General features: G+C 45.0%; 1 protein-coding gene and 1 long non-coding RNA gene across 4 annotated transcripts; one reads left to right on the forward strand and one right to left on the reverse strand.

Moving 5' to 3' along the window:
- Positions 1-30,267: 30,267 nt before the first annotated feature.
- On the forward strand, positions 30,268-58,453 carry LOC138762912 (CD48 antigen-like). Of its 3 annotated transcripts, none has more exons than XM_069936421.1 (6): positions 30,268-30,415; positions 45,448-45,768; positions 48,763-49,050; positions 56,792-56,923; positions 57,339-57,427; positions 57,892-58,453. In XM_069936421.1, exons 1-6 carry the CDS (start codon positions 30,283-30,285, stop codon positions 58,096-58,098), a joined length of 1,170 nt encoding a protein of 389 aa, XP_069792522.1. In that variant the 5' UTR covers positions 30,268-30,282; the 3' UTR covers positions 58,099-58,453. The 3 variants fall into 3 exon arrangements, with proteins under 3 accessions (XP_069792522.1, XP_069792523.1, XP_069792524.1); XM_069936423.1 differs by having other exon boundaries at positions 30,315-30,415; positions 45,452-45,768; XM_069936422.1 differs by lacking the exon at positions 56,792-56,923.
- Positions 48,166-50,460, reverse strand: LOC138762913 (uncharacterized). Its single transcript, XR_011357235.1, has 2 exons — positions 50,322-50,460; positions 48,166-49,081 (listed from the first exon to the last, which is right to left on the reverse strand). It is a non-coding gene; the product is annotated as an uncharacterized lncRNA (long non-coding RNA).
- Positions 58,454-60,948: the final 2,495 nt, after the last annotated feature.

The raw sequence follows: 60,948 nt of genomic DNA on the forward strand, positions 1-60,948 counted from the left end.
CATGCTCTTTTCTCGCTGCTGCCATCAGGAAAGAGGTGTCGGTGCCACAAGACTTGCACCACCAGGTTCAGGGACAGCTTTTCCCAATCCACCATCAGACTCCTCAACGACAAACTCAATCAGACTCTTATTTGTGCACTTTATTGATTTTCTTTGCTCTCCCTGTATTGCACAGTCAGTTTGTTTACATTCGTCATCTGTTTACAGTTCTTTTGATTGTTTACAAGTTTATGCTGTGGACAATTTTATTTGCGTTACTGATTAGTGGTAATTCTGCCATGCCCACAGCAAAAAGGAATCTCAAGGATGTATGTGATGCCATGTATGTACTCTGACAAGAAATCTGAAATTGGAGTGGAACAGAGATTTAAAAGTGCATTGAAGAACTGATTTGCAGGGAATGATTGGACACGTTAGGACTTTATTCCCCGGGGCATAGAAAAATGAGGAGAGATTTGATAGAGGTATACAAAATTATGTTGATAGAGTAAATACAATCAGGTAATTTCGACTGAGGTTAAGTGAAGTAAAAAACTAGAGGAATGGGTTAAAGATAAAAGGAGACAAGTTTCACGGGAATATTATGGGCATAAAGAATATACGGGTGGCATCGTTAGATTAGGGTCAGTGCAACCCTGATGCAGTTCCAGTCATCGGATCTGGGTTTGAATCTCACTCTGTAAGGATTTTGAACATTCTCCTTGTGTCTGTGTGGGTTTCCTCTGGGTACTCCAGGTTCGTCCCACCCTTCAAAATGTACCAGCAGTGCAGGTCAATTGGTTGTAATTGGGCAGGATGCGCTCATGGGCCGAAAGGGCCTTTTACCATTCTGTAAGTCTACAGTAAATTTAAATTTAATCGAAAATTAGGGGGAACTTCATGTAGAGAGTACTAGGAGTGTGGAATGAGCTGCCAGCTGAATTGATGAATGCAGGTTCAATGTGGACATTTAAGAAATATTTTGGAGAGGTTCATGGATGGGAGAGGTAAGGAGGGTTGTGGCCAGGGTGCAGGTCAGTGGGATGAGACAGAATCATAATTTTGTACAGGTTACAAGGGCCAAAAAGCCTATTTCTGTGTTTTCTTTTTCTCTGATTCTCTGATGCGAAGATTGTTGGAGTTGTGGACAGTGGAGAGGGTTATTTAAGAATATAATAGGATATAGACCAGTACATGTCTGGGATTCGATCCAGACAAGTGTGAGGTGTTGCACTTTGGGAGGTCAAACATTAGGAGAATGTATCCAGTTTAATTGCAGGGCTCTGAAAAGCATTGCTGTGCACAGGAATCTGGAGGCCCCGGTGCATAATTCTTTGAAAATGGCCATGCAAATACATCTTCTTCTTCTGACTCTCCATCCCATAGGATGATGATGGTTCCTTTCAGTCAGTTTGAGGGGTTTAATATGTGCGTCCTGGAGGGGCTGCACAGGCTGATCCTTGACAGGCACAGATTGCCATGTGACAATAGATGAGGCCTGAGGGACAGTAGGGGCAGAGCACTATTGTGCAGCTTCCCATGGCTTTCCTCTCTTGCCTCTTTCAGCTTGTTCTAAGCAGTGCCCACAGACCTTTTCTGATGGCATCCCTTCTCTGTGAGCAATCTTGAGCCAGATCCTCCCTTGTTGATGGGGCAATATCAGCTTTCTTGAGGCTCCTGTGCACAATATCCTAATACCATAGTTGCTGGTTTCTTCGTTTTTTGGTACCACTAGACAGTTGGCCACACAAGATGTCCTTGGGGAGTTTTCTGTTAGCCATTCTGACAGCATGTCCTGCCCAGCACAGTGGACTGACCTCACCAAGGTTGAAACTGCTGGCATTTCAGCTCGAAAAAGGACCTCAGAATGGAGACCTTGTCTAACCAGGTGGTCTTCATCAGAGAATTTAGGTGACACTGCTGCAGCTGGTCAAGCTAACGTAAGTGACTTTGATCTGGACATCACACCTCACATCCATAGAGCAAGGCTGATGTGACAACAGCCCTGTATACCTTGCACTTGGTGGCCAACCTGATGTTCTCTGACCAAACCCAATCTTTCAACTGACCAAAAACAAAGCAGGCCTTTTTTGACTTTTGACACATTCTCTGCATCTGGAGAAGCTGAGGAGGTTATTGTGGTTCCCAGGTTGCAAAGCCTGTTGACAGCATTGAGACAAGTGTCTGTCAATCTGAAGGCCTTGGCAGTACAGGCAAAGCAACTGGTGATCTTCTGTAAGTCTTGGAGAGAGCGGGCAACCAGTGCACAGTCTTTAGCAAAGTGTAGCTCATGCATTATAATGTCCCTGACTTTTGTTTTTGCTCTCAGTCTTGCGAGGTTGAAGAGCCCTGGTTTGATTGCCATAGTAGTGGCAGTCAATTCCATTCGAGGTATGGTGACTGGCTTTAATGGAACCACTCTGGCTTTCCCATTACCCATCCACAATGTATTCGCTCTTGGTTATTTTGTCGTACTAAATAACTGACGGTACCAAAACCACCTTCGCTTGTGTCAGCAAAATGGTGGAACTGAGCAAATGTGGCAATTCCAAATTCTGTTGGTTAAAAACATCTGTTGACTTCAAAATTTTTGAACATTTTAAGACTTTCAATCCAATTTATCCAATCTTGTGTGGGATTCTGGTATCGTTTCATCCCATCTAAATTTTCTTCTGCAAAATTCTTGCAGAATTTTCTTGGCTATTAATAGTACCAGAGCCAATATTTTCCTAAAGGATTGTACATTAAACTTACGATGGAAAGAATACCTCTTCCTTTTAAAGGCGTTTCATTTAAAACAATTTTGAATTTGAAAACATCAGATTGAACACACCATTGCACCCCTAGAATTCTTTCGACAGGTAGAACTTCAAAATCCAAATCAAGATGTTTTATCTCCTTTGCTCTTTCTGCCTCAGGAATAACAGCCAACTCATCTCGACTGTTGCTAATACATTTCGTAAGGAAGAAACCTCCTTTATTACAGATCTCCTTTAACTCATGATAAAGATCTATTGCTGCTTTTTCTGCAGCCGCTGAAGTGAGACAATAATCAACATAGGAATTGTTTCTGATGATGTTTATAGCTGGAGAACTAAATCGTTCTTCATCATCTTCAGCACATTTCCTGGGAGCAAAATTTGCACAACTCGGAGATGAAGTCGCTCCTAATAAATTAACTGTCATTCTGTATTCAATCATGTCTTTACTGTAATTGCCATTAGGCCACCATAACAATGGTAGAAAATCATGATCTTCTGATGGTATTTTCACTTGATGAAACATCGCTTCAATATCTGCAACAATTACAATAGGCTCTTTACAAAATCTAATTAAAACATCTATTAAACTACTGGTTAAGTCTGGATCTTATAGAAGTTGAGAATTCAATGAAACTCCTTGAAATGATGCTCCACAATCAAATACTACCTGTAGTTTCTCCTTTTTTGGATGTATAACTCCATGATGAGGTAAATATCATTTTCTACCGTCTTTAGTTCCAAGATATCTTCTGATAACTTTTTTACATAACCATTGTTTATCATGTCCAACAAGACATTGGTATATTCCGAATGAAATGATGAATTTCTCTTCAAATTCAGCATACACTGTTCTGCAATTATTTTATTGTCTGGCATACACATTTCTCTCTTCTTCAAAGGTAATGCAATCCAGTAATGGCCATCAACATGTTTCACAGAATTTGAAACTAAATACAGAAACTGCTTGTTCTTTTTTGAAGGTTCTTGAATATCTGTGAGACATTCAGGAAAATTAATTTTAAACTGTTGTTCCCAAAGATCATTAAGTTTGACAAATGAAATTCAGTTGACATTTACTTTTGATGTCTCCTGATCATCATTCATTTTTCCTTCTAATAGTCTATTAATTGTCCAACCAAGCAATGTTCTCATGGCATAAGGTCCATCATTTTGACTCCTTATTCGAGGTTTGAGAGCCTTTGGTACATCTAATCCAATTAACAACTTGATTTTGGAATCAATCTTGGGTAAGCAAACGATTCCACTGATAATGAATATTCTCTTTACTCACTGGCATTGTCTTCTGAGTACATACACTTGGAAGATCGCAAAATTTATTGCTATTCAATCCAGCAATCTACAGACCTGAAACTCTATTAGTTCTTTTTATCATACATTGACTTCAACAAGATCTGTGATTTTTTTGCCATGAAGATTAAGTTTATTCATTAACTCAACAGTACAAAATTATGCTGTAGTTCCTGGATCAAGAAATGCATAGGTCTTCTGTATGAAGCTTCCTTTTATTTTAGCTTGAACCTGTACAGGAACTATTGAGAGAGCTTCCTTTTTTTTAGCTTGATCCTGCACAGGAACTATTGAGAGGCCCCAGTAAAGTTGCCTTTAAAAAAAAATGATTTAAATTTCAAATTACACACAAAGAAAAAACATGAAATTACTATAACCCCTCCCCCTCCCCATAACATAAAAAAACCACTAAAAATAAAAAAAAAACTTCCCCCAGTCCCCCCTCCCCCCAAAAACTAATATTTCCTGATTGGTGTGCCAAACTTATTACAGTTAATTAATTTCTATAGCCATTCATTTCAAATATAATCCCACATATCAATAAAAAAACAATAATTATTTTTCACATTATATGTTAATTTTTCTAAAAACAAACAAGTCGGTAATTCATTATGCCATCTTCGCAAATTTAATTGTGCATCATTCTTCCATGTAACAGCTATGCATTTTCTTGCTACTGCTAAAGCTAACTTTAAAAAAACTAAATATGGTTTCGGCATTCTTAAATCGACAAGTGGAACCTTATCATAATCCAATAAACATAACTTTGGATCCAATCGAATCTCTCAAAAATTTTATAATTTCCTCCCAAAGATATTTAATTTTCTTACACCACCAAACTGAATGTACAAAAGTACCTTTCTGTTCTCTACATCTAAAACATAAATCTGTTATACTAAATCCATATCTTTTCAATTTCTCGGGAGTTAAATATAATTTATGCAAAAATTATAATTAACCATATTATATCTCACATTAATTAATTTTGTAACTCTATCAACACACATTTGTGACCATTCTTCCTCTACCAATACAATATTTAAATCTTTTTCCCATTTCTCTTTATCTGTACATATTTACTTTTTCCATTTTTTCCTGCAACAATCTATACATATCAGAAATAAAAAAAAACTCTCTCTCTGAAAACCAACAAGAACCTTTCTGAGTGATAACCATTTACCTGTTAAGCACCAAAGTCTGGTGAACTTTATTAATGTTAACTTCTGTGCACAGTACAAGAATTGCTTGCAATTGGACTGTGAACCAAAGAACTTTTCTGAACTTGCACACACATTACACACACGTGCGCTTAGAATTAGAAGGGGGTTAAGTGAGTCAATAGAGGTAAGTTAAAGTTTGATTCTATTTTCATGTTCAAAGATAAAAGCAACTTTTGTTTAATTAACCCTTTGTCATGGTGCAGATCTATTGCTCTGGGTTTTGGGGTCCTCTGGACTCGTAACACTGGCTCCAGCCTCAAGCGTTCTCGGTCCGCCTTGCTGGCTCAACTCAGTTCTTTGGGAGAAGCAGCTTGCTCGAGGTCTTTAGCCTGATGAGACTTTTTCTTCTCCATCTTGGATTCTTCACAATGCAGCCTGTCTTCTCTTCTCTTCTTCTGGTTCCTGGGAACTGTAAACAAATTTGTATCTTGTATGTTCTGCACACAACTTTTCTGATCTCATGTTTTTAACTTTCAAGAAAACATTCTCCTGGCAGATTCTGGCAGTTAACAGTGGCTTTGGCTCTATTTTATCTTTCAAGGTTAACTGGAAGACATCAGCTGGTTTCAAACTGGAATTCAGACAGGCATAGCTGGTAGACATTTTCTCACAGAAAACTGCTTTTCTTTTTATAGTTAAATGCTTCTTGATTTTAAATCTGTTTGTAATAAGTTGAGTTCTTTCTAACAAATTAAGTTCACAATTTAATTACTTTTTAAAAATACTAATATAGACGACGCTTTCCATTTTCTAGTATTTCCTAATTTCAAAACGCAGCTTCACAGAAACTTAAGCGACGATATTCTGAATTGCTATCTTCTTTCTTTTTCAATCTTTTTATTATTATTATAATTTATAAACACATACAGTTCAAAGAGATATAAAAAATACATAGTAAGTAATGAATTAATACAGAGATATTAAACAATAATATTACAGAATAAAAATATATCATACAAAAAAAATTTAGATCAGTTTAGGGTGTGAACTATCTCTAAAAAAAAAGATATAATTAATAACAATATATGAAAAAAGAGAAAAAAAACCCCAAAAAATAAGAAAAAACAAATCTGAATTAAAAAAACTTAAAAAAAAACCTACAGATATAGCTAAACTACGCCGATCACTCCGATCTCATTTTACAACCCAATTATCATACATAATCATAGAAAGAAAACAGAGCCAGATCAACTCACCACAAATGAAAATATTGAATAAATGGTCGCCAGGTTAACTCAAACTTAGAAGGGGATTCATAGACAGAGTTTCTAATTTTCTCTAAATTTAAACATAGTATAGTTTGGGTAAACCATTGGAAAACAGTGGGAGGATTAACCTCTTTCCAATTCAATAGTATAGATCTTCTAGCCATTAGTGTAAGAAAAGCAATCATACGATCCGCAGGAAGAGATAAATAAGTCAAATCTATCATAGGTAATCCAAAAATTGCAGTAATGGGATGTGGTTGTAAATCAATATTCAAAACAGTAGATATAATGGAAAAAATTTCCTTCCAATAATTCTGTAAAGAGGGACAGGACCAAAACATATGTGTAAGGGAAGCTATTTCCAATTGACATTTATCACATATAGGATCGATATGAGAATAAAAGCGATGGAGTTTATCTTTAGACATATGAGCTCTATGAACAACTTTAAACTGTATTAGTGAATGTTTTGCACATAGAGAAGAAGAGTTTACCAGTCGCAGAATTTTATTCCAATTTTCATTGTAAATATGAAGGTTGAGTTCTCTTTCCCAATCATTTTTAAACTTTTCAAAAGTCCCAGAATTTATTTTTGTAATTATATTATATAATTTAGATATCACACCTTTTGGAGGGAATTTTTAATATAGTATATCCTCTAAAACAGTCGTAGTCTCCCGATTGGGAAAAGAGGGTAAAGTCGAAACTAAGAAACTCCTAATCTGCAAATATCAAAAGAAATGAGATCGAGGTAAATCATATTTCATGGATAATTGTTCAAATGACATGAAAGAGTTATCCAAGAATAAATCCGAAAAGCATGTTATACCTTTAACTTTCCAGAGTAAATAAGCTTGATCAATTAGAGAGGGATGAAAAAGGAAATTTAGTACAATAGGAGTTTCCAAGATAAAATGACTTAGGCCAAAAAATCTCCGGAATTGAAACCATATACGTAGTGTATGTTTAGCCATTGGATTATCAATTAGTTTATATAATTTATTAAGAGTAAAAGGGAGAGCAGCTCCCAAAATAGAGCTAATTGAAAAATTTTGTATCGGTTTAATTTCTAAATTTACCCAATTGGGATTTAGAGATAATTCTGAATAATTCAACCAATACCTTAAGTAACTAATATTAATTGCCCAGTAATAAATTCTAAAGTTGGGTAATGCCAACCCTCCCTCTAGTTTAGATTTCTGTAAATATTTTTTCCCCAATCTAGAATTCTTGTTTTGCCAGATATATGAGGACAATTTAGAATCGACCTTATCAAAAAAAGATTTAGGAACAAAAATAGGTATAGCTTGGAATATATATAAAAATTTAGGTAAGATCATCATCTTAATAGCATTAATTCGGCCTATCATGGATAGGGATAATGGTGACCAATTGGTAAGTAAACTGCCGATCAGGTCCAATAGAGGGAAAAAATTAGTCCTAAACAAATCTTTATGTTTTTTAGTAATCTTAATCCCTAAATATATAAAATGGTCTCTAGCTATTTTAAAAGGCAAACTATCATAAATAGGAACCCATCCATTAAAAGGGAATAATTCACTTTTATTTAAGTTCAGTTTATATCTCGAAAAATTACTAAATTTTAAAAATAAAAATCCTTTTTATAAGTTTAGGTGGTGGATCTTATCTTAATATTAGGAGCTGCCGTCTGAAGACATGGGGGTAGGTTTAGTATTATCTCTTCTCTTTTTTCTGATCACTCTCTGGTCAGATGGGGGGCTTTGTGGGTGGGGGGTGGGTTTTGTTTTTCTTTCAGGGGTTTTTATGTTTCATTTTCTTTAGTTTTTTCTTGATTTTTCTTTTAGAACTACAGATATGGCTGACATGTCGTCATTTCCGGTCCTTCCTTATATCTTAATTCTTCTTCCGGGCGCATGGGTCCCTGCTTTGGTTAACCCTTTATATACTGGAGGGTTGACCTAAGTAATGGATCAAAACATTAATTTTGTCTCTTGGAATGCTAATGGTCTAAACAACATGTTTAAAAGGAGGAAGGTCTTTAAAGTATTCCAGAGACTGAAAGCACAGATTATTTTTTTACAGGAGACTCATGTGAGGAAGGAGGATAATCTGCGTTTTTTTAAATCTTGGAAAGGCCCACAATTTCATGCCAACTCATGCTCTAAGACTTGAGGTGTATCTACTTTTATTGATCCCTCTATTACATTTGTTCAACATGACATCACTGTAGACCCTAACGGCAGATTCTTATTGGTTACTGGGTTATTATTCAATATTAAGGTTGTCATGGTTAATGTTTATGCCCCGAATGTAGATCACCCTGAGTTTTTTAGATCTTTGTTTACTATTTTACCCAATCTAAATGAATATCATTTAATAATGGGTGGGGATTCTAACTGTTGTCTGAATCCCCTGCTAGATAGGTCGAAACCTTCACAGCTCCTACCGAATAAATCGGCTACATATATTAACTCTTTCCTTACTAACTCTGGAGCTGTTGATATTTGGAGATTTCTTCACCCAACAGATAAAGAGTTTTCCTTTTTTTCTCATGTATACCATTCATACTCGAGAATTGATCACTTCTTTATTGATTCACGTTTTATTCCACTTGTAACTGCTTGTAAGTATGACATTATAGCCATTTCGGATCACTCTCCATTACAACTCTCTCTTAAATTCAAAGACTCTGTTTCTACTATTAAGCACTGGCGTTTTGATGTTACATTATTGCAAGATTTAGACTTTGTTAAATTTATGAAAGAACAAATTAACTTTTTCTTTTCAACAAATTACACTATGGAAATTTCTTATGGAATATTGTGGGATACATTCAAGGCTTATATTCGTGGTCAAATTATTTCTTACTCAGTAGCTTTGAAGAAATGCATCAAAAACAAGATTCATCTATTGGTTGAGAAGATTAAAGACATTGATAAGAAATATGTGACTGATCCTACTGAAGAACTTTACAAACAAAGAATTGAACTGCAGATGGAATATAATTTGTTACTTACATCTTCGATTGAAAACCAGCTAATTAGATCTAAATCTGATTTTTATGTGCATAGTGAGAAATCGGGTAAACTGTTGGCTAATCACCTGAAGAATATTTCAGCTAGACGCCAAATTGTGGAGATTCGCAAACAGAATGGAGAACTGACTGTTAACCAGGAAGAGATAAATCAATCTTTCCAAAATTTTTATACATCCTTATATAGTACAGAATCCCCTCAAGACCTTAGTAATATGTTTAATTTTTTAGAACATTTGAAACTCCCAAAAGTATTACCTCAAGATAACTTAGAATTAAGTAAACCCATTACAGATTCGGAGATCAATAATACTATTTTCTCACTGAACTCAGGGAAAGCACCAGGTCCTGATGGATATTCTGTGGAATTTTATAAAGCTTTTTCTTCTACTCTCTCTCCCTGGCTGATTAAGATGTTTGATGAATCTATCACATTGGGTAAACTACCACAATCATTTTACAGAGCTACGATTTCTCTAATCTTGAAAAAAAATAAAGACCCGACCGAATGTTCTTCTTATAGACCTATTTCTTTGTTGAATGTTGATTCTAAGATCTTCTTTTAAATTCTAGCGACAAGGCTAGAGAAGATATTACCATATATTATCTCTGAAGACCAGACTGGATTCATTAAAAATCGTTATTCCTCCTTTAATATTAGAAGATTGATGAATATTATTTACACTCCTTCACATAAGTCTTCAGAATGTGTTATTTCACTAGATGCTGAGAAGGCCTTCGATAGAGTAGAATGGCCTTATTTATTTACAGTTCTTGAAAAATTTAATTTTAGTCCGATATTTATATCTTGGATTAAACTTCTTTATAATTCCCCAGTTGCCTCGGTTTTTACTAATACCCAAAGATCGCCATATTTTCGATTATTTCGGGGCCCCAGGCAAGGGTGCCCCCTTAGCCCTTTATTATTTAACTTAGCTTTAGAACCTTTGGCAATTGCTATCAGAGAAGCACCCAATATTACTGGTATTATTCGTTGCAGGGATATTCATAAAGTATCACTATATGCAGATGATTTATTGTTATATATTTCCAATCCTGAAAATTCTATTCCTGCAGATTTATCTTTATTAGCCCAATTTAGTAATTTTTCGGGATATAAACTGAATTTGCTATCTTAATATTCCAAATAAATCAAACTTCGTAGTTGCAGGTTTATGTAGCTTTTAATTGGTTGATAAAAACAGATAAACATTTTGCATAACTTCGCATCAAAATTTTCTTATCGATGAATAAAGGAAGCAAAGACATAATGATATAAGATGATACGATGAATTACAATGATAAGAAATTATTATGACAAATTCAAAGAGAAGTATTTCAAGCTCGTGTATCTTCCATGGTTCTTTGAAGATTGAGAAAAGCAAGCTCTGAGTTTGCATGGATATTAAGACATATGACATCATAGTAACTATGGTATGTTGGCCTTCAGAAAGTATTGAGTGCAGGAATATCACAGTGAAGTTGGTAAAGCCAAATTTGGAGTGTTGTGTGCAGTTTTGGTCACCTAGCTACAGGAACAATATCAAGAAGATTGAAAGAGGGCAGAGAAGATTTACAAGGAATTAAGGAATGGAGTTAAGGGAAAGGTTAAACAGATGAGGACTTTATTCCCTGGAGTGAGATTTGCTCAAGGTTTATAAAATTATGATAGGTACAGATAAGGTAAATGCAAGCAGGCTGTTTCCACTGAGGTTAGGTGAGACAAGAACTAGAGGATATGAGTTAAAGGTGAAAGGTGAGATGTTTAGGGGGACCCTTCACTCAGAGAGTTGCGAGAGTGTGGAATGAGCTGCCAACTGAAGAGGTGAATGCAGGTTTGATTTCAACATTTAATAAAAATGTGGACAGGTACATGGGTGGGAGGGGCATGAAGGAATATGATCAAGGGCAGATTGATGGGACTTGGCAGAATAATAGTTTGGTGCATACTAGATGGCTGAAGGGCTGGCTTCTTAGCTGTAGTTGTTCTGTGGTTCAAGAGGGGAGGTGGCAAGGAATGTGTAGCCTCATGAGGATGTTAGCAAATGGCAAAAATGGCTGCAAGAGATAGAGCCGAGGGATCAGATCAAAGCTCTACGGTCCTTGCACATCTGGTCCCAAATGGGGGATGGGCAACTGAACCGCACGTGAGAGGAAGGCTCTGAGAGCATCCCATACTCACTGACGGTGTGACCCAGCATGAGAGAACTGGAGGCAAGACTGACCATTCACTCCTGTGTTTAGCCGGAAGGTGCTGAGTGGGTGACATGCCTCAGCTTCCTTCTGAGATTCCACCATCACAGAAACCAGTTTCCGGACAATTCCGTTCACCCCTCATGACATATGGGAGCCCCGGAGATGGTGATGGAACTGGGCAACACCCCAGTGTCCCATTGAAGACCTGTCTTCTAGGACTGACTGCCCCTCTGGCAGAGTTGTACCAGTACATTTTCACCTAGTTCCTTAAGTGTTCTTTTCCATTGCACACCACTGGTGCACAATGGCCACAGAACAGGCCATTTATAAAAGGTTACTCACCCAAGCTATCCCAGTGGTAATTCCAAAAACTGAGACATGAACCACCAATGAGGTCCAGAGCAGCAGGCAGGGAGCAACGTATTCACCTGCAGATTCCCCTTCAGGTTTGACATGGTCCCGAGGGTGAAATGTGTTAATGATTTTTCATCACCAGTGAGTGAAAATCCTGGAGCTCCCTTCACACCAGAGGCACACCTTTAACGGGACTGCAGAGGTTTGAGAAGACAGCTCACCGCTTGTTAAGGGCCATTCAGAATGGCTCTGGATTTAATACAGATTGTGATGAAAAGGACGTGGCTTAAGCGCATAGTGGCTGGTTGAAGAATTGTCTTGGTGCTGAGAGGTGACAAAAGGGTAAGGAAGGGAATGGGATGAAGGGGAGGGCTTTGCCCAGCTATTACTCATGACTCCAGATTTAACTGCCTCCAGGGAATACAATGTACAAACCACCTAGTTACTGGGTACGCTACCTTCCTCACACTCACAGTTACTGGGATGCACTGTCTCCACACACCCAATTACTGGGTACAGAGCCCCCTGTCCTCATTAACCCCCTCTTGTCCCAGGCAAATATGCTTTTGGTGTTGGATTTTCCAGCCTCTGAACCCTGCTTTCTCTGCAGGTGTGTAGACCAAGAGGAAATATGCCAGATCCCTCACAGTTCTGATACAGTGAACCATCCAAGGACCCTCTATTTTGCCTCTCTCATGTTGGTGCCAGAGGATGAGTGGGTGACAGTGGAGAGAATGAGGGATTTGCCTGAACCTCTCTATTTCAGAACAATGCATTCCCATGATAATTTGCCTTATTTTATGTCTCTTGTCAACATTAGCAACTTTACACATTGCCTAAACTTCATTTACCAGACATTTGCTCACTCTGCCTTCTTTTTGTACCACCTCATGTCCTCTTAACAATGATCTCTTTCTTTGTCATCAGCATGCCTCTTAGCAACTGTACCTTGGGATCCTTCATCCATGTATATTGAGTAACCAATCCCAATGGTACACCACTCATTGTCATCCCAAGTAGAACCCATTTGTATCCACTTCTGTTTCCTGTTATCCAAAGACATTAATCAATACCACAATGTTACACCATAGCCTCTGGCACGGCACCTCATTAAATCTAGTATTCTCAGTATACAGGTTGACCCAAGGATTTAATTGCTTAAGATGATTTCTCTCTAAAACTAATTTTCTTTTGCAAGCCATATTCACGTACATTTGCAATGATTCTTTCATTTCATTGAATTACTGAATTAGCACCCATAGTTAAGCTCATGGCATATATACTGCATGAAGTCATTAATCAATAGCACAAAATATTTATGTTGAAAATTGCTTTAAAAATATGTGGGAGAAGTTGCATTGTCTGATTGCCATCACACCAGATATTACTTCTTCAAGGCACTCCACTAAGTTGGTTCAAATGTGATTTCCCTTTCACAAAACCACATTCGCTTTCAATGGCAATACATAAATGTGCTGGAAATGCCATATGGCTGGAGAGTGCCCAGACAGAATATAGGTTGTTGCACCTCCAATTTGAGGGTAGCCTTGTTTTGGCAGTACATGAGGCCGATGATAGATAGACTGTCAGTTTGGAGGAACACCTTATATTCTGTCTCAGGCATTCTTTGACCAGATGGCATTAACATTGACCTCCAATTTCCATTTACCCTTGCCCTCTGTCACTTTTCCTCTAGCTCCCCAACCCCTCCCCTTCCTTCTCCTATCAGAAAGCCATTCCTTCTTTTAGACCTCTGCCTTCTCCCCATCAGATTTTTTCTCTTCTATCCTCCCATCTGTATTCACCTATTACTTCTTATCTGTTAGCCTGTGCTCCTCCCCTTTTCTCCATCCTCTCCTCCGCCTTTTCCATCAGATGCTTGCCTGATTTTGCTTATATCAAACAAAGGGCCTAGGCTTGAAATATTTGTTCCCCTTCCTCTGGATGATGAGTGACTTGCTGGGCTTCTCAAGTCCCTTTATTTATTTATTTATTGCAGCTGTATTTATTGGGGCTGGTGTACAGCTGTAGATTTGAGGTGAGGACGCACTGCTTATGCCCAAGGCACAGATTAAGACCGGAAAAGTGGAAAATGAAAAGAAATGAACGAAAAGCAGTAAAACATATGGTCTCTCCCACTTCATAAACTTATCAACACCTCCAAGTGTTACCTGTATATCCTCTGGTGTCTTTTAGTCCCTCTTTCTATACACTGACTAGTGTCTCCTAGTTCCTCTCTCTCAGGAGGATATCTGTACACTGACCAGTGTCTCTTATTCCTTTCTCTGTCACTATACAAAATACAATATTTACAGGTTGAGATGATTCGGCGGTCTCTGTGACCATCGTAGGACTGGCTCCTGGTCACTAGTCAGAGGGCAAGTGGGGGGGCTTGCGGCAGTGGTGTGTGCATGGCTGGTGTGGTGCCACGCGGAGGGGTGGCCAGGGGGGCCGGGGTCAATGTATGTGGGTCGTATTGGATGGGTGGAGCGGGGTGTAATGGAGGATTAAAACCATGTACCCAGATGCTTTTTGCTTATGTGGAACTGACGACACTGGGTCCACACGCAGGTCACCTTACTTTCAGAACTAGCAGATGTAATTAAACTCAGCCATGGGGACTTATCTGAAGATACACTTTGAAATGGAATTCCACTGTGAGGCCCAGGGAAAGCAGTTGTCAAATGCAACACTCTGAAATTGACGAATTGGTCACAACCTGTCTTGCTCGAGAAGTTTTAATAAGTCTTTGTATCTACGAGATAAACCAGGAAATTATAACATCCTGGTTCCATAATAATTAATCTTCTAAATTGTAGAATGTAATGTTCAGTTTTGATTTTGGCTGACAAATATTAGAAGGAGTAGGCGCATGATTAATTGTTTTTGGGGTATATAAGCCTGTGGTCCTGCTGCTGAAGTTTAGACTCTCCGAGGGGTGGGAACACCCCTTGTCAAGAAGGAAGAACAGCCAGAGTCCGAGCAACGTCCCGGTCGGGGGAGGTGGAGAAGCTGCTACCAGCGCCATGACAACCTACTACAAGTGTGCAGTCGTTGCCTCGCTTCGGCAGTTGGGACCAGTCCAAGCGTTGATAAGTATAGTTGGGAAGGGCTTGCATATTGTAGTGTGAAATCAGCTTTTGAATTAGTAATAAACATTTGTATAAACTGAACTGCTCTCGGTGTGTGTGTCTATTTTCTTTCGGTAGCTCAAACACTGTGACCAATCTAAAATGAACAAAATGAGAGGTATAAGTTTACCCAAGACAATTGGCGCTGCGAGCAGGGTTGGTCTCAAGATGTTTCGCCGAAAGAAAGAGGTGAGCCCTGAGCAGTTTTTGATTCCGGGATGGACTTCCAAAGATGATGGGTTTGGCATGCTGGCTAATACCCTGTCTTTGTTGGGACCACCCATCAGTTGGGATGAAAGGTTAGAACCCTTAAGTGTGCCTCTGGGAGAGCGGGTTGCCACTCTCCTCCGAGAAAGTAAATTTCCAAAAAAACGGGGGACGCTGACAGACGGTTTTTGGCTGCTGGCCACAGCCTTACGCCACTCCGTTCAGCGTGAAGTTGAATTAGTTCAGCAGCAGGTAAAGTCTGAACATAAGAGAAAACAACTAGAGGAGGAAGTAGAGACTCTGCGACAGCGCTGCTCGATGATGAGCGAAATTGTTAGCACCAGTCAGGATCGAGCCAAAGAATGGGAGGATAAGCATGTTCAAACAATTTGCCGTAATATTAAACTCCGGCAACAGCTCTGTGCGAATAAGGAAAAGCAAGGGGTAGAACCTGATCCACACCGTATTCGTGCCATGATAAGGAATGGCAATGATCCTGATGTAATTGATGATTGGGACGGGAATATCTGGTATGATGATAATGGTAATAATGCAGATACCCCCCGGCATGTGCCTGGCATACTCCCCTCTCCCTCCGCTGTTCAAGCCCGCCCCGTAAGGCAGCGGACTGTCCAAGCAGATGAAGGCGAGAGGGGGGATGATGTAAGTGTAGAAACTGAAGGGACCGGTGCTCCGATCTCCCAAGCGGACCCAGGGGAAGGCTCCCAAACCCCTGCTTATGCTAGGTGGGCTCCCCCCTCAACGGGATGGTCTCAGCAGCCTCCCATGTGCCAGAGTGGTAACAGGGGTCGGGAGCAGTCAACAACAATACGTGACTTTACTATAAAAGAGCTGGCCGCCATTGGAGATCGTTTTAGGCAAAAGACAGGAGAAACTTTGGCGGCCTGGCTTCTGCGGGTTTGGGAGCAAGGGGGAGGTAGCATATATCTGACCCCTGAGGAATTGTTGGGGTTAGGATCATTAACTACTGATATTCGAGTCACTGCTGAATTACGTGGCAGAAGGAGAGATGTAGACTATTTACTTGCTACTCTAGGAGAAGCCCTGTTACGGGTGTATCCGTCACCAGTAGATTGGGATCTGCATTTGCAGAACCATTGGGGCACACCAGAGGAGGGTATAGCAGTGATTCGCCAACAGGCCGTGGCCTCTGCTTTGTATGCGGGGCGCCTGAGGCTGTGGATGCATGGGGGGAGCCCTGATGAAGAATTATTCACAGCTGGAATGCATACCCGATTGGTTCGTTCAGCCCAACCTACTATACGGGGACTGGTCCTGTCTGTAACTAGTCCGCTAATTGGGCACCTCGTATCTGAGGCGGTGCACGCCCTATCTGGACTCCAGGAACTGGAGTTGGGAGGTAAAATCCACTCACGTACAACCCAGGTTAAAGCAGACAGACAGGATGAAAGGAGAGGGGCTGCTGTTAATAATGGACTGACCAGAAAAGAGCTTTTTCTAACTTTGTTAAAGTTAGGCGTACCTAAAAGTGATATTGATGGGAAACCTACTGCAGTCTTGTATGCCCTTTATAAGAGGAAGGCAGGGGAACATCATCCCCAGATGCTGGGTCCTCCCGGCCCAGCTGTGCCTTCTGCTCCCACTGCTGCTTCTATCGAGTCAGCTTCTCCTGCCCCAGTTACCCGTGATGAGGTACAACAATGGGTTAAACAGGCTCTTAAGGATAACAATAGCATGTGGTCCTGGAAACCCCCGAACCCTTCTGAAGCCTGAAGGTGTGGGCAGGATTCCCGTGTCTATTCCATCGAGACACGGCGCACACACGGGGATCCGCGGCCCTACATACCATTAACAATTCACTGGGGTGGGGGTAATGATCGCCAATACTTGGCTTTGGTTGACACCGGTGCAGAGCACTCGGTGATTCCTGGTAACCCCGACCTCTGGAACGGACCCACATTTCGAATAGAAGGAATGGGAGGGGCAATCACCCTGGCAAAGGAAATAAAAGTCCGTGCCACGGTGGGTGATGGCCCTTCCCCCATATGGTTACATGCGTTGGTAGCTGCCACTGACGAGTGTATTCTGGGTATTAATATGTTGGCCGGTACAGCCCTTAATACTAGCCAAGGGGGGTTTGCATTCGGAATTCGGACTATTACAAAAAGATTAGTGGTGGGTCAGGCCAAGTGGGATCCCGTGGTGGTGCCACCCCCCTCAAAACCTGTATGCATTCCGCAATATCGCCTCCCTGGAGGGCAGGAGGAGATTACCGCCACCATTGATGCTTTGAAAGAAGAAGGGGTAGTGAGGCCTGCAACGTCGCCCTTCAATAGCCCTGTTTGGCCGGTCCAGAAGCTGGACGGCTCCTGGAGAATGACAGTTGATTATCGTTTTTTGAACAAACATGCCCCACCACTTGCTTCAGCAGTTCCGGACATTGTCACTCTTATTGAAAACATTGCTACTGGGAACTCAGGAACATGGTATGCTGTCATTGATCTCGCTAAGGCCTTCTTCAGTATTCTTATAGCTGAGGACTCACAGGATCAGTTCGCCTTTACCTGGAAGGGGCGCCAGTATACCTTCACCCACCTTCCAGTATCGCCTTCCCTCTCAATTCACCATTATATTGATGATGTGGCCTCCTGGAGCCTCTGGCAGAAACAAGAGGGTCGCCGAGTCCCACTAGGATTCTGGTCACGTACCATGCCTGAGGCTGCCACTCGTTATTCTGTTTTTGAACAACAGTTACTAGCCTGTTACTGGGCCCTGCTAGAGACTGAAAGAATGACAGGTGATGCAGATGTTCAATTGCGACCTGCACTTCCTATAATGAATTGGGTCCTGGCTAATGATGCTAATCTAAAGATCCGGCGGGCTCAGCAGTCTTCTATTGTTAAATGGAAGTGGTATATTCAGAGTCGTGCGACCAGAGGGCCTGAAGGGGTGGGCCGCATACACGAACAGGTGGCTTACCATCCTAGGTCAGGAACTCAGTTATCGGAGGAGGGGGATGGTGGCTCCAGTCAGTATGCTGAGTTGAAGGCAGTCACTTTACCACTAGATCCCCATGATCACCCTCTTCGCCTGTTTACTGATTCCTGGGCTTTGGCTAATGGACTTGTGGTATGGATGCCTGATTTGCAAAAGAACAACTGGATGATACATGACCGCCCAGTATGGGGCAAAGAGTTGTGGCAGCTGTTGTGGGATGCTTCCCACCATCGTGAGATAACCGTTTATCACGTTGATGCCCATACCAATATGGCGACTAACATGGCTCAACATAATGCAGTAGCAGATCAGCTTGCCACTATCAGCTGTGCTGATACCGTCCCCCTGGCTCGATGGGCACATGAACAGAGTGGTCATTTGGGGGAGAAGGGATCAGCTATGTGGTCCCGTACACATGCTTTATCCATCCATAAGGATGATGTCCGCATGGTCATATGTACATGCCCAGAATGTCAGCTTGTGAAGTTCCATACCGTTCCACCTGGTCCGCATGGCCGAATAAAACGGGGTGCTCACTCAGCTGCGGTCTGGCAAATTGATTACATAGGCCCCATGCTAGACTGCATGGGTAAATATTACGTCCTAGTAATGGTTGACACCTTTTCGGGCCTGGTTTTTACTTTTCCCACCAAGACGGCTGACCAAGCTAGCACTATCCAAGGACAAAACCATTTGATTTATCGTTATGATGTTCCAGAGGAGATTCACTCTGATAATGGCTCGCACTTCTCCGGGAAAGCAATCTGTGATTGGGCAAATGACAACGGTATTTTATGGGTCCACCATATTCCTTATTACCCGCAGGCTGCCGGGTTAGTTGAACAAATGAACGGCTTACTGAAGGAACAAATTCATTTGTTAACATCACTGGGGACCCAGAAGGGATGGTGCCATGTGCTGCAGCAGGCAGTCGACAATTTGAATCATCGCCCTTTAAAAGGAGGTACACCTTTCCACCGACTTCTTCACGCTCCTGAATTACAGCCTATTCCAGAGGAATAACAGTCATTGCCCCCCATCCCCGAACTAGAGAATGTTGGACAAAAAGTATGGGTGGCACCACCAGGTAGTGGCCCTCCTGTAAAAGGGGAAATAGTGACACCTGCCCAGGGTAACACTCGGTGGGTAGCTATTGAGGGACAGGATGATTTAGTCTGTTTAAACACTGAACGCTTATGGTATCGTGAGTGACATGTGTCAGGCTTCTTTGTTCCAGGTTCTCCATTTTACACTCTTGGTGATCTGGCTTAACAGCTGCTTTGATGCCAGCAATTGGATTTGTAATGTCGAGGACGTTCCAAGGGAGTTCCCCGTGGGAAACACGGTCCGATGCATTACACCAAGGAAGTCCTCGGTCACCAGCCTCAAGTGCAGCTTATATAAATATGTTATTGTTCAGCATGTTTCAAAATCTGTTTGTGAGCTCCAGTACCTGGGTATTGTGGCCAACAAGGATAATTTGAGCCTTGGTTGGAATCCTTTCTCATGGCTAACTGCTACATTTGGGGGAGTGGGCCACACTATCCTCCGTTGGTTGCTCGCGTCATTGCTTATCTTTGTAATTGTTGTTTTGATTTCTCTTTTTTTGCTCCCTCTGTACTCAAATACTGGTTAGGCCTCGCAAATGACAGATTGTGACCAAGGGGTGGAATGTAATGGAGGATTAAAACCATGTACCCAGATGCTTTTTGCTTATGTGGAACTGACGACACTGGGTCCACACGCAGGTCACCTTACTTTCAGAACTAGCAGATGTAATTAAACTCAGCCATGGGGACTTATCTGAAGATACACTTTGAAATGGAATTCCACTGTGAGGCCCAGGGAAAGCAGTTGTCAAATGCAACACTCTGAAATTGACGAATTGGTCACAACCTGTCTTGCTCGAGAAGTTTTAATAAGTCTTTGTATCTACGAGATAAACCAGGAAATTATAACATCCTGGTTCCATAATAATTAATCTTCTAAATTGTAGAATGTAATGTTCAGTTTTGATTTTGACTGACAAATATTAGAAGGAGTAGGCGCATGATTAATTGTTTTTGGGGTATATAAGCCTGTGGTCCTGCTGCTGAAGTTTAGACTCTCCGAGGGGTGGGAACACCCCTTGTCAAGAAGGAAGAACAGCCAGAGTCCGAGCAACGTCCCGGTCGGGGGAGGTGGAGAAGCTGCTACCAGCGCCCTGACAACCTACTACAAGTGTGCAGTCGTTGCCTCGCTTCGGCAGTTGGGACCAGTCCAAGCGTTGATAAGTATAGTTGGGAAGGGCTTGCATATTGTAGTGTGAAATCAGCTTTTGAATTAGTAATAAACATTTGTATAAACTGAACTGCTCTCGGTGTGTGTGTCTATTTTCTTTCGGTAGCTCAAACACTGTGACCAATCTAAAATGAACAAAATGAGAGGTATAAGTTTACCCAAGACACGGGGCAGGTTCATCTCCCAGGGCTGAAGTGGGCCCCTGGTGGTCAAGGAGTCCCTACGTGCCCCATAGCTGCCTGGGGATGGGGATGTATGCCCGGTCAGCGTCGTCATGGGTTGGAGCATGGTGTGGTGGGTGCTCCTGCTGGTGCCTGGTCCCTGGTTGAGGGTGTCCTCCCTGCCACTGCCGAACCTAATTTAAGCGTAGTTATGGTTTGCATGAAGGAGGAAACCCTGCTTCACCAGGGCTTTGGCCTTGTGTGTCCATACGTGCTTACGCAGAAGCAGCGGTCCTGGTGATGTGAGCCATGCTGGGAGGGACATTCCAGTCGCCGACCTCTTGGGGAATGAAAACAGACATTCATGAGGGGTCTCGTTGGTAGCCGTGCACAGCAGTGACCAAATGGCATGGAGCGCCTCGGGCAGGGCATCCTGCCAGTACTCAACGGCCCACCCTTTTGACCTGAGAGCCAGTAGGACTGTCTTCCAGACCACCCTGTTTTCGCATTCCACTTGCCCATTGCCTCTCGGGTTATAGCTTGTCGTGCGACTGGTTGCAATGCCCCTCGCCGTCAGGTACTGGCGCAGCTCGTCACTCATGAAACTAGACACCCGATCACTGTGGATGAAGACGGGCTAGCCAAACATGGTGAAGATCTGCCCCAGGGCTTTGATGATGGTGGCCGTGGAGGTGTCCAGGCAAGGGATAGCGAAAGGGAAGCGTGAGTACTCATCCACTACTGTGAGGAAGTAGACATTTCAGTTCGTGGAAGGCAGGGGCCCTTTGAAGTCCATGCCGAGATGCTCAAAAAGCCGAGTAGCCTTTACATTATGGGCCTGGGGTGGGCGGAAGAAATGGGGTTTACACTCCGCACAGACCCGACAGGCCTTGGTCATGTCCCTGATGTCCCTGATGGTGTACGGCAGGTTCCGGGACTTAATGAAGTGGCACAACCTGGTGACACCCATATGGCAGAGGGACTCATGCAATGCCTGCAACCTGTCATCATGCATAGAAGCGCGGGTGCGAGAGAGGGCATTGGGGGAGTCGTTAAACTTCCTGGGGCGGTACTGGATGTCATAGCTGTAGGTTGCCAGTTCGACTCTCCAGCGCAGGATCTTGTCGTTCTTGATCTTGCTCTTGTGGATAGTGTTAAACATGAAAGCCATGGCCCGCTGGTCCGTGAGGAGGTTGAATCTCCTGCCGGCCAGGTAGTGGCGCCAGTGGCGGACCGCTTCCACAACTGCCTGGGCCTCCTTTTCAATGGTGGAATGTCCTAGCTCGGAGCCATGGAGGATCCTGGAGAAGAAAGCGACGGGTGCCCCTTTTGGTTGAGGGTAGTGGCGAGGGCTACCTCTGAGGCATCACTCTCCACCTGGAAGGGGGAGTCCTCATCCACAGCCTGTATCGTGGTGTCTGCGATGTCTTGCCTGATGCAGATGAAGGCTGCCTGCGCCTCAGGTGGGAGGGGAAAAGTTGTAGCTTGGGCCAGTGGGTGGTCCTTGTCCGAGAAGCGAGGAACCCACTGCGAGTAATAGGCAAAAAGGCCAAGGCACCTTGGCCTTTAGTATGGGGGGGGAGAGGTAACTCCATTAATGGGTGCATCCTTTCAGGATCTGGGCCGATTACTCCATGGGCCATGATGTACCCCGGGATGGCGAGGCGGGTGGTGCTAAACGCACACTTCTCCTTGTTGTAAGTGAAGTTCAGCTCCGTGGCCATCTGTAGGAATTTTTTCAGGTTAGCATCGTGATCCTGCTGGTCACGGCCGCAGATAGTGGCGTTATCTAGATTCGGGATCGTCACCTTCAGCTTGTGCTGGTCTACCATGCAATCCATCTCCTGCTGGAAAACAAAGACCCCGTTCATGACCCCAAAGGGAACTCGGCAGAACTGGTACAGGTGCCCATCTGCCTCAAAGGCAGTGTAGAGATTGTCCTTCGGGTGGATGGGGATTTGGTGATATGCCAACTTCAGGACATTCGTGGAGAAAACCTGGTAGCAGGCTATCTTGTTGACCATGTCAGCGATCCTCGGCATGGGGTAGGCGTCCAGCTGGGTGTACCGGTTAATGATCTGGCTGTAATACATGACCATCCTCGGCTTACTTCCCCCTTCGACCACCAGGATTTGGGCTCTCCAAGGGCTGTTACTGGGCTCTATGGTACCTTCCACCAGGATTCACAGCACCTCTCTGTCTGCGGTGGAATAACACCTACTTTTGGCGGCGATCGGCTTGCAGCCTAGTGCAAGATGTGGGAAGAGCGTTGGTGGGGTGATGCGCAGTGTGGAGAGGCCGCAGGTTGGCTGGGGCTGGTAGATTGGTGTGCTGTGTGACGTGAGCGGAGGTTAGGGCCCCCTAAAGGCAAGGGTGACACTCTGCAGGTGGCACTGGAAATCTAGGCCCAGGAGGAGTGGTGCACAGAGTTTGGGCATGACCAGGAGCCTGAACCCTGGGTAAGTCTCCCCTCCCACAGTTATATCGACCGAGCAGCGCCCGAGGGTACCAACAGTCTTATCCTTGGCGACGAGTGTGATCGAGCAGGTGGTGGGGTGGACTTTTAATCTCAGGGAGTGGGCCACACTCAGATGAATGAAGCTCTCGGTGCCACTGTCGAACAGGCATTTTGTTACCTGCCCATTGACTTGTACGTCCATCATAGAGGGCCCAAGGTCATGAGGGATGTCCCTGGTCAGCATGGTGGTGGCCAGGACCGTCTCGGAGTTGGAGTCATCGCTCTCTGGTTGTGCACAGTGATTTTTGGCATCCGGAAGCATGGGGAGCGTTGGTGGGGCGGTCTTGTCATCACCTGTGTTGACCACATTGACATCAGTCGTGGGGTGCAGCATGCAGTAGCTGATGGCATCCGGAGGCATGGGGAGCGTCGGTATGGCAGCCTGGTCATCACCTATGTTGACCACTTTGACATCAGTCGTGGGGTGCGGCGTGCGGCATCCGTTGGCACCCGGAGGCATGGGGAGTGTTGGTATGGCGGCCTGGTCTCCGCTCGTGTTGATCATGTCGTTTTCAATGTTGTTGGGGGCCCTCTGTGTCAGCTGCTGCCTGGCCCAAGATGGCAGCGGCACGTGGGGGCACGCTGCGTGGCTGGCCTCCTTCCCCAGCTGTCTTCGTTGCTCTGGGGGAAGTGACATCATCGTGGCCGGTGGGAGTGACGTCATTACATCAGACGGAGGTGACATCATGCCGTGAGCTGGAAGTGACGTCGCTGTAGTTCTCAACGAGTGGCGCTGGTGAGGGCGGGGGCTGGTCCAGGTTCTCGGGGCACATGCTGCGACATTTGCTAGTGGGCCCGGATGTTGCACCATCGAAGTCAGGGAAGGTGGAAGTTGTAGCGGGGACAATGGCGCGTGGAGGGGTCCGCGGGGGAGGTCATAGAGGGTCGATGAGCTGCCGGCTGGTTTTGAGAGGCACACTTTAGCGAAGTGGCCTTTCTTGCCGCATTGGGAACAATACTGGCTTCTAGCTGGGCAGTTTTGGCACAATTGTCGGCCTGACCCACAGCAGGATGATGTTTTCCTTCCCAGCTCGGTCTGGGGCTGCAGCTGCAGTGTGAGAGGGCCATGAGGGAGCCTGGGGGAACCTGGAATCGAAAGCTTCGATGTGCAGGGCTGCCGCTTCCAGGGTTTGGACCACTTCCACTGTCTTGGTTAGGGCATTGATATTGTCTTCCAGCTATTTCTGCCAGATGGCCTTCGATCATAGCCTTCAGATGAAGGCATCTTGGATCAGCCTCTCAACCTCCTCTGCACCTACCCCGGGTTCAGCCAGACATGGTCGGGCCAACTCTCGCAGGTGTCCCAGGTAAGACTCAGCCATCTCCCTGGGTTGCTGGGCTCAGGTGTTGAGGAGGTAGCTTGCACAGACGCATTCATGGGGAATTTGTACAAGTTCACGTGAGTGTCCATTGCGCTCTTGTATGTGGAGCAGCCTTTGGTTGCCTGGAAGGCATGGGGACCCAGCTTTGACCGGAGTAGGACCAACATCTTCCAATCTGAGTCCAGGATGCCGCCTTCGTGTTCCTTGATGATTGCCTCGACCGCGTGCTGCCAGATCTCGAAGCATGTCTGTGCTTCCGGGTGGCGTGGGTCAACTTCGAGGCTCCCTGCGCTGAGGAGTTTTTCCATGGCAGCCGTGGGAAAATTTTGTGGATTAAATTGTGGTGTTCTGTTAGAATCAGACACACACAAGATAAAGACTGTACAACAGGTTTTAATCCACAAAGACTTTCACAGAGCCAATCTGGCTGTAGCTGCAGTAACTCTGAGTGAGCTTCGGGAGGCCGGTGCAGGCTTATATCTCGGAGGGTGATTGACACCTGACTGGGTGGGGCTTGATCCCTTCAGGCTGACTGATTGACAGCCGGCCAGGTTTTGTCCTGTCCCCTTACACTCCTGCAGGTACAGGTGTTGCCCCCTGCAGTAGGCTGGTGGTGTACCACCACATTAGCTAACCCTCACCTCTACTGTTTTCATCTCTTCTTCAGTTACAGCTTTCTTTTCTCTCATTCCCTGCCCCCTCCACCCCTATGCATAGTATCACCCCCTTTTTACTTTCATCTTGATCAGGGGTCCCTCTCAATAACGTTGATTGAAAACAAATGAACATGAGATATCTTAGAAGTCTTAAAGGTTGATCAGTGCTCAGGGTCTGGTGAGCTGTACTTGAGACTGCTATGGAAGGCAGGAGAGGAGTTTGCTGGGAGCCAGGCTGATCATGGAGGTGCCAGATAATAAGAGGGCAGCAAATTTGGCACCTTAAGGGTGACATGGTTAGCATTGTGGTTAGTGCCACTCAACTGCAAGTGCCAGCGTTCCAGGTCAGAATCTGGCTGAGGAGTTACTCAGCATAAACAGATGTCCTCTTGGCTATTACAGCCCCGGGAAAAGGGTGCTGCCTGAGCCCCTCATGATGTTATAAACCTCTTTGATTGCCTGATATCCAAACTGAGTGAACTCAGTGGAAGCAATGAGGGAGTGTGGTTGATGTTGCTTCAGTGGCGAAGGTAAAGGATTGAAGATTGGGTGGCAGGCTGGAAGGAGAGGGTGGTAATACATGAGTCTCTCCGTTCCCGGGTCCAAATGAGTGTGATTGGAAGTCGCTACATCCTGCAGTAGTTATCAGGCTCAATGCATTTCCTGGAGATATTCCCCCAGTCACCACTCTTAGCTGTAGTCACACTGGACTTCCTGACACCACTTCTCTTGCAAGACTGGGCCCTACTGTTACAGTCATAAGATGGTCACAGCAGGAGAGGAGGTTAATTATTCTCAGTATGTGAACATTCAGAACAGAGATTTCTCTCCTGTTACAGACTGTTGCCGAAAATATGTGAAACAAAAATTGAGAGATTTTTGGACATTAAAGGGATGAAATAATTTGAGCTTGATGCAGGAGAACACACAATAAAAGAGGAGCTCTGATCTTTTGAATGGGGAGCAACAGGGCATGCTGAATGACTGACTTTTGCTTTCAGAGGTCAGGGAACAGTTGTTCCTCTTGCAGCCACACTGAAATCAGACTGCTGTATGTAACCTGATGTCAGACGTTGGTTTCTGGGTGTGATCTCACCTCCTAAGCTCTCTGGTCTACCCCGTCCCTGGACAATCTGCAGTTGCTCAGAGTACTGGCCAACATGGACCTATTGGAAGCCTCTTGCAGGGCAACACCCCACCTGCCTGTTCCTAGAGAAAAATGGACACTGGGTGCCTGGTCATTTGCCTCTGGCTGAGTCTGTCTCTATCTGTGAGTTTTATTTAGAGGAAGTCTGTGTTTCACTTCCCAATATTTCACTTCCTTGACACAACTTCGATGCTGCACACTCTCAGATATGGAGTGAAGCCCACTCTGTCCCATCTCATACTTGTCAGCTTTGAAATTCTCTACTTGCCCCTACACCTCCGCTTCCACCACTCAACACTTCACTAGTGAATCTGTAAGGGTCATTCGATACACCTGGTGCTCACAATATGGTCTCTACATCATGGAGACTGGATGTAGACTCGGAGATCTTTTCCTTGCTACAGCAAGGCCAACCATTTTGATTTCATATACCATTCCACTCCGACATGTTTGTCAATGGCCCCATGCACTGCCAAACTGAGACTGCCCACAAATTGGAGGAACAGTGCCTTATATTCTATCTTGACAGTTTCCAACCAGATGGCATTAGCATCAACTCATCCAATTACTGTTAACCCTCTTTATTCACAATAAATTATTTACAAAAATTAAAACCGTTCAGTCTTTTTACACCCATGATCTCACTTGTTACATTTGTTCTCTCTATACTGTTACCATCACTGTGGCACCTTTCTCCCCCCCCCCTTTCGTTTCTCCCCCCTTTGTTGGTTGAGGGATTCCCCTTGGTCTCATTTCCTCAGTTCCCGGTATTGGGAGGACTCTGGACTGTGGTACCTTCCCCACAGTGCCCTCATGTTGGCTGCATCTAGCACATTCTCCTGCAGCATTCCCGGTCCAACATCTCAGTGTGCTGAAAGACTAACAGGTTTTGGGCAGATGAAAATGCATCTTTCACTGAGTTGATGTTCTTCCATCAATTCTCGATGTCTGATTCTGTCACACCGCTGGGGATGAACTGTGACAGGTGCGCTTGCATCCTTTTCCACACATTCTTTGTGAATCTGCATGCAGCAAAGGTGGCTGACAGTCTCCACTCCACCACAGTTGTCCCAAGGGCAATCCGCATGGAGGGTGATGTTCCGATTAGACAAGAAGTATCTGATTTGGAGGGCTCCTCTCACTGCCAGCCAACCCATGTCCTGGTGCTCGTTTGTGAGCCCTTGCAATGGGGCATTCCACCAGATGACCTGGATGGTCTGCTCAGGGAACTATCGCACCAGATCCAATGAGTCCTCATCTCTCAGTTTCTCCAAGACGTGATGACCTTGTGGTAGAAGGTGTTGTTCTGGGAAAAAACATTTCTACAAAGGATAGGTGATGTGACAAAGTCCAGCTGACGTGTGGCACTGGGGTTAGGCCTATCTTTTGCAATACCTTGGACAGGTAGAACCTCAGCACATAGTGGCACTTGGTGCCCTCGTACTTTGGTTCCACGCACAGCCTGATACAACCGCACATCAAGGTGGTCATCAGGATGAGGGCCATGTTGGACATGCCATTCCTTTGGATCTTATCCATCTTGGACCCCCCCATATGAATCAGAAAACTGCTCTGGTAACTACCAGGGCGAAGGTGCGGGCGATGGGCCACACCTACACCAAGTACAGCAGTACCGAGAGCACCTGGCACCTGATGACCTGATTCTTCCTCATTATCGAGAGGGAGCTCTGTGCCCACAGACCCAATTTTTGGTGGACCTTTGCGATCGGCTCTGAGCAATACTTATTGCACGCCTCAGCCACTCCAAACCAGATTCCTAGCACTTCTTCCACCTGTATCCACCTATTATGTTTTGCCAGTCAGTCTGTGGTCCTCCCCCTTCTACCTCATCTCGTTTCCCCCTGACACCTCCTCGCAACCCACCTTTTTATTCAGGTGTATCCCTATTTTTCCTTATTCCTAATGAACTCAGGCTTGAAATATTGACTACCTTTTACTTCTATAGATGCTGCACAACCTGCTGAGTTTCTCCAGTACTTTCATGAAATGCATTCTACCCCAACACATGCGGATTTTCTTGCTTAACATTTCCACGGCACAGGTTAGATATGGAATAAAACTTCCTCTACTCTTCCCTGACACATCGTCCCAGGGCATGGGTTTGATACAGAGTGATGTTCACTCTGTCCAATCACATACTCACAGGATATGTGTGTGATACAGAGTAAAGTTTGCTTCATCCAATCACACACTCCCAGGGCATGGGTTTGATACAGAGTGAAGCTCCCTCTGTCCCATCACATGTTTACTGAGTAGGAGCTAAATATAGACTGAAACTCCTTCTCTGTTGTCCTGTCACACTCAGTAGTTCTTGCGTAATGGGTCACTGTGGGTGAGAATCTGAATTGTAGCAGTTGTGGAGCTGATAAAAGGAACAACTCACATTCCTGTGACAGGAAGATGCAATGAAGGTGTGGTATCCTTCAAACTGAGGAAGGAACGAGGGGAGGCTGCGAATATGTGGAGGCGAATCTGTGATTGTCTCTGGGCAGGGAGAGGGCTCCGAGATTGGATCTCATCGTTCCAGGGTCCCAGAGGGTGTCATGGGAAATCGCTGATTCCTGCAGTACTTCCAACAGTTCAACGCATTTCCTGATGATATCCCCCAGTCACTACTCTGGACTGAACATCCCAGCTAGGATCCACAAAGTCACATTGCTTGTCCAAGGAATGGGAAGTGGAATTCAAATGGTTGGCCACTGGGAAGTCCTGGATGTTGCAGCAGACACAGCGAAGATGTTCAGTGAAGGATGCCCTAGTCTGTGACCAGTCTCTCTGATATTGAGGAGACTGTCACAGGAGCATCGGATGCAGCAGGCGAAGGGTTGCTTCACTTGGGAAGACTGTTTAGGGCCCTGAATGGTGGTGTGGTAGAGGGCCCTGAATGTTGATGGTGAGCAGTCCCTGTTGACAAAAGAAGTGCCAGGTGGCAATTACTGGGTAGGGATGAAGGTGTCACACAGACACCTCCATTTCGCACACATCTTCCCTCACCCCATCCCCCCTCCCATCATAACAAGATGTTTCCCATTTCCTCATCAACCACCTGCCCAGCCTCTGCATCCAACATGTTATTTTTTTGCAATTTATACCACCTCTAACAGGAAACCATCATCAGCTCCACAACTGCTACAATTCAGATTCTCACCCACAGTGACCCAGTACGCAAGAACTACTGAGTGTGACAGGACAACAGAGAAGGAGTTTCAGTCTATATAGAAAGCAGAGAGGGATTGGGAGTTTATATCTGATGATGGTTTCCTGTTAGAGGTGGTAGAAATTGCAAAAAAATAACATATTGGATCCAGAGGCTGGGCAGGTGGTTGATGAGGAAATGGGAAACATCTTGTTATGATGGGAGGGGGGATGGGGTGAGGGGAGATGTGTGCGAAATGGAGGCGATGCGGGTGAGGGCTGCATTGATAGATGTCCTGAAACGGAAAGCTTTGTCATGGAAGCAGATATGGCAGAGACCAAGGAAATTGGGGAAGGGAGAGTCTCATGGTAAACATAAAGAGAAACCAAGTGAGGCTGAGAGAGAGAGGGGGAGAAAGAGAGAAAAGGAGAGAGAGAGAGAGAGAGAGAGAGAGAGAGAGAGAGAGAGAGAGAGAGAGAGAGAGAGAGAAAGAAAGAAAAGGAAAGTGAGAGAGAGAGAGAAAGAGAAAGAGAAAGAAAAGGAAAGTGAGAGAGAGAGAGAGAGAGCGAGAGAGAGAGAGAAAGAGAGAGAGAGAGAGAGAGAGTGAGAGAGAGAGAGAAAGAGAGAGAGAGAGGAACTCAGTACAATATGTTTATGCTTCCAATCATAGGCAGATCTGAGATGGTATCAGTTCCTCTACTTTTCAGACTTCCTTTACACCCCAGGGCACTGAAGTACAGTTTCAAAATGTGGGAGTTCCACTTGACGAGGTTACTCTACTTGTTCTGTGCTTCACTAATTGCCATCTGTGAGGGTAAGTCAGATTTTAATAATCACCTCTGGTTATAGATGCATGTGAGGTTGTTCCAGCAAATACATTTCTGACTGTTGTCATCAATCCCTAGCTCTCTACTAGCCTACACACTTACAGCTGAATCCCAGAGAAAGGAAGTTCTCATCTCTCACCCGTTCCCACTCTATCATTCTCAATCCTTCTTACATTCTCTTGATTTCATTCACTCTAGCTTAATCTCTGTCTCTTATACACACACACACACACACACACACACACACACACACACACACACACACACACACACACACACACACACACACACACACACACACACACACACACACACACACACACACACACACACACACACACACTTTCTCTCTATGTTCCAGTTTCTGCCCCCCTTTCTAACACTTTCTTTGCTGCTTCCTGGAAATTGCCATTAATCAATCCTCCTTTGGATTTGTTCTTCCCTTTATTCCTCCCTCTCATTCTCTCTGAATCTCCCTACCATTACGAGCCCACAGGACCCCAAAACCCAGCAGCAATAGAAATTCACCAAGACAAATGGTTACTTAAACAAAAGTTGCTTTTAATTATCTTTAAACATTAAAACAAAATCGCACTTTAACTTATTACTATTACTTAACTACCTAACTTAACCCCCTTCTAATTCTAAGTGCACGTATATGTAACGAGTGTGCAAGTTTAGAAAAGTTATTTGATTCACAGTCCAACCTTACTTCTCATTCCTCCAAGTTTACTGGTTGCAGGCAATTCTTATACTGTGTACAGAATTTAACATTTATGAAGTTCACCAGGCTTTGGTGCTTGAAAGGTAAATGGTTACTGCTCAGGAAGGTTCTTGTTGGTTTTCAGAAAGAGATTTCTTGCTGGCTGGACACAAACTGATTCCTTCCGAACAGCCACTTCAGTGTCTTGCTGAAGAAACTTGCCCCATCAGGGTTTTCCAGATGATAACCTCTTTCTTTCAGGTCACCACAGAGTTCCTTTTGGTTTTTCTTATTCCAAGTGAAACATTAGAGAGCCAGTCCTCTCTTCTTGAATGAACCACAAGGGCTTTGACCAGGCTGAACTAAGCACTCACAACCTGTCTTCCACATGGGATTTTCCACAAGTTTGCCAGCTTGTCCTGTTCCAGTCCCAGCTGCTGCTGCTGACTGTAAAACTGCAGGACTGATCTCTCTCTCGATCTCTCTCTCTCTCTCTCTCTCTCTCTCTCTCTCTCTCTCTCTGAGAGAAAGTCTGTTTGACTCTCTGCTTGCAAAACCACATGACCCTCTTAGATCCTGCAGCTCCGAGAGTTCTTTCATCTGTTGTCTTTTTTAAACAACAATCCATTAGTGAAGTGCATTCTCCAAAGCTTTTGCAAAGGCTCCTGCCTCCAGCCTGTCCAGCATGAGCAGAGCTCCAGTATTTTAAATAAGATCTGTTTTAAAGAGTTTATGTGACCTACACTAAAAAACCTGCCCCAATTTATCTCCCAAAAAACATATCTATATACAATACAAACACATCATAATCTGTCACACTACTTACTCTCACAGTACCATGCCATCACTTTAACAGCTCAAGCCCGAATCATCAGTTATGTATATTTATCTTTGCTACATAAAGGACACTATTTGACCTGCTGAGTTTCTCCAGCTCTTGTGTTTTTATTTCGACCATGGAGTCTGCAGATTTTTGTGTTTTACTCCTTACTCTCACACTTCACTCAGCCCTTCCCTCCCTCTCTCATTTTCTCTCTCTCTTTCCCTCTCACACACACTTCTTTCCCTCTCACACACACTTCCCTCCCTCCATTTCTCTCTTTATATCTGGAGTTCATTATTATTTTTGGTTTCATGAGCTTGTTCACCCAAACAGTTCAGAGTCTTAACCACTTCCTGCCACCTCTTGATTCAGTGTAGTGTTTGACCAACCACCTTTACTTTGAGGACCAGCTTATTGCACCCTGACAGGTGGCTTCTGACCTCCACTGGGCTCTGGATATTCAGACCCATCTGCTTCATGCCTCATCCCTCATGAACCCTGGGTATGGTGATTCTGGCTGTTCCTCATTGACCCTTCTACCTCCTGAGGGAGTCCACTGTACATCATTCCACAGGCACATATTAAGTGAGCAAGAGAGGAAATAAACACTATGGTCAACAAATACCTTATGAGGGGCCTATATCTTATAAAAAAAAGGTGCTACTATTATAAAAATATTAGTGACCTCCTAATGAAGACTTTTTTTGAAACCCAACTGTAAGGCCTGACAGTGTTCGGATTTAGACTGTGAAGGATTGGACTGGAAGTGGTTTTTGTGTTTTGTTTTATAAGAAAAAGTAATATATATATATCTTGAAAATGAAAAAATTTGATATGTACATTTATGGGAAAAAATATTTTTAAAAAACACCTTACGGTATATCCCAATGCCTACTCAGTCATTGCTGGGAACTTCAATCAGGTTAGCTTAAAACCCTCTTGAATGACCAGGAGCCCTTCTGCATGGTTTTGAACACTCTCAACCTCTTCTACACCACCATCAAGAATGCTTACCACTCAGCTCAACACCCACCCCTTTGTGAAGCTGTGCTCCTTCCCACAGCACTCAAACAGAGTGCTGCACTGGTCAGGAAGACAGCACAGACTGCTGTGACTGGCTGGAATCAGTGCACAGGGCCATGTTAAAGGGCTTGCTGGTGGACCTGAATGAATACGCCATGGTTGCTGGTGACTTGATGGGAAAATGCATGTATTAGTATGTTCCTCTGAAGACTTATCCAAGTGCACCCTAACCAGAAGCCACGCATGAGCCAAGAGTTATGTGGCTTTCAGATCAGGAAATTCAGAGACAGACTGGAAGCGATCTCTAGAAGGCCATCACAAATACAAAAATCAATTCCAGGTGAAGCTAGAATCTCCATCGGACATGCAGCAACTGTGGCAGGGCTGATACGCCATCACATTCTTTGAGGCAACACAAGAAAGTGCATCTTGGGAGGACTCACCAGGGTAGGACTAACATGCTTAATCAATGGTTCTCAACCTTTTTCTTTCCACTCACCACTTTAAGTAATCACTATGTCATAAGGGATTGCTTAAGGTGGGATGTGGGTGGAAAGGGAAGGTTAAGAACCACTGCTTTAGACCCAATTGTTACTGAAATAATTTGCTTGAGAAAAATTGCCATTGGCCCATTTCCTTTGGAGTTATGAAACCAAACATATAATGAGTCAATTAGGTATGATTAAAACAGTGGTTTCGACAAAGAGATAGACAACAGACTCGCCAAGGCAAATAGCGCCTTTGGAAGACTACACAAAAGAGTCTGGAAAAACAACCACCTGAAGAAACACGCAAAGATCAGTGTGTACAGAGCCATTGTCATACCCGTGCTCCTGTTCGGCTCCGAATCATGGGTCCTCTACTGGCATCATCTACGGCTCCTAGAACGCTTCCATCAGCGCTGTCTCCACTCCATCCTCAACATTCATTGGAATGACTTCATCACCATCATCGAAGTACTCGAGCTGGCAGAGTCCGCAAGCATCGAATCCATGCTGCTGAAGACCCAACTGCACTGGGTGGATCACGTCTCCAGAATGGAGGACCATCACCTTCCCAAGATCGTGTTCTATGGCGAGCTCTCCACTGGCCACCGAGACAGAGGAGAGGTACAAGGACTGCTTAAAGAAATCTCTTGGTGCCTGCCACATTGACCACCGCCAGTGGGCTGATATCGCCTCCAACCGTGCATCTTGGCACCTCACAGTTCGGCGGGCAGCAACCTCCTTTGAAGAAGACCGCAGAGCCCACCTCACTGACAAAAGACAAAGGAGGAAAAACCCAACAACCAACCAACCAATTTTCCCTTGCAACCGCTGCAACCGTGCCTGCCTGTCCTGCATCGGACAGTCACCAACGAGCCTGCATAAATCTTCATCCGCGAAGCCAAGCCAAAGAAAACAGTGGTTTGCAAACATTTTCCTTCCACCCACATCCCACCTTAAGCAATCCCTTACTAATCACAGAGCACCGATGACATAGGGATTACTTAAAGTGGTATGTGAGTGGAAAGAAAAAGGTTGAGGACCACTGTGCTAAATGGTAAGGTACTAAGGAGTGCAGTAGAACAGAGAGATCTGAGCATGCAGACACATAATTCCCTGAAAGTGGCATCTCAGGTGCATAGGGTGGTAAAGAAAGCATTGGCACATTGGCCATAAATCAAAGTATTAAGTACAGGAGTTGGGATTTTATGGTGAGTTGTTTCAGACATTGGTGAGGCCAAATTTGGAGCATTGTGTGCACTTTTGGTCACCTAACTACAGAGTAGATATCGATAAGATTGAAAGAAAGCAAAGAAGATTTACAATGATGTTGCTGGGACTTGAGGAATTGAGCTAAAGGGAAAGGTTAAATAGATGAGGACTTCATTCCCTGAATCATGGGAGAATGAGGAGAGTTTTGTCAGAAGAATATAAAATAGTGAGGAGTATAAATAGAGTAAATCCAGCTAGCTTTTTCCACTGAGGTTGGATTAGACGAACGCAAGGACATTATTTAAGGGTAAAAGGTGAGATGTTCAAAGGGAAAATTAGGAGAGAACCTCATGCAGAGAGAGGTGAGAGCATGGGAAAAGCTGCCAGTGGAAGTGGTGAATGTAGGTTCAATTTTGAAATTTAAAAAACATTTGGATCAACACCTGAATGGGAGAGGTATGGAGGTCTATGGTCTGGGTGCAATTCAATGGGATTAGACAGAATAATAGTTTGGCATGATATAGATGGTCTGCAGGGCCTGTTTCGGTGCTGTAGCATTCTGTGGTTTATGGTTCTAAGGTAGTTTCGTTAATCTCAAAGCATCTCTTCTGGAATAGCTCTATTCCTTCTATGCTTGCTTCAAAAGAGGAAACAATGGTGCACCCTCTTGAGCCCTTCCAGTCCCTGGTGACCCTTTGACCCCCCCCCCCCCCCCCAGTGTCTGATGTGAAAAGAATCATTAGGAGGATGACCCCTTGGAAAGCGGATGGCCCAAACGGTGTACCTGGTTGGGTCCATAAAATCTTCATGGAGGGTTCATGCGAACACTCTCAATCTCTCGCTACAGTGAGCACCCACTGTCCTCAAAAACTCATCCTTCATAAAGGTGCCCAAGATGAGCCTCAAAGACAATTGACCCCTGGCACTTACCTCCATCAAGATGAGATGTTTTGAGAGGTTGGTTATGGAGAAAATCAACACATGTTAGGAAGGACCTGGACCCTCTTCAGTTCACATATTGTCACAACAAGTCAACGGCCGACAACATCATGCTGGTCGTCCACTCTGTGTTAGATCATCTGGCACACAAGAGTATCTCCATCACTGATGAGAGACTGGTATCTGATTATTTATTTATTAACTTTAAATGTAGGCATACAGCATAGTAACAGACCCTTCTGGCCCATGAGCCAGTGCCACCTATTTACCCCCCCAATTGACCTACATTTTGAAGGGTGGGAGGAAACTGGAGCACCTGGAGGAAACCCATGGGAAGAAAGTTCAAACTCTTTACAGACAATGCTGGATTTGAACCAGAGTTTCTAGTGCTGTAGCAGCATTGCACTAACCACTACATTAATCATCATACCAGCAAAACAAACAACTGAGCTCAGGGATCTGGAACTCTGTTTATTTCTCTGTAACTGGATCCTTAAATTCCCTGTGAATGGTCCCCAATCAGTGCACATTGGCAACATCAAACCCTCCACATTGACTATCAACACTGGCATCTCCAGCGACCCCAACACCACCTGTCACCGAATGACCGACCGACCGGGCCTCACTGGTGGCACACCAACCAGAGGCCCTGTCTCCCTGTCAAAGACCAATTGGACTTCACTGGGGATCCACCGAGTGGATAGACAGGGACTGATTAGAGATAGTCAACATGGCTTTCTGTGTATTAAGTCGTGTTTAACAAATTTTTTTTTGGAAAATTTTATTTAAATTTTCACATATACATTAAAAATTATACATAAATTGTCATTCAAATAATAAACATTAATACATAGTGATTTAAATGATATTAACCCCCCCTCCCCTAAATAAAAATCAGCCCCATAGAAAAGGAATAAAGAAGAAAACATCTGGATATTATTTTAGTAAAATCAAAACTATTAAAACTATCAAATAAAATCAAACATATCTAAATTTTAGGAGTGGGAAGATTGAGGTTGGTGATTACAACCTAATTCCTACAGTTTGAAAATATGATTTCTGAATCTTCAAATTTATTATGTAAATTATATGTAACCTTTTCAAGTGGTATCCAACTCCCTATTTCAGTTTGGCCATCTACCCATTCTCAAATACACACCTGACTTCCAAGTTACTGCCACACATTTTCTAGCTACAGCTAGGGCTGTATTAATAAATTATTTTTGATATTTATTTAATTTAAATTTCAATTTTGTGTCAAAAATATTTTCAAGAAAAAAAAATTTAGATATTGAGGAAACTTAACTTTTGTAACTCTTTCCAAAATAAAACCAAATTTTATCCAAAAGGGTCTTAGTTTTGAACATTCCCACGTAGAATGTAAAAAAAGTACCTATTACTTTATTACATCTAAAGCATTTATCTGAAAAATTAGAATTTAATCCATTTAATCCAGAGGACCCCAAAACCCAGCAGCAATAGAAATTCACCAAGACAAATGGTTACTTAAACAAAAGTAGTTTTTTTAATTTTCTTTAAACATAAAAACAGGATCAAGCTTAAACTTATTACTATTAATTTAATCCCCTTCTAATTCTAAGCGCACGTGTATATAATGTGTACAAGTTCAGAAAAGTTCTTTGATTCACAATCTAATCTCACTTCTCACTCCTCTAAGTTCACCCAACCATGATGGATATCGCCCATCTTTGAAAGCTTAACGTACCTACTAATATGCTAATCATTATAATTAAATTACCCTACTGGATGAAATCACTATGGAGAAGTCAAGTTGTTGAATACCAGAAAAAAAATGTGATGAAATGGTTACTTTTAAGTATTTGGTGGAGTTCATTGAAGGGCAAGTGGATGTTGTCACAGATCCAGTGTATGGAAATATCAAAGGTACTCAAACAGTAAGTAAAGATGAGAAGTCCAAATCGTATCCTCAACCAAAATATTTTAAAAAGTTCATTTCCCACCTCTCTGGCAATGGCAGATAAAGAAATTAAATGTTGTGAAGAAATTTTTATTCTGTAACGATCAGCATGCTTGAGAAAAGTGTGTACAGTTGGAAGAGACACATAGTGAGAAAAATGCTTTTTTTGAAGGAAAATGGAGTATGGTTTGGCTGTCTGTGTATAGGACACAGCAGCCAAATCTGCAGAAAGCGACTCAGCTGTGACAGAGGAGGTTGAAAGCATCCCAAAATGCTACATATCTTCCAGGAAAAGAGGAATACAGAAAAGAACAAATGGCATGAAAAGAAGCAGTTGAAAACAGTACTGAAGCTTTGGTAATGACAAATGGTTTTACTGCGACAAGAGAAAATAACTACAAACTTTCGATAGTACCTGTGCAGGTCAAGACCAAGAAAGGACGTGCAATAGTGTGGACATATGCATTTCTTGGCCCAGGAAGCACTGCGTCATTTTGCACCACGGGGCAAGTAAACAAACTTAATCTTCAAAGTACAAAAATTCTATTGCGAACTATAGGTCAAGTTAAACACATTGAAAGCAATGCTGTTTTTAGCCTAGAGATTGCTGGATTTAATAGTAGTGGTTTTTGTGAACTCCCAAGCGTGTGCACTCAGAAAATATGCCTGTCCAGATCAAAATGACATTGAACCATGGGTGTATTTGACAAATGTTTGTTTATGCAAGAGAATGAATTGCTGATTATTTCAGATGTACCAAAAGCTCTGAAATCACTAGATATGATAAGAAATGTGGGAGATAGACCTTAATGTGGTCAAGACTATGCTTGGTTGGACGATTAAAAGAGAAAGAAAAAAGGTTCAAAATTAGTCAGCTATGTGTCAACAAGATATAGATTGTTAAGCTTGATAAGCTGTGGGAGCAGCAGTTCAAGAATTACTTTCCTGAGAGCCTCAGGGATGACCAAGTACCTTTAAAGGAAGACCAGCAGTTCTCAGAATCAGTATCACAATCTGTCAAGCTGGTTAATGATCATTATTGCATTGCATTTCCTTGAAAGGAAAGGAAAATGTACATGCCTGATAATAGATGTGCTATTGAACAACGTACACTGTATTTAAAGAGAAGACTCGAGAAAGATTCTTCCTCTCATTCTGACTACACCAAATGCACATCTGATATGATATCCAAGGGTATTACAGCCAGAGTGCCAGATGATATACTGGAATATAATGATGGCAAAAAATGATTTTACCACACCATGGAGTTTTGCATCCACAGAAGAAAAAAAACTTTGTGTGTTGTGTGATTGTGGAGCGACCTTTTAGGGAGATTCACTAAATTCTAACTCTTACAGGGTCCTGATTTGACCATTGTAGAGCACATCGAAAGAACCAAAGACTTGTTGATCCAAACCAAGGCTTTTATTAACTGAAAGACTGGAGCATATCACATAGGTCGATCAGTCCAGAATGACCTGGTCTGGCTAGGAGCAATCCTTTAAGACCTGCCAGTAGGTGTGGGTACACTCTCAGCCAATCACAGTCATCCTACACTACAAGCTGTACATATACACATTGGTGATAGAATCTGTACTATCGTACCCATCACTTTGATACAAGTCTTAGCTAGATTCTGTAAAGAAGCTATTGTCATCACTAGACAATGAAGCAATATCAATCAGATAACACCCATCAAAAAGGAGACAGGTAATCTTGAATCTCAAGAAAAAGGACATCTCACAGTTAAAGGATTGATTAATGGTGGGATGGAGATAATCTGCTTTTGCCAGAGGAAAAGATTTGCAGATGAAATTTTCAAGTCTGAAGAAGGAAATGAAATACAAAAGGACAAGCCACATTTGCAAATTCAACCCTGCTCTCAAGAATGGTATTTGAAGAGTTGGTGGGTGCCTTCGTAGGGCGGTAATGGCAGAAGAGGTGAAACATCTGGTCATACTGGCCAAAGATTCTCACATTTCAGATCTAATTCTTCAACATATTCATGAAGAGATCAATCATGGTGGTTGCAACCATGTGTTATCCAAACTATGAAAAAAACATTGGATTTGTAGTGCCACTGGGTTCAGCAGAAATATTGTGACAGAATGTGTTGTTTGTCAGTGTGTAAATACTTCTGGACAACAGCTGATGGCAGACTTGTCTCTGGACAGAGTCACTCCAGATGAACCTCTTTTTACATATGTTGGAGTTGATTATTTTGGACCCTTTGAAATGAAGTGTGCAATGAATGCTGTGAAGCGCTGTGCTGTTATTTTCACATGTTTAAGCATCATCACTTGTCACAGACTCCTTTAGTGTCAGATGTGGACAGGTGAAGGAACGAAGATCTAATGTTGTGGGAGCTCAGTGCGAGTGAGGAGAAGTAATCGTAAACTGGAATCAGACTCAAACCCATGATGAACTAGTTCAGAAAGAAATTAATTATGAGTGAGGAAGCAGGTTTGGTAGGCTTCAAAGGCAAGAACTCTGGACACACAGCTTTTGTTGGGAAGAATTTTATTTACAGAAGGCAAGTGTGGGAAATGGTAGCAGATACAACACACACACACAGACACACACACACACACACACACACACACACACACACACACACACACACACACACACACACACACACACACACACACACACACACACACACACACACACACACACACCCCTACCTTACAGCAGCCATGGGAAAGTAATGGTGGACAATTAATAATGAACATGGGGAAACTAGTGTGGGAACAAAATTCACCCAGACACAATGAACTGGTACATACAATGATCAGGGAAAAATCACTACGATGTCCCACCACCCCTCGACTCAGTGCAGGCCCGGCTCTATGCTACAAGGGACGCTAATTAAATGCTCCCAACCTTTATAACAGCCCACATCTTACCAACAGTTTCTTCTGCACCCTTCCATGTTTCTAAGCCTGGAGTGAAGCAGGGTGGTCCCAAGCTGGCAAAGAGGGAGAACAAATAGCACGTGGCACCTTTAGAGTGCTGGAAGGTCTAGCCCAGGTCATTAGTAGAAACCAATGGCTTGATGCCAGGAGGGTTAATCCAATTACCACAGCCAATGGCCTAAGTTAAGTACAGGCAGGCTGGAGAATCCAGTACAGGTAATTTACAGGGAGCCAATGGCAAGGTGTGCACTCATGGGTGGGGTGGAACCAAACCTTGTTTGGCAGCTGGTATGTCCTCCAACTAGATAGGGGGTAGTGCTATCACATGACAGCCACAACCTTTTCCAATACAGATCTTCAATTCCCCCTACTAGGTCATACCATGGGAAAGATTGATTAGATCAGTGCAAAAAGTTCTTAATCCGAATCTGGATGGACAAAATCTTAATTTGTAGGGTCTACAGACAGTGCTATGCGAGTTGAAGCTATCCTCAACTGTCACACAATCACTAAGACTTCAACAGACCCAAATGATCTTGAAGCACTTAACCCTGATCCATCTTCTGCTTCTGAAAGGTAAACCTTCTTTACCACTAGAGCAGTTTCAGAAGAAAGTCATATACGCAAGCTACAGGTGGAGACAGGTAGAATTTATTTCGGATTTGTTCTGGAAAGGATTAGGTGAAAGAATATCTTCCACTGTTGCAGGAGGCGACAGAAATGGTTTAAGATTAGGAGCAGTTTCACAGCTGGGGGATTTCGTGATCATCACGAACCATTCAGTGCCTCAAAATTCCTGGTTGATATCATACAGGGCAAAAGAGGTCCTTGTAAGTCAAGTTCAGATAAAGACTAAACTGGCTTTCTGAACAACCAATTACCAAAATCTGACTCTTAGAAGAAGCAGAAAGCTTTGATAATTGACTTTCCCTTTCTTTTGAATATTTAACCAATATATCTACTATATTTATTTTTTTTTATTTGTGATGGTAATTATCATTTTTTTTAGATATAATAATTAGGGGCTGGCATTGTAAGGATTAAAATGCAAGTTGCGAGCAGTTTGTGTAGATGTTATTTACATTCTTTGTGTGTCTCCATAGAAAGGTCATCTTAGCCATGGTCTCACCCTCTGCATGTTTAAGATAAATGGTCAGTTTTGGATTTCCTTTATTCTGGAAAGATGGAGAGACTTGGAATGATCCAAGAACTTTTATTTGACCATTTTAAGCATTGTTTAATTTTAATGGCTTGTCTTCTTCTTTGGCTTGGCTTCGCGGACGAAGACTTATGGAGGGGGTAAAAGTCCACGTCAGCTGCAGGCTCGATTGTGGCTGACAAGTCCAATGCGGGACAGGCAGGCACGGTTGCAGCGGTTGCAGGGGAAAATTGGTGGGTTGGAGTTGGGTGTTGGGTTTTTCTTCCTTTGTCTTTTGTCAGTGAGGTGGGCTCTGCGGTCTTCTTCAAAGGAGGTTGCTGCCCGCCGAACTGTGATGCACCAAGAGGCACGGTTTGAGGCGAGATCAGCCCACTGGCGGTGGTCAATGTGGCAGGCACCAAGAGATTTCTTTAGGCAGTCCTTGTACCTCTTCTTTGGTGCACCTCTGTCACGGTGGCCAGTGGAGAGCTCGCCATATAACACGATCTTGGGAAGGCGATGGTCCTCCATTCTGGAGACGTGACCCACCCAGCGCAGCTGGATCTTCAGCAGCGTGGACTCGATGCCATCTTGAGTATTTCGATGTTAGGGATGAAGTCGCTCCAATGAATTTTGAGGATGGAGCGGAGACAACGCTAATGGAAGCGTTCTAGGAGCCGTAGGTGATGCCGGTAGAGGACCCATGATTCGGAGCCGAACAGGAGTGTGGGTATGACAATGGTAATAATGTAGTAACTGATATAAGATTTAATAAAACACGGAAAACTCAACTCAACTTTAGTACAGATTTATTTTAACAAGTCAGAAACAACAACAACGTTCTAAATTCTCCAAGCGACTATAAAGGAAGATAGTCATGACAAAAGGTGTTAATTGGATATGATGAAGGATAAGAATTTATCATGTTTGTGTGAAAAGAGACAGGGAAAAGAGAGAAAGGCGATGCTGGGGGAAGGTGATGGGAGAAGAAGTGAGGGAGGGTGGGTTTAACGAAAGCCCAGAGAAGTCGATATTAATGCCATCCGGTTGGAGGGCACCCAGTCAGAAAATGAGGTGTTCCTCCAATTTGCGAGTGGTCTCAATCTGGTAGTGCATAAGCCCATGGACAGATAGGTCAGTAAGGGAATGGGGTGGGAAATTGAAATGAGTGGTCACTGGGAGATGTATGCTGTTGTGGCAGACAGAGCTGAGGTGCTCAACAGCCTTCATTCACAATGGGAGCACCACTGCAGATTCACAAGTGAAATGTTACTTCAATTGGAACGACTGTTTGGGGCCCCAAATGGTGGTGAGGGAGGAGGTGTGAATGCAAGTGGAGTATCTCCTGTGGTCACAGGGGCAGGTCCCAAGGGGGCAATTAGTGGGGAGGGAGGAGTGGACAAGGGAGTCATGGTCCTTGCAGAAGGCTGAGAGGGCAGGAGAGGGGGATATGTGTCTAGTGGTGGGATCATGTAGTAGATGGCAGAGGAGGATGTGCTGGATCCAGAGGCTGGAGGGATGGTAGGTGAGGAATTCTGTCCTTGTTACACATGGGGGTAGAGGGAGCCAGGGCAGATGTGCAGGTAATGAAGGTATATGTGAGTGAACACTGTTGATGGTGGTAGAGGGAAAAATCACATTGATTGAAGAAGGAGGATATCTCTGATGATCTTCTATGGAAGTCTTCATCTTGGGTGCAAATAAGACAGAAATGGAGGAATTGAGAGAATGGAATGGTATCCTTCTAAGGGACAGATTGGGAAGAGATGTAGTGGAGGTAGCTGTGGGAGTTAGTGGGTTTGTAGAAGATGTTTGTTGAGAGTTTGACTCCTGAGATGGAGACAGAGAGATCGAGGAAAGGGAGAGTGTTGCTGAAGATGGACCAAGAGAATTTGAGGTCGGAATGGAAGTTGGCAGCAAAGTGGATGAAGTCAATGAGTGCATCATGGGTACATGAGACAGCACCAAAGTAGTCATTGATGTAGCGGAGGAAGAGTTGAGGGGCTTTGCCTGTGTCAGCTTGTAGCATGGATTGGTCCACATAGCCAACAAAAAGGCAGCATTGCTGGGGCCCATGCCAGTACCCATGGCTACCCCTTTGATCTGGAGAAAGTTGGATGAGTTAAATGAGAAATTACTGAAGGTGAAGACAAGTTCTGCCAGCCGGAGTAGTTTGGTGGTGGAGGGGGAACTGGTTGGGTCTATTGACCAGAAAGAAATTAAGGGCTTTGAGGCCTTCACTATGGGGGTTGAAGATGTATAGGGGTTGGATATCCAATTGGACTAGACGATGGTTTTACGGGAGAAGCCAGAGTGTGGTCATGGATGCTTGCTTCTCTGACTGGAGGCCTGTGACTAGTACTGTGCTTTAGGGATCAGTGCTGGGTCCATTGTTGTTTGTTATCTATATCAATGATCTGGATGATAATGTGGTAAATTGGATCAGGAAGTTTGCTGATGACACTAGATTGGAGGTGGAGTGGACAGTGAGGAAGGCTTCAAAGCTTGCAGAGGGATCTGGACCAAATGGAAAAATGGGCCAGAAAATGGCAGATGGAATTTAATGTAGTTAAATGTGAGGTGTTGCACTTCAGAAAGAAGGACAAACCACAGTAGGACAAACACGGTAAACGGTAGGGCATTGAGAAGTGCGGTAGAAGAGAGGGATCTGGAAATGGGTACATATTTCCCTGAAAATAGCATAACAATTAGATAGGGTTGTAAAGAGAGCTTTAGTAATGTGAAGGAATTGGGATGTATAAAACATTGGTGAGGACAAATTTGGAGTATTGTATGCGGTATTGGTCACCTAACTACAGGAAAGATATCAGTAACATTGAAAGAGTTCAGAGGAGATTTACAAGGATGATGCCAGGATTTGAACAACTGAGTTACAGGGAAAGGTTAAATAGGTTAGGACTTGATTCCCTGGAGCATAGGAGAATGAGGGGAGATTTGATAGAGGTAGAATAAATGCAAGTAAGGTTTTCCACTGAAGTTAGGGGAGTTATAACCGAGGGGACGTGGGTTAAGGGTGAAGTGGGAAATATTTGAAAGAAACATGAGTGAGGGTTCCCCCTGCAGGGTGGTGGGAGTGTGGAACAAGCTGCTAGCTACATTGGTAAATGTCAGGAGTGGAGTGCTGCAGGAGTTCACAGGAGCACCGGTCCGACACCGCAGGGGGCTGCTCCAGGCACCTCATTGGGCATCACTGGGACCTCCTTGTTGCTGTTTTTTGCACCTAAAAAATTAGCACTGCACCCCTGGTAAACACAGGCAAGATTTTGAGATTTAAATTTGGACACGGATCCGAGCGGTATAGAGGGATATGGTCTGGGTGCAGATCAATGGGACTAGCCAGAATAATAGTTCAGCACCGACTAGAAAGGCTTCATGTTTCTGTGCTGTAATATTCTATGGTTCAGTGGTTTTATGTCACAAATGTGTCTTAGGACACATTCTGGGATCCGTGATCAGGGCCCTCCAAAGGGTGACTCCAAGCTTCTTTGGTTCCTCCACTGTCACCCGATGTTCTCTCCCTGTGTTCACTTCCCCACCCCTTTTCACTGGACTGGTTCATATTCACTATGCCTGCCCACCAAAACGCCCCTCAATGACTAGGTACAGCTTCCTTCCCCAGGATGTCAGGTGCAGTCTTCACACTGTCCCCACCCTCCCCTCTTGTGGCTTCACTGTAGCAGCTGTGGGCCGGTTCTCTTGCAGAGCCGGTAGCCAGGTGATGGGCCACATGGCCTGCTCCTGTGTTCTGTGATTCTCAGCTCCAATTCATCCTCCAGTCATTGAGCTCATTGGCTGACACCCTTCTCTTGTCTCCTTAGCTAGAACCTCGGCTTCCCCTCCCACTGTGAATGGAACACGGGGGATGTCGATCATCTTGGATTTTGAGCTCCAAGTCATGGAGAACATTTCTGAGGTTCATTGGAAACAGAAGAATAACAATCAAAGGATAGCAAAATATTTTGGCAACAAAGTTGAATTCTACAATCCCAGCAAGTACCAGCAACGGATCATTCTTCATCCCAGGAACTTCAATGTGGAAATCCGAGATCTACAGAAAAATGACAGTGATGTTTATGAGGTGGTGGTTACAAGCAAGTCAGGAGTGGAAAAGAGTTTGAGCATCCGACTGGAGGTGTACGGTGAGTGAACTGCCAGGGAGGAGCCTGGGTTTCATCAGATCCTGGAACACTCCAGCTTCTGTGAGCAGATCCTGTGCATTCCCCTGTTTACTGAACCCAACTGACTGCTAATGTTCATAGCTGGGGGTCATGGTCCCAGAGTCATGGGGCTGAGGCAGTGTCAGGCTGAAGGACACACCCACCAAATGGAGCTGGAAGCCATAAAGCTCAACAAGGTGTTTATTCCTCGATCTTCATGCTGTGGTTTGCTGAGTGATATCCTGTGTATTCATTCCACAGGATATCGTGTCCCAGTGAGTGACACAGTAACGTACGTACACAACCAGCAGTTTAGTGTTTTGTTGGTGGAAGGAGTGGATTCAGTGAGATAGGAAGTGTGGAAATTGTATAGGAGAAAAGAGCATATTTCCCTATATTTTACTGCCTCTCCATCATTGAGACACAGACAGAGACCGTTTCACAGAGGATCTCTACTCTGTTCACTTTGGCCATCCCGGGGTCCTGGTTGCTGCCATTTTACCTCCCTTTTCCATTCTTACCCTGCCCTGTCTGTCCTGGGTCTCCACTCCCCAATGGAAACTAGGGGGAAACTACACCTCAAATTTCCCTTAGATAGTCTGCAGCCAAATGGGATGAATATTGAATTTTTAAATTTCCGGTAATGTGTCCTCTCTCTTCTTCTGTCCCTCTTCCATTCTTCTCGCATTCCATCCAGTGTTTAGTCCTCTTTTTCATCCAGCCTCACACCAGTTTTCATCCCCTTTCCTCTTAATTTCAACCCCATCTCCCCAGTGCTCTCTTGCTTCCACTTGCTTCAGATCCACCTGGTCTCTTTTTTTCCTCCATTCTCACCTCTTCTCGGATTCCAGCACAGGCGGTCTTTGTCACAAATCCCCCTCCCCTCCCTGTGAGACTCAGCTTCCCCCACCTGGCACCTTGGTTTTTCTTGCCTCTTTCCTATACGTCTGGCATCTGCCAATTCTCTCTCTCTCTCTGTAATTGTTTACCTATTACCACCCAGTCCACCATTCTAACACAGTCCAACCCTCCCATTGTGCCCTCTCTCTGCTCTCTTATCTTCTCTTCCAGCCTCAAAATAGCGTTCTGGCTTGAAAAGTCAGTCATTCCTTTTGTCCCACTGATGCTGCTCAACCAGCAGCTTTCCCTTGGTAGATTGTGTTCAGCTTGGGACTTGTTTTCCATTCCAACTCCTTGTTTCCCATCTCAGAAACAGGTTTGACTCCAGATTGGAATTAACCATCTGATCATACACCTGTTCTGTGAGCTGATTCATGTCTGTGTAGTGGATGCGTGACCCAGAATGTGCATGGTTACAGATTCACTCTGTGTCCCCTATCACAGTCTCAGCCTGAGGACATCCCTGATCACTTTCCCATTCTGGGACCATCTCCAATTACAGTCCCTGTCTGGGTCCCTGATCACAGTCCCAGTCTGGGTCTGCCCCTGATCACAATCCCAGACTCAGTCAATTCCAGATCACAAGCCCTGTCTAGGCCCATACCCGATCAGTCCCTGTCTGAGGCCCCAATCACAGTCCCACTCTGGATCGATCCCAATCACAGTCCCACTCTGGATCGATCCCAATCCCAGTCCCAGTCTGGGTCCACCCCTGATCACAATCCCAGACTCGATAAATTCCAGATCACAAGCCCTGTCTGAATCCGTACCCGATTAGTCCATCTGGGTCCTCGATCACAGTCACTGTCTGGATCTGCCCCTGATCACAATCCTAGACTCGATCAATTCTAGATTACAAGCCCTGTCTGCGTCCATACTCGATCAGTCCCAGTCTGGATCTGCCCCTGATCATAATCCCAGACTCAGTCAATTCCAGATCACAAGCCCTGTCTGAGTCCGTACCTAATTAGTCCGTCTGGGTCTGTCCCTGATCACAGTCCTAGATCGATCAATTCCAGATTATATGCCCTGTCTGGGGCCTTGAAGGAGATCTTTGCATCGTCCTCAGTGATGAGAAAGGTCCTAGAGGGCTGGAGAGTGGCTGATGTACCATTGTTCAAGAATAATTTGGGAACGTATAGGCCAGTAAGCCTCATGTGTATGGTAGGGAGATGATTTCAAAGGATATGATTTATGCATGTTTGAAAAGCCATGGTCAGATTCGGGACAACCAGTGAGGATTTTGGAGGGGCAGATCATGTCTTACCAATTTGACTGAATTTTTTGAGGAGGTGACAAAGGTGTTTGATGAGGGTAGAGCAATATATATTATCTACATGGATGGGAGTAACACATTTGACAAGATCCCTCACGGTAGACCCAGATTTGATCCATCCCAAATTGTCCCAGTCTGGGTCCATCCCTGATCACAGTCCTGTGGAGCACTGAGGTAGCAGCAAGCAAACACAAGACTCAAAAGACTGTACAACAGGCTTTATTCCAGTAAAAGACTGAACACCAGTTCAAGCCTTGGTGGATCCCCATGTGACTGGCTCAGGAGGGGCTGGCTCAGGTTTATATTCAGGTCGGCTGATTGACAGCCGGCCAGGTGGAATCAGCCCCTTAGATGGTCTTCCTGTAGGTACAGAGATCACCCCCTGCAGTAGGCTGGTGGTCGTATCACCACATCTCAATCTGGGTCCATAATCCTGGGGCTGCCTCTGTTGGGCCAGATTCAGGGCAGCCCTGGGCTGGGTCAACCCATGTGTATCAGGGATTGGGACCACACACAGGATTGGGATCAGATGAGAATTCCCAAGATATAGAGCCACAAATAGGGCATAGGATAATTAGTGGATGAGCGCAGGCAGTGGTCGGGAAGGAGGGCACAGCACACCTGTTAATGTCTTCCAGCAGCACATGTGTGAACTGCAGGCTGAGGGGAGAGTTAAACTCATAGGTGGGAATTAATCAAAGTTCACTCGTGGTTGTTGGGGACATGACGGGGGAGTTGGGGATTGAGGGGCCCACAAGGATCTCCTTCACTCATCCTTCATCTCTCCATTTCAACCTCAGATCCCATGTCAGGTACACAGATCACTGCCCAGAACATCACCGGGAACTGTAACCTCACCCTGACTTGCTCCGTGACCTCGGGCAACCCCACCAGCATTACATGGTGGAAGGAGGGGGAAGCTCTGGGGAATGACAGCACCCATCAGCTCTGGGGACGTGGAGAGATACTGGAGATCCGTCACATAGCTGAGGTCGAGGACGTTGCGTACCTCTGTGAGGTCAGGAACCCAGTCAGTAACGACACAGCACAGATCAGGCTGAGGGACTTCTGTGATGTCAGCAGAATTGGTGAGTAAAACTGACTGCAGATGCTGTAAATCTGAAATAAAAACAGAAAATACTGGATGTACTCAAGGTGAGGAATCCACTGCTGCAAGAGAAGCCGGGATGTTTCAGGTCTATGACCTGGTGTCGGAAGTTGTAAAAGTTAAAAACCAAAAGTGTGAACTTTATCAGAGGTTGAGCAGTGAAAGGATTAGAAGAAAGGAGAGAATGGTGGAGACTGAGAGATGTGGAACACAAGTGATTGTTCGGGGTGGGGGGTGGGGAGATGGATGCTGAAGTCTGCTTAGTTTTAAGCAACCTGCCTGGAGAACCTGCAAATGGGAGTTGAATGGATACTGTGGTTAATGGCAGGATTCTTTAACAGTGTGGAGCAACAGAGAGAGAGAGAGAGAGATGTCAGGGTCCAGGTCATGGATCCCTCATGCTTACTGCACAAGTTGATAGGATGGTTAAGAAGTGTGTTGGCCTTCATTAGTCGCAGGATCAAATTGAAGAGCTGTGAGGTAATGTTGTAGCTCTATAAAGGTCTGGTTAGACCACAGTTGGAGTATTAAGTACAGTTCTGATCACCTCATTACAGGACGGATGTTGGTGTTTTCTAGAGGGTCCAGAGGAGATTTACCAGGATGTTGCCTGGATTGGAGAACATGTCATCTGAAGCAAGGTTGGCGGAGCTGGGGCTTTTCCCTTTGGAGCAACAAAGGATGCAAAGTGACAATACAGAGATATATAAGATTATGAGGGGTGAACAGACACCCAGCTCCTATTATCCAGCGCGACAATAGCAAATACCAGAGGACATCTGTTTAAGGTGAGTGGGAGAAAGTTTTGGGGAGATGTGAGGGGTAAGTTGTTTTACTTAGAGAGTGGTGGATGTCTGGAATGCTTTGCTGGAGGTGGGATGGATATTCAAAAGATGGGTAGGCACCTGGATGTAAGAAAAATAGAGGGTTATTGGAGTGAGGGAGGGGAAATTTTAATTGTTTTGGAGTTGGTTTACATAGTGGGCTGAAGGACCTGAACTGTGTTGTAATGTTCTACGTTCTGTAACTTTGCCTAGAAACTTAAATGTTGAAAGTGTAGTGATAGAGTGCTCGTGATCTTCCTAACCACTGGAGAGAGTCGGAGGGTAATTTATTTCAGCTTGGGGGATTCATGTTGGATGTCTCCACACAGTGTGTGTTCTTTAGCTAATAAAGTATAGTTGTTTTAAAAGAACCCATTCCTTTATTACAATAAAAGAAACATCACAGTAAGAGTGCCTGTCCTAGAACCTTCTTCAGCAGTATATTCCAGAGATCCCCTGTAAACCTCTTGAACCTTCAACTTCTCTCCTCGTCTAAGAAACCTTTGTCACTGGGCCAAAATGTCTTCCTGTCAGCCTATCTTTGTAAACATTGGTCACCCTTCTGCCTCCTCGGCTCAAAGGGAAACAAACTTATTGATGTGTCACAAAGGGCTGAGTCATGAAACAATCAGGCTATTAATAGCTAAAGACTGGTCTATCAAACAACCATCCACCTACTTGACAGATCAGAGCAAAAGGAAAAGGGTAGCCTGCAAGGGGCTATGGGTAGGATCGGTCTCAGGAGGCGTGTCCAGTCAATAGCAGCCAATCACAGTGTAACAGTTGTTTACCACACTCAGCTACTGCTGTCTCCCCCACAAATGAAGTGCTCCATCCTTGACAACATCCCAATGAATCAACTCTGCACCCTCTCCTTCACAGTGACTGCCTTACGACAGTGTGGTGACCAGAAATGTACGCAGTATTCTGGCTGTAACTTAGCCAAGTTGCAGAGTGATCTGTGTGTCCTTGTGTCTGATTAACAAAAGGCAAGGACTGCAAGAAATGACTTTTGTTCCAGTTGTTCACAAACGAGCCTGAGAAACTCAGCAGGTCACGCAGCATTTCAAGGAAGTAAAGGGTAACTAATGTTCACTATTGCAGCGCTATGGATCAACCGCATTAGACTGAGAGTTGTGATTAATAGGCTTTAATCACCATAAGATATCAGGACATCTCACATGTTGCTGGCTCAGTTCCAAGGCAGTTCCTCTGAGGGAGGAGTAACAGCCTTTATGGGGATTCTGAGGGGAGGAGTCACAGGTGCAGGGAGTGGGCCAGCCCATACAGTACATTCATACAGACAGTGCTAACAGCTATACAGTGGTTCCATCATATCTGTGTTCATTTCTGGTCACCTCATTGCAGGATGCTATAAGGAGAGTGCAGAGGAGATTTACAAGGATGTTACCTGGATTGGAGAGCATGCTTTACGAGGATAGGTTGGGGCGTCGGAGGATGAGGGTGGTCTGATAGAGATGTGCAAGACCATGAGAGGCATTGATCATGTGGATGGCCAGAGGTTTTTACCCAGGGCTGAAATGGCAAACATGAGGAGACTTGGGAGTAAGTACAGGGGGGAATGCCAGGTAAGTTCTTCACACAAAGTAGTTTGTGCATGGAAAGCACTGTCGACAACAATGGTGGAGGCAGGTACATGGTATAGGTATATGGAAACGAGAAAAATGGAGGGCTGTACAGTAGGGAAATTTTAAGCAATTGGTAGAGTAATTTATGAGGTCAGCAAAACAATGAGGGCCGAAGGGCCTGTATGGCACTGTGCTGTGTTCAATGTTTCGGGCCTGGGCCTTTCACCAGAATGGTGAAAGGTGAATGAAAGGGTGGGATGGAGTAGAGGAGGAAGGAAGGGGCAGGGGGAGGAGTAGTTAACAAGTAATTAGTGGGAGACTAGAAGGGGGAAAATCTGAGAAATGCTGGGGGAAGGGTAGGAGATAGGAGAGGGAAGAGAAGGATGGGGTGATGGAGGAAAGTAGACAGAGGGACAAGGCAAGAGAGAGACCCAGGAGAGGGCATTAACGGAAATTGGTTAGGAAATACCGTCTGGTTGGAGAGTGCCTAAATGGAATGAACGGACATATCTGAAGAGCATTGCGGGGCACTGTTCGATGCAGTGCCCTCCACCCCAGATTCCCAGTACAAGGGCCAGATCCCTGCATAGAGGGAATGCCATTGGAGATCCTCCAGACTACCACATTGTAAAAGCAAGCACCAAGCATGTCTACATGGTGATCGAGGCTGAGGTAGTAGAAGGTGTGGAGCAGTAACCCATACTGGAACTTGCTGCCTGTGTTCTGGAGTGGCACAATATGCATTGATGAGGGATAGGTCAGGTTTTGTGGGGCAGGTTTCCGGTTAAGACCCCTCGGGCCTGGGAATGTGTGACAGGATGTTGTAGACAGAGTCTGACCAGTACCCTGGGAGTATGTGATGGGACGGTAGAGGGAGCTTCACTCTGTACCCTGGAAGTATGTGGCAGGATAGTGCAGAGGGAGCTTCCCCCTGGGTCCGACCCATACCCCAAGAGTGTGATGGGACAGTATAGAGGGAGTTTCCCCCTGGGTCTGACCCGTGCTCTGCGAGTGTGTGACAGATGATGTAGAGGGAGCTTCCCCCTGGATCTGACCCGTACCCTGAGAGTGTGATGGGATGATGTAGAGGGATCTTCCCCTAGGTCTGACCTGTGCCCTGGGAGTGTGTGACGGGACGGGGCAGAGGGAGTTGAGACCCAACTGAGAATTATACAATCAGCTGGGCACATGACAGAAACAGGCCCTTCGACCCACTATGACCTTACTGACTATTTTACTTGCATTCAGAGAGTTTCTTTCCACATCTTACCCTTGTAAGTGTCCATCTATATGTCTCATAAATGAATGATTGTATCTCCTCTGGCATCATGTCCCAGACATCAATCATTCTCCGTGGAAAAGAACACACCATATCAAAGGTTAGTGTAGCGTTTATCACAACACTGGGGTTTGAATTCTGCGGTGTCTAAGGAATTTCTACATCCTCTCCATGACTGCGTGGGATTCCACTGGGTGCTCCAGTTTCCTCCCACCCTCCAAAAACGTACCAGCAGTTGTAGGTCAATTGGGTGGAATTGGACAGTGCAGGCTCATGGGCCGATAGGACCGTTACTATGCTGTATGTCTAAATTTAAAAAAGTTCCTCTATGAATCTCCTGCCTTCCACCTTGATGCTTGCGGTATACCTTTAGTCAGACTTCTTTCAGAACAGCATCCTTCCACCATCACCCTGTATCTCCCAGCATCAGGCTAACTTTGGATCCAACTGCCAGCTTGTCTTGACCTGTGCTTCAACTTTCTGCCATGTTGGACCTTGGCAAATGGCTTTCTGAAGTCTGCATTGGCAATAACTACTGACCCAACTTCAACCATCTCCTTGGTTACTACCACAAAGGACTCAGTGAAGCTTGAGTTCCTCCATGTTCCTCATGTTGACCCTCCGTGATCAGGTCCTGTCTCTCCCTATGCTCCTTTTCCAGACATACTGCCCATTGCCTCTGGCCCATGAAACCCATGCCTCCCAATTATGCCCAATCAACCTACTAATCCCCCATATGCCTTTGGAAGGTGGAAGAAACCAGAGCACCTGGAGGAAACCCTCGCAGACATATGGAAAACCAACAAAATCCTTGCAGATAGCAGGAGATTCGAATTGGGCTTCTGATACTGTAATAACACCGGACTAACAGTTACACTATCCGTAAGATTCTCCTTAATCTGACCAAACAAGGATAGTTTGTGTCCTTTTTAATTTTGGCCTAATTTCGTTGTGAGGATTTCACACCCTGCCCATTCCCCAAGGGATCTGTTTAGCAGTCATTGCTTTTTTTTATTCCCTGTCAATGTGTTGGATTCTCAACAACCACCAGAGTTCAAGGGCAGTTAGGGATTCACAGAAATACTTGAATTTCTGGTGATGTCCCTGTTTGAACAATAAATATCATCGGCCAGAGCTGCGATTAAAGATTTTACTGTGAAGGGAAATGGGATTAACATCAGTGGGGATACAGTCAATGACATTGGGCGATGGGGGAAAGGGTCACAAATAGAAGGTGGGAGGGAGGGGGATTAATATATGGGGATACAGTCAATGACATTGGGCAATGTGGAGAAGGGTCACTGAAGGTCAGTGTGAGCGAGGGGGATTAATATCATTGGGGATACAGTCAATGAGTGGGTGCTGGGGGAAGTGGTCACTGAGGGACTGTGTGATATTGGTATTAATATTAGTGGGGATATAGTCAATGACATTGGGCGCTGGGGGAAAGGGTCACTAATGGAAGGTGTGAGAGAGGGGGATTAATATCTGGGGATACATTCAATGCCATTGGTTGCTGGGGAGAAGGGTCGATGAGGGACAGTGGGAGTGAGAGGGATTAATATCAGTGAGGATACAGTCGATGACTGGGTGCTGGGGGGTCTCTGAGGGACAGTGTGAGGGATGAGTATTAATATCAGTGGGGGATACAGTCAATGACTGGGTGCTGGGGAGAGGAATCACTGATGAACTGTGTGTGTGAGCGGGATTAATATCAGTGGTGATTCATTCAATGACATTGGGCGCTGGGAGTGAGGGGTAACTGAGGAACCATACGAATGAGGGGGATTAATATCTGGGAATACATTCAATGACATTGGTCGCTGGGGGAAAGGGTCACTGAGGGACAGTGTGAGGGAGGGGGATTAATATCCGTGGGGATACATTCAATGCCATTGGTTGCTGGGGTGAGGGGTCGATTAGGGACAGTGGGAGTGAGGGGGATTAATATCCATGGGGATACAGTCAATGACATTGGTCACTGAAGGAGAGGGGTCACTGAGGGACAGTGTGAGGGAGGTTGATAAATATCAGTGGTCATACAGTCAATGACTGGATGCTGGGGAGAGGGGTCACTGATGGACAGTGTGAGTGAGCTGGATTAATATCAGTGGTGATTCAGTCAATGACATTGGGTGCTGGGGGTAAGGGGTAACCGAGGAACCATGCGAATGAGGGGGATTAATATCTGTGGATACATTCAATGACATTGGGCGATGGGGGTGTAGGGTCACTGAGGGACAGTGTGAGGGATGGATATTAATATCAGTGGGGATACAGTCAATGAGTGGGTGCTGGGAAGAGGGCTCACTGAGGGACAGTGTGAGTGAGGGGGATAAATTTCAGTTGGGATACAGTCAATTACATTGGTCGCTGTGGGAGAGGGATCACTGAGGGACAGTGTGAGGGAGGAGGATTAATATGTGGGGATACTGTCAATCACATTGTGTGCTGGTGGAGAGGGGTTACTGAGGGACGTTGTGAGCGAGAGGGATTAATATCAATGGGAATACATTCAATGACAATGGTCGCTGGGGAGAGGTGTCACTGATGGACAGTGTGAGTGAGGGGGATTAATATCAGTGGTGATTCAGTCAATGACATTGGGTGCTGGGGGAAAGGGTCACTGAGGGACAGTGTGAGTGAGGGGGATTTACATCAGTGGGGATACAGTTAATGACATTGGGCGCTGGGGAAGAAGTGTTACTGAGGGTCAGTGTGAGTGAGGGGGATTAACGTCGGTGGGAAGACAGTCATTGTCATTGGGCACTGGGCGAGGAGAGTCACTGAGGGACAGTATGAGCGAGGGGGATTAATATCCATGGGGATACAGTTAATGACATTGGTCACTGAAGGAGAGGGGTCAACTGAGGGACAGTGTGAGGGAGGGTGATAAATATCAGTGGTCATACAGTCTATGACTGGGTGCTGGGGTATGGGATCACTGAGGGACATTGTGAGTGAGGGGGATTAATATCAGTGGGGATACAGTCAATAACATTGGGAGCTGGGGGTGAGGGGTAACTGAGGAACCGTGTGAGCAAGGGAGATTAATATCAGAGGGGGATACAGTGAATGATTTTGGGCGCTGGGGAGATGGGTCACTGTCGGACAATGTGAAGGAGGAGGATTATTATCAGTGGGAATGCAGTGAATGACATTGGTCGCTGGGGCGAGGGGTCACTGAGGAGCAGTGTGAGGGAGGGTGATTAATATCATTTGGGAGGGGATATAGTCAATGACATTAGGCACTGGGGGAGAAGGGTTAGTGAGGGACAGTGTGAGGGAGGGGGATTAATATCAGTGGGGATACAGTTAGTGTCATTGTTCTCTGGGTAGAGGGGCCACTGAGGGAGAGTGTGAGCGAGGTGGATTAATATCCTTGAGGATACAGTCACTGACATTGGGCTCTAGGAAGAGGTGTCACTGAGGGACAGCGTGAGTGAGGGGTATTAACATCAGTGGGAATACAGTCAATGACATTGGGCACTGGGGAAGAAAGGTCAGTGAGGGACAGTGTGAGTGAGGGGTATGAATATCACTGGGGATACAGTCAATGACATTGGCTGCTGGGGTGAGGGGTCACTGAGGGACAGTGTGAGTGACGGGGTTTAATAGCAGCGGGGATACAGTCAATGGCATTGGGTGTTGGGAAGAGGGGTCACTGAAGGACTGTGTGAGGGAGGGGGATTAATATCATTGGGGATACAGTCAATGACATTGGGTTCTGGGGAAGAGGGTTCACTAAGGAAGGGTGTTAGAGAAGAAATGGTGATGGAGGACCAACTGAGGGTGCTTGCAGCATACTGATATAAATGCAGGATTGGGCATCTTTTAAATTTTGATTTATCGCATGGTAACAGACCTTATCGGCACTTGAGATCGTGCTGCCGAAATAACCTGCACCCAGGTACGCACTCGTGGGCTGAAATGGCCTGTGATAGAGCTACATTGAATCCCCTCGGAAGTGAATGGATCAGAGTGGGCACCAGTTGGAATCACTGAACCTTTTGTCCTTTCCTATTGTAGGACCATGGCGATCCATGGTGTGGATTTCTTTGATTGCTGCGAATGTTGTCTTCATTTTGGCTTTCGGCATCACCTGTTTTATTTGGATCAGCAGAATAGCAGCAAAACGTCAAAGTGCTTCAGTCAGTGGAGGCAAGTGTCTGATATCCTGTTTGTGAGCCTGAGGGATGACAGGAATGAATGTCCCAGACAGAGCCCATGGAGTGGACATGGGGCATGAGGGTAGGAGAGAGGAGAGGAGAAAGCGCGGGGTTCAGAGGGGAGAGGGGGTTCAGTGAGGAGAAAGTACACAGGGGAAGAAGTGCAGGGTCAGAGGAAAGAAAGTGCAGAGGTCAGAGGGGACAGGAAGTTGTGAGAGGGATGGTGAGAAGTTGGATGGGAGAGAAGCCTGCAACATGGAAGAAGGGTCAGAGGAGATGGGGGTGTATGTGGATGTAGTGTGCCATGATTAGGAAGGGAGGGGGAGAATGGATGAGAGTGGAGGGACTGACCTGTGAAGAAGACATGGAGGAGACAGATTCTCATCACCTATCCCTCCACTTCACAGACGATAATCACCCACCAACCATATACGCAGTAATCCATCAATCACGTAGAACTGGAGACAGACGGCAGCCTCCGGAGGAGAACAAGATGGTAATGATTGATATATTACCACAGGGAAGGGAGGGTAAATCTGAACTGATCGTTTCAATCCCCTGGGAACCCATCACTATCCCTCAGGGATAACACACCCAGTTACTGGGGTACACTATCCCCACACACACCCAGTTACTGGGGTACACTATCCCCACACACACCCAGTTGCTGGGGTACTCTGTCCCCAAACACCTAGGTACGGGGTTACCCTGTTACCCACTCACCCAATTACACTATCAACCCCCAGTGCTCAGGTATGTTGTTCCCCACAAATCAATTCCTTGGGATATGCTGTCACGCACATTCTCAGTTCCCTGTCTGTGCTGTGGCCACTCACACAGTCCCCGGGATATGCACTACCCCACTCCCAGTCCTCAGATACTCTGTGCCTCCTTCGCCCAATGATGTTTATATCCAGGATAGGATTTCCTTTACCTCTGAGATCTCTTCTCTCTCTGCAGGTTCAAAAACAAGAGGAGAGTCTGGAGATTCCATCCACTGTGTACGACACAGTGAAGTCCACTGAGATGCCACTCCCTGGACAAGCCAGAATGAAGGGACAAGGCTGGAGAATGGACTCATGTCAGAAGACCAAGGAGTATGCTGAAATCCCACGCCTTGCCTCGGTCACCAAGGAAGGTGGGAGTCATGGAAGACTCCACCTGTAACAAGCACCTTCCCCTCAGCCGGAGGCTGTATCAGCATCCTCACATGGCTAGCAGAGGGAGGGGGGGTCTCACCAATCACTCCCTGCAGCAGTCTGTGCTGGCTGGTGGGAGTGGGTGGGAATGAGTAGGGTGGGATACTGGGGTCTCTTCCACTACACCCAGCCACTCCCCACCTCATGGCAGTGTGTGTGGGAGGGGCCCAATTCAGGATCTAAGCAAGTATAATAATAATAATAATAATAATAATAAGCTTTTTATTGTCATTGTACAAGTTATACAACGAGATTTACGTTACCAATGCAGCGACGCAACCACAGGCAGCACCACAGAAGTTAAATAAAAAATTTAATTTACAGTGCCGTATATGTCTTTTATGTGAATGGAGTGGGGGGGGGGGGGGGCGGGGTGTCGGCTGTATGTATAATAGATGTGGAGGACAAAGAGGGGAATTTGTGGATATGTGTGTTCAGTATAGTGACAGCCTGGGGGAAAAAGCGGTTTCTCAGTCTGTTTGTTCTTGTCTTAATTGACCTGTAGCGTCTGCCAGAGGGTAGTAGGTCAAACAGATGCAGGGCAAGGTGGGTGGGATCCTTTATTATTGCTTGTGCTCTACTGAGGCAACGAGAGGTGTAGAGATCCTTCAGGGAGGGTAGGGGACATCCAATTATCTTTTCTGCTGCCCTCACCACCCGTTGAAGTCTTTGCCGCTCTTCTTCAGTGCAATGGGAGAACCATACTGTGTTGCAGTACAGCAGGATGCTCTGTACGGTAAAACTGTACAAGGTAATCAGCATCTTCTGACCCACCTTGCTCTTTTTGAGCATTCTCAGGAAGTACAGGCGCCTCTGGGCCTTTTTGATGACGCTGAAGATATCGTCTGAGATATTGATGCCCAGGAGGGTGAAGCTGTGGACCCTCGTCACACAGTCACCATCTATGTAGAGGGGAGCGGGTCAGACCTGTGCTTCCTGAAGTCCAGAATGATTTCCTTTGTTTTTGTGGTGTTTAGGATCAGGTTATGAGCCCGGCACCACTCGGTCAGATTCAGGATTTCATTCCTGTAGGCAGACTCATCTCCCCCTGTGATTAACCCCACCACCGTGGTGTCATCTGCAAACTTCGCCACGGTGTTACTGGTGTGGACAGGTCTGCAGTCGGCGGTGTAAAGAGTAAAGAGCAAAGGGCTCAGCACACAGCCTTGTGGGGAGCCCGTGCTCAATGTGTGGGTGGAGGACAGGTGGGTTCCAAGTTTGACTGTCTGTGGTCTATCTGTAAGGAAATCTTTGATCCATGAACAGGTGTGAGGATGAAGGCCCAGAGCAGACAGTTTGCTGACTAGGATATCGGGGATGATGGTGTTAAAGGCTGAGCTGAAGTCCACGAAAAGTACCCTTGCATAGGTGTTCCTATGTTCCAGGTGGCTCAGCACAGTGTGGAGGATGATGGATATGGTGTCTTCCGTCGATCTGTTCGCTTTATAAGCGAACTGGTGTGGGTCGAAGGAGGGAGGGAGACAGTCTTGGATGTGGCCTAGGACCAGTCGTTCCAGGCACTTGGTGATGACAGTGTGAGTGCTATTGGATGGTAGTCATTTAGGCCGGTTATTTGTGGTTTCTTTGGTATGGGTATGATGGTGGAGGCCTTCAGACAAGTTGATATAATGGCTTTTGACAAGGAAAGGTTGAAGATTGTGGTGAAGACCTGGGACAGCTGATTTGCACAGGCCCTAAGTGCCTTCCCCGGTACACCGTCTGGACCAGCCGCTTTTCTTGGGTTTACCCTGGCAAGAGTTTGTTCCACTTCAAATGGCTGCACAGTCAGTTGCTCGTAGCTAGGGGCAGACTGGGTTAGAGGGGGTGCAGCTATAGGCTGCCGGGCGGTGGACTCAAAGCGTGCGAAGAAGGTATTTAACTCCTCTGCCAATGCAGTGTTTGAGTCCACAATTTTGCTGGGCTGACCCCTGAAGTTGGTCAGCTGTTGTAACCCTTGCCACACTCGCCTAGGATTGTTGTCGGTGAGATGGCCTTCCAGTACTTCCTTATAATCTAGCTTGGCTTTCCTGATGCCTTTCTTTAGTTCAGCTCTGGCAGCACTATACAATTTTTTATCACTGGATCTAAAGGCAGTGTTGCGGCTCCTGAGGAATGATTTAACCTCCCTGGTCATCCAGGGTTTCTGGTTTGGGAACACCCGGATGTGTTTGATGACAGCGACAGTCTCCATGCAGAAGCTGATGTACTCCAACACAGACTCTGTATACGCTGACAAGTCATGGTGTTCAAATATACTCCAGTCAGTGAGTTCGAAGCAGTCCTGGAGCTGGGAGAGAGCATCAATGGGCCAGGTGGTAATGGTCTTTCTCACAGGAGCTGAGCTTCTTCTCAGAGGGGTGTAAGCAGGGATAAGGAACAGGGAGGGTGGTCTGACTGGGTTGTTTGGCTCTGTATGCGTACTTGATGTTGGTAAACACATGGTCTAATGCGTTTCCTTTCCTGGTCGGGCACTTAACATGTTGATAAAACTTTGGCAGGACAGACTTCAGGTTTGCTTGATTGAAGTCGCCTGCAATTATATGTGCACCGTCCGGATGAGCCTGCTGCTGTTTGTGGATTATGTCCGAAAGAAGTGAGAAGGCTGAGCTGGCATTTGCCTCGGTGGTATGTAGACAGCCGTAATTAGGACAGCTGTTAGCTCTCTCGGCAGAAAGAATGGACAGCATTTGATATAGAGAGTTTCTAACAACGGTGAACAGGTAGTGGATATGGTTGAACTATCCTTGCACCAGTCATTATTTACATAGACGCATAAACCACCTCCCCTGCTCTTACCCGACTCCTCTTTGCTCCGGTT

Source organism: Narcine bancroftii, chromosome 5 (genome assembly GCF_036971445.1).
Source record: "Narcine bancroftii isolate sNarBan1 chromosome 5, sNarBan1.hap1, whole genome shotgun sequence".
NCBI lineage: Eukaryota > Metazoa > Chordata > Chondrichthyes > Torpediniformes > Narcinidae > Narcine > Narcine bancroftii.

Coding starts and splice junctions, on each gene's coding strand:
- LOC138762912 (XM_069936421.1), top strand. CDS start 30,283: ATGGTATCAGTTCCTCTACTTTTCAGACTTCCTTTACACCCCAGGGCA. Junction 49,051..56,791: donor CTGTGATGTCAGCAGAATTG/GTGAGTAAAACT, acceptor TTCCTATTGTAG/GACCATGGCGATCCATGGTG. Junction 57,428..57,891: donor CTCCGGAGGAGAACAAGATG/GTAATGATTGAT, acceptor CTCTCTCTGCAG/GTTCAAAAACAAGAGGAGAG.